Genomic DNA, 71,270 nt, shown 5'->3' with positions numbered 1-71,270 from the left:
TTTGCCAGAGAAAAGGTCCGTGGTTTGTTTTTGGGGGCATATGGCTGAGAGTGGCCGGCTGGCCCCTGAAAATCCACGATACACAGGATGGTTCCCAGATCCAAGGTGGCACCTGTGCCAAGTCGGGCTGATTTGATAGTACTAAGTAGCTCCTGCAATCTGCCATGCAGAAGCGGGGCAGCTTACTTTTGTTTGCCAGGGAAACGGGCCGAGGTTTGTGTTTGGGGGCCTATGGCTGAGAGTGACCGGCTGGCTCCTGAAAAGCTACAATAGGCAGGATGGTGACCAGACCCATGGTGGCACCAGTGCCAAGTTCGGCTGGTTTGATAGTACCAAGTGGTTCCTGCAATCTGCCATCCAGAAGCAGGGCAGCTGAGTTTTGTTTGCCAGAGAAAAGGGCCTTGGTTTGTGTTTGGGGGCATATGGCTGGGTGTGGCCAGCTGGCTCCTTAAAATGCACGATATGCAACATGGCTCCCAGACCCAAGGTGGCACCAGTGCCAAGTTGGGCTGGTTTGATAGTACCAAGTGGCTCCTGCAATCTTCCATGATCACGTGGAGAAATACTTTCTGGTTTCAGCCTCATGCTCTTTCTTCTCTCCCTCAACTTCTCTATCACCTCTCATCTGGTTCACATGCGCTGTCTTCAAGGTCCACAGGCTACTTTTCACAGAATCTTCTGGCCTGATGAAGTAAGAATGATGAATAGAACAGAGCTGGGATCTATTTTCCAGTTTGGATAAAATGCATTCTGCACACAAATCCAAGGAGAACGGGCTGCCCCGATGCCCAGAAAATCTTTCACTCCTGCTAGTGTTCTACGTCAACCGCAACTTAGTCTGAAAGAAAAGCTTTTTCTCTGAGAGCATCTGAGAGGTTTGCATGAAGCACTGATATCTGACATATGCAATTTTGAATAGGAGAGGAAAAAGAAAATGGCAAGGAGTTTTTAATTTTAGTGGTTTCAATTTTAATTTCCGTGCACTTTTTCAAAACTTGTCAGCTCAAATGCCCATCAACATCTTTTAGTCATCTGTAAGTCAGTATTCATATAAAATGTGCTTCAAATCCAAAGAATTTCAAATTTGCACTCCAAGCTTCTATGCCTAGATTTATGATTTCCTACACATATTAGATGAAAGGAAGGCCTTTTTTACTGTGGGAGTGCTGGAACACTGGAACAGGTTGCCCAGAGAAGTTGTGGGTGTCCCATCCCTGAAAGTATTCAAGGTCACCTTGGACGGGGCTTGGAGCAGCAACAAAGGAGAAGCTTGATGGTAGAGAAACAAAGTTGGACTATAGAAGAAACTCGGATTGAAGTATAGGATCAAGTTTTCTCTCAGCTCTTGGGGTAAATTCAAAGTTGTACAAAATGACATTTATCTGTGCTATTCACTACTGTAACAGAAAGTTTCATGAAAACTGTACAGAAGATAGTAAATTTTAAAAGAGATAAGAATTACAGCATAAAATCCATGGGATAGGTTACAACATGAGACACTCTCTAAGAGAAAATCTCTGTGTTTCAGCACTTCATCAGGGTAAGATTTCATGAAGTGCCAAAGAAGGCGGCAAAATATCATTCGGGACATTATTTACTGGAATTCAGCCTGGCCATTAGTAGGAACTGCCTTTGAACATATCATGTAGATATACCACACACACTTTCCCTTCACTGAAAAATTACTGTTTACAACAAATAAGCAATTGACGATCAAAATTGATTGAAAGCATCTTAAACATGTCAAGTATTTCATTGTAGATGATCTGTGATCCAAATGCTTCTTCCACCTTCGAGAGGGACAGAAGAATTCTTCCATATCATGATGGTTTAAAATTGTATCAACCAATGTTTTCTGCTGAAAAGATATCATCTATTTTTTTCTATTTTTGGAAGAAAATATTCCTAGACATACAACAGGTGAGAACTAAGTAATTTTAAAGAAACAAATGAAATGAAAATATTCTGTAAATAGAATGAAATGAAAAGCTGTGTTTTAAATAGGAGCTAAATATTAAACAGAATTTTTGTACCAGGCATTTGAATTACTGCACCAGCTCTTTTGCCCATCAAGAGAGGCATTTAGCATTTCAGTCTTTTCCAAGGTGTTCATGATCTGCTATGCTGATCTCTGTGTGTGCCTAGGTGTGTGTGGAGGGGGGGGCATATGAAGGGGAGTGTGTATGTTTGCTTTACAATTGTTGTGGCAGATTCATGCCTCAGCTCCACATTTTGTTTTAAAAAGGTCACACCGAGTGGATATGAAGTTTACTATCAACAAGAGATCGATTCCCAAATCATCCATTTGACTCTCCCTTATAAATCATGTGCTTTGTTGCATATTTTATCAAATATACTTTCAAGCCAGATGGAGGAAGGAGGATGTGGGAATCCCTCCACCATCTTGCAACTTTTATGTAAGTAGGTTTTCAAGAAAATCATCATTTCTCTTTTAAATATGTCTGGAACAGGCATGATGGTAGTGTCAACCTGTTGGAGTTTTTGTTGCTGGAAGAAGTTGTACAAAAGGATTGGTTTTTACATTGACCAGTTACTGAATCAAGCGCAGGAATACATTGGAAATTTAGCTGGGGGTTCCTTTTCCCAGCAGACTACTTCTAGAACGAGCTTGTACACTGAAGCTGACTCTTTTGCTCTCTTTTTGTTTCTTTCCTATTTTCTTGGCTTCTTTGCCACTATCTAGACAATTTTGGAACTTTGTTCCCAACTAAAATGGTTTCAATAGTCTGATTGTGATCATACATTTTTACAAGGAATTTTTAAAATCTTTCCTCGAGTCCAGAAAGTCAAGGACTTAGATCTTTTTCTTCCCTTATCAATATTGCCATGAAATTGATAAATAAAGACCAACTCTTTATTTTTGTTTTTAACCCACGTAGATAATTCCCATCCATTAATCCATTTTGTGGACCAATAGCTGCCATTCTGATGGAAGCTGTCACTTCTTAACAATAGGCATTCTGTGACTATGTTGACAGCACTTTGGGTGAAGATCCTAACTGGTCTTAGATATACATAGGGAGAAATTTGCTCAGCCAGTGTCAGTCTTAAGCATGCGTATCAGAAGATCTTTCTAGAGCTGGGAATTTTCCCATGAAAGGGATTCAGTTAGGGAAGAGACACTTGTGCCAGAGTTTTACATTCTTCTTGAACACTGCTTAAGGAACTTAGATGCCATGTCCATTTGGATCTCTGTCTGCACAGAACTTTGTCATGCCAGTGCTTTGAAATGCATCTTGAAGAGAATTCACTAGCACAGAATGAAAGAGAGTGGAAGGGGTTGGTGGGGCTAACCAGGCCCAACCCCCCTGCCTAAACCAGGATACCTAGAGCCTCTTGCCCAGGATTCTATCTGGGTGTACTTTTAATGTCTTCAAAGATCCAGGCTCCACAATCTTTCTGGGCAGTCTGTGCCGTGGTTCAGTCACCCTGACAGTAAAGAAACATTTACTGATGTTCAAAGGCAATCTCCTGTATTTCAGTGTGTGCCCACTGCCTCTTGTCTTTACCCTCAGCATCACTGAAAAGACACTGATTCCCTCCCCTTTGCACTATTGCTTCCATATGTATGTGTGATGCCATGTAGAGGTATGTCAAAAACCTCCCTGAAGCCCAGGCAGATAATATTCCCTTCATCTACCAGTCAAGTTGATTCATCAGAGGAGTTTAAAGTGATGTTCAGCATGAAATTCCCCTGAAAAATCATGCTAACTACATTATTTGGTCATCTGTCATGTGCCTGGCAAGGATTTCCAGGAAGAGCTGCTTCATCAACTTCCTGGGGATAAAAAAGAGGCTGGCTGGTTTGTACTATGGCGAGTCCTCTTAATTGCCTTTTTTGAAGATGGGTGTCATATGCTAACATCCACTCTTTAGCCTCTCTTGTCGTCTACATCTTAGCAAAACGCTTTTCCACTATGTCTGGCTAGGAAAAACTGTGCCAGCACAGAAAACATCTCCCATCGTGTTCTAGAAGTTGCACGGATGTCTGCCAAGTGTTTGGCAGGAAGAAAAGAAAAGTTGTCCAAAACAGCTTCCAATCGAATGTTCCTGTGATTGGAAAAGTCAGGAGAGTGCAAAGGTACTGTTTTCTATCAGTTGGCAAGGTGCGCACACAATCCCAGTGTTGTACAGCTTGCTTCTTCACCTTCCCGAAGCTGCCGCTCTCGCCGGCTGCCGGAGCCCAAGAAGCGGCTTCTTCGCGCAAAGACGATTGTGCCGCTCACAGTGCTCTCCTTAGCGCGGCTTCTGCCGAAAGACGCCCGGCAGCGGCTCTTACCTCCGGAGAGCACCCTACCTTCGTCTTTAGCTCCTCTTCTCATCTACACCTAGGCAAAAAGCTTCTCCACTATGTCTGGCTAGGAAAAACTGTGCCAGCACAGAAAACATCTCCCATCGTGTTCTAGAAGTTGCACGGATGTCTGCCAAGTGTTTGGCAGGAAGAAAAGAAAAGTTGTCCAAAACAGCTTCCAATCGAATGTTCCTGTGATTGGAAAAGTCAGGAGAGTGCAAAGGTACTGTTTTCTATCAGTTGGCAAGGTGCGCACACAATCCCAGTGTTGTACAGCTTGCTTCTTCACCTTCCCGAAGCTGCCGCTCTCGCCGGCTGCCGGAGCCCAAGAAGCGGCTTCTTCGCGCAAAGACGATTGTGCCGCTCACAGTGCTCTCCTTAGCGCGGCTTCTGCCGAAAGACGCCCGGCAGCGGCTCTTACCTCCGGAGAGCATCCTACCTTCGTCTTTCGCGTCTTTTGTAGTCTACATCTTAGCAAAACGCTTTTCCACTATGTCTGGCTAGGAAAAACTGTGCCAGCACAGAAAACATCTCCCATCGTGTTCTAGAAGTTGCACGGATGTCTGCCAAGTGTTTGGCAGGAAGAAAAGAAAAGTTGTCCAAAACAGCTTCCAATCGAATGTTCCTGTGATTGGAAAAGTCAGGAGAGTGCAAAGGTACTGTTTTCTATCAGTTGGCAAGGTGCGCACACAATCCCAGTGTTGTACAGCTTGCTTCTTCACCTTCCCGAAGCTGCCGCTCTCGCCGGCTGCCGGAGCCCAAGAAGCGGCTTCTTCGCGCAAAGACGATTGTGCCGCTCACAGTGCTCTCCTTAGCGCGGCTTCTGCCGAAAGACGCCCGGCAGCGGCTCTTACCTCCGGAGAGCATCCTACCTTCGTCTTTAGCTCCTCTTCTCATCTACACCTCGGCAAAAAGCTTTTCCACTATGTCTGGCTAGGAAAAACTGTGCCAGCACAGAAAACATCTCCCATCGTGTTCTAGAAGTTGCACGGATGTCTGCCAAGTGTTTGGCAGGAAGAAAAGAAAAGTTGTCCAAAACAGCTTCCAATCGAATGTTCCTGTGATTGGAAAAGTCAGGAGAGTGCAAAGATACTGTTTTCTATCAGTTGGCAAGGTGCGCACACAATCCCAGTGTTGTACAGCTTGCTTCTTCACCTTCCCGAAGCTGCCGCTCTCGCCGGCTGCCGGAGCCCAAGAAGCGGCTTCTTCGCGCAAAGACGATTGTGCCGCTCACAGTGCTCTCCTTAGCGCGGCTTCTGCCGAAAGACGCCCGGCAGCGGCTCTTACCTCCGGAGAGCATCCTACCTTCGTCTTTCGCGTCTTTTGTAGTCTACATCTTAGCAAAACGCTTTTCCACTATGTCTGGCTAGGAAAAACTGTGCCAGCACAGAAAACATCTCCCATCGTGTTCTAGAAGTTGCACGGATGTCTGCCAAGTGTTTGGCAGGAAGAAAAGAAAAGTTGTCCAAAACAGCTTCCAATCGAATGTTCCTGTGATTGGAAAAGTCAGGAGAGTGCAAAGGTACTGTTTTCTATCAGTTGGCAAGGTGCGCACACAATCCCAGTGTTGTACAGCTTGCTTCTTCACCTTCCCGAAGCTGCCGCTCTCGCCGGCTGCCGGAGCCCAAGAAGCGGCTTCTTCGCGCAAAGACGATTGTGCCGCTCACAGGGCTCTCCTTAGCGCGGCTTCTGCCGAAAGACGCCCGGCAGCGGCTCTTACCTCCGGAGAGCATCCTACCTTCGTCTTTAGCTCCTCTTCTCATCTACACCTCGGCAAAAAGCTTCTCCACTATGTCTGGCTAGGAAAAACTGTGCCAGCACAGAAAACATCTCCCATCGTGTTCTAGAAGTTGCACGGATGTCTGCCAAGTGTTTGGCAGGAAGAAAAGAAAAGTTGTCCAAAACAGCTTCCAATCGAATGTTCCTGTGATTGGAAAAGTCAGGAGAGTGCAAAGGTACTGTTTTCTATCAGTTGGCAAGGTGCGCACACAATCCCAGTGTTGTACAGCTTGCTTCTTCATCTTCCCGAAGCTGCCACTCTCAGGAGGTAAGAGCCGCTGCCGGGCGTCTTTCGGCAGAAGCTGCGCTAAGGAGAGCACTGTGAGCGGCACAATCGTCTTGGCGCGAAGAAGCCGCTTCTTGGGCTCCGGCAGCCGGCGAAAGCGGCAGCTTCGGGAAGGTGAAGAAGCAAGCTGTACAACACTGGGATTGTGTGCGCACCTTGCCAACTGATAGAAAACAGTATCTTTGCACTCTCCTGACTTTTCCAATCACAGGAACATTCGATTGGAAGCTGTTTTGGACAACTTTTCTTTTCTTCCTGCCAAACACTTGGCAGACATCCGTGCAACTTCTAGAACACGATGGGAGATGTTTTCTGTGCTGGCACAGTTTTTCCTAGCCAGACATAGTGGAAAAGCGTTTTGCTAAGATGTAGACTACAAAAGACGCGAAAGACGAAGGTAGGATGCTCTCCGGAGGTAAGAGCCGCTGCCGGGCGTCTTTCGGCAGAAGCCGCGCTAAGGAGAGCACTGTGAGCGGCACAATCGTCTTTGCGCGAAGAAGCCGCTTCTTGGGCTCCGGCAGCCGGCGAGAGCGGCAGCTTCGGGAAGGTGAAGAAGCAAGCTGTACAACACTGGGATTGTGTGCGCACCTTGCCAACTGATAGAAAACAGTACCTTTGCACTCTCCTGACTTTTCCAATCACATGAACATTCGATTGGAAGCTGTTTTGGACAACTTTTCTTTTCTTCCTCCCAAACACTTGGCAGACATCCGTGCAACTTCTAGAACACGATGGGAGATGTTTTCTGTGCTGGCACGGGTTTTCCTAGCCAGACATAGTGGAAAAGCGTTTTGCTAAGATGTAGACTACAAAAGACGCGAAAGACGAAGGTAGGATGCTCTCCGGAGGTAAGAGCCGCTGCCGGGCGTCTTTCGGCAGAAGCCGCGCTAAGGAGAGCCCTGTGAGCGGCACAATCGTCTTTGCGCGAAGAAGCCGCTTCTTGGGCTCCGGCAGCCGGCGAGAGCGGCAGCTTCGGGAAGGTGAAGAAGCAAGCTGTACAACACTGGGATTGTGTGCGCACCTTGCCAACTGATAGAAAACAGTACCTTTGCACTCTCCTGACTTTTCCAATCACAGGAACATTCGATTGGAAGCTGTTTTGGACAACTTTTCTTTTCTTCCTGCCAAACACTTGGCAGACATCCGTGCAACTTCTAGAACACGATGGGAGATGTTTTCTGTGCTGGCACAGTTTTTCCTAGCCAGACATAGTGGAAAAGCGTTTTGCTAAGATGTAGACTACAAAAGACGAGAAAGACGAAGGTAGGATGCTCTCCGGAGGTAAGAGCCGCTGCCGGGCGTCTTTCGGCAGAAGCCGCGCTAAGGAGAGCACTGTGAGCGGCACAATCGTCTTTGCGCGAAGAAGCCGCTTCTTGGGCTCCGGCAGCCGGCGAGAGCGGCAGCTTCGGGAAGGTGAAGAAGCAAGCTGTACAACACTGGGATTGTGTGCGCACCTTGCCAACTGATAGAAAACAGTATCTTTGCACTCTCCTGACTTTTCCAATCACAGGAACATTCGATTGGAAGCTGTTTTGGACAACTTTTCTTTTCTTCCTGCCAAACACTTGGCAGACATCCGTGCAACTTCTAGAACACGATGGGAGATGTTTTCTGTGCTGGCACAGTTTTTCCTAGCCAGACATAGTGGAAAAGCGTTTTGCTAAGATGTAGACTACAAAAGACGCGAAAGACGAAGGTAGGATGCTCTCCGGAGGTAAGAGCCGCTGCCGGGCGTCTTTCGGCAGAAGCCGCGCTAAGGAGAGCCCTGTGAGCGGCACAATCGTCTTTGCGCGAAGAAGCCGCTTCTTGGGCTCCGGCAGCCGGCGAGAGCGGCAGCTTCGGGAAGGTGAAGAAGCAAGCTGTACAACACTGGGATTGTGTGCGCACCTTGCCAACTGATAGAAAACAGTACCTTTGCACTCTCCTGACTTTTCCAATCACAGGAACATTCGATTGGAAGCTGTTTTGGACAACTTTTCTTTTCTTCCTGCCAAACACTTGGCAGACATCCGTGCAACTTCTAGAACACGATGGGAGATGTTTTCTGTGCTGGCACAGTTTTTCCTAGCCAGACATAGTGGAAAAGCGTTTTGCTAAGATGTAGACTACAAAAGACGCGAAAGACGAAGGTAGGATGCTCTCCGGAGGTAAGAGCCGCTGCCGGGCGTCTTTCGGCAGAAGCCGCGCTAAGGAGAGCACTGTGAGCGGCACAATCGTCTTTGCGCGAAGAAGCCGCTTCTTGGGCTCCGGCAGCCGGCGAGAGCGGCAGCTTCGGGAAGGTGAAGAAGCAAGCTGTACAACACTGGGATTGTGTGCGCACCTTGCCAACTGATAGAAAACAGTACCTTTGCACTCTCCTGACTTTTCCAATCACAGGAACATTCGATTGGAAGCTGTTTTGGACAACTTTTCTTTTCTTCCTGCCAAACACTTGGCAGACATCCGTGCAACTTCTAGAACACGATGGAGATGTTTTCTGTGCTGGCACAGTTTTTCCTAGCCAGACATAGTGGAAAAGCGTTTTGCTAAGATGTAGACTACAAAAGACGCGAAAGACGAAGGTAGGATGCTCTCCGGAGGTAAGAGCCGCTGCCGGGCGTCTTTCGGCAGAAGCCGCGCTAAGGAGAGCACTGTGAGCGGCACAATCGTCTTTGCGCGAAGAAGCCGCTTCTTCGGCTCCGGCAGCCGGCGAGAGCGGCAGCTTCGGGAAGGTGAAGAAGCAAGCTGTACAACACTGGGATTGTGTGCGCACCTTGCCAACTGATAGAAAACAGTATCTTTGCACTCTCCTGACTTTTCCAATCACAGGAACATTCGATTGGAAGCTGTTTTGGACAACTTTTCTTTTCTTCCTGCCAAACACTTGGCAGACATCCGTGCAACTTCTAGAACACGATGGGAGATGTTTTCTGTGCTGGCACAGTTTTTCCTAGCCAGACATAGTGGAGAAGCTTTTTGCCTAGGTGTAGATGAGAAGAGGAGCTAAAGACGAAGGTAGGATGCTCTCCGGAGGTAAGAGCCGCTGCCGGGCGTCTTTCGGCAGAAGCCGCGCTAAGGAGAGCCCTGTGAGCGGCACAATCGTCTTTGCGCGAAGAAGCCGCTTCTTGGGCTCCGGCAGCCGGCGAGAGCGGCAGCTTCGGGAAGGTGAAGAAGCAAGCTGTACAACACTGGGATTGTGTGCGCACCTTGCCAACTGATAGAAAACAGTACCTTTGCACTCTCCTGACTTTTCCAATCACAGGAACATTCGATTGGAAGCTGTTTTGGACAACTTTTCTTTTCTTCCTGCCAAACACTTGGCAGACATCCGTGCAACTTCTAGAACACGATGGGAGATGTTTTCTGTGCTGGCACAGTTTTTCCTAGCCAGACATAGTGGAAAAGCGTTTTGCTAAGATGTAGACTACAAAAGACGCGAAAGACGAAGGTAGGATGCTCTCCGGAGGTAAGAGCCGCTGCCGGGCGTCTTTCGGCAGAAGCCGCGCTAAGGAGAGCACTGTGAGCGGCACAATCGTCTTTGCGCGAAGAAGCCGCTTCTTGGGCTCCGGCAGCCGGCGAGAGCGGCAGCTTCGGGAAGGTGAAGAAGCAAGCTGTACAACACTGGGATTGTGTGCGCACCTTGCCAACTGATAGAAAACAGTACCTTTGCACTCTCCTGACTTTTCCAATCACAGGAACATTCGATTGGAAGCTGTTTTGGACAACTTTTCTTTTCTTCCTGCCAAACACTTGGCAGACATCCGTGCAACTTCTAGAACACGATGGGAGATGTTTTCTGTGCTGGCACAGTTTTTCCTAGCCAGACATAGTGGAGAAGCTTTTTGCCGAGGTGTAGATGAGAAGAGGAGCTAAAGACGAAGGTAGGGTGCTCTCCGGAGGTAAGAGCCGCTGCCGGGCGTCTTTCGGCAGAAGCCGCGCTAAGGAGAGCACTGTGAGCGGCACAATCGTCTTTGCGCGAAGAAGCCGCTTCTTGGGCTCCGGCAGCCGGCGAGAGCGGCAGCTTCGGGAAGGTGAAGAAGCAAGCTGTACAACACTGGGATTGTGTGCGCACCTTGCCAACTGATAGAAAACAGTACCTTTGCACTCTCCTGACTTTTCCAATCACAGGAACATTCGATTGGAAGCTGTTTTGGACAACTTTTCTTTTCTTCCTGCCAAACACTTGGCAGACATCCGTGCAACTTCTAGAACACGATGGGAGATGTTTTCTGTGCTGGCACAGTTTTTCCTAGCCAGACATAGTGGAAAAGCGTTTTGCTAAGATGTAGACGACAAGAGAGGCTAAAGAGTGGATGTTAGCATATGACACCCATCTTCAAAAAAGGCAATTAAGAGGACTCGCCATAGTACAAACCAGCCAGCCTCTTTTTTATCCCCAGGAAGTTGATGAAGCAGCTCTTCCTGGAAATCCTTGCCAGGCACATGACAGATGACCAAATAATGTAGTTAGCATGATTTTTCAGGGGAATTTCATGCTGAACATCACTTTAAACTCCTCTGATGAATCAACTTGACTGGTAGATGAAGGGAATATTATCTGCCTGGGCTTCAGGGAGGTTTTTGACATACCTCTACATGGCATCACACATACATATGGAAGCAATAGTGCAAAGGGGAGGGAATCAGTGTCTTTTCAGTGATGCTGAGGGTAAAGACAAGAGGCAGTGGGCACACACTGAAATACAGGAGATTGCCTTTGAACATCAGTAAATGTTTCTTTACTGTCAGGGTGACTGAACCACGGCACAGACTGCCCAGAAAGATTGTGGAGCCTGGATCTTTGAAGACATTAAAAGTACACCCAGATAGAATCCTGGGCAAGAGGCTCTAGGTATCCTGGTTTAGGCAGGGGGGTTGGGCCTGGTTAGCCCCACCAACCCCTTCCACTCTCTTTCATTCTGTGCTAGTGAATTCTCTTCAAGATGCATTTCAAAGCACTGGCATGACAAAGTTCTGTGCAGACAGAGATCCAAATGGACATGGCATCTAAGTTCCTTAAGCAGTGTTCAAGAAGAATGTAAAACTCTGGCACAAGTGTCTCTTCCCTAACTGAATCCCTTTCATGGGAAAATTCCCAGCTCTAGAAAGATCTTCTGATACGCATGCTTAAGACTGACACTGGCTGAGCAAATTTCTCCCTATGTATATCTAAGACCAGTTAGGATCTTCACCCAAAGTGCTGTCAACATAGTCACAGAATGCCTATTGTTAAGAAGTGACAGCTTCCATCAGAATGGCAGCTATTGGTCCACAAAATGGATTAATGGATGGGAATTATCTACGTGGGTTAAAAACAAAAATAAAGAGTTGGTCTTTATTTATCAATTTCATGGCAATATTGATAAGGGAAGAAAAAGATCTAAGTCCTTGACTTTCTGGACTCGAGGAAAGATTTTAAAAATTCCTTGTAAAAATGTATGATCACAATCAGACTATTGAAACCATTTTAGTTGGGAACAAAGTTCCAAAATTGTCTAGATAGTGGCAAAGAAGCCAAGAAAATAGGAAAGAAACAAAAAGAGAGCAAAAGAGTCAGCTTCAGTGTACAAGCTCGTTCTAGAAGTAGTCTGCTGGGAAAAGGAACCCCCAGCTAAATTTCCAATGTATTCCTGCGCTTGATTCAGTAACTGGTCAATGTAAAAACCAATCCTTTTGTACAACTTCTTCCAGCAACAAAAACTCCAACAGGTTGACACTACCATCATGCCTGTTCCAGACATATTTAAAAGAGAAATGATGATTTTCTTGAAAACCTACTTACATAAAAGTTGCAAGATGGTGGAGGGATTCCCACATCCTCCTTCCTCCATCTGGCTTGAAAGTATATTTGATAAAATATGCAACAAAGCACATGATTTATAAGGGAGAGTCAAATGGATGATTTGGGAATCGATCTCTTGTTGATAGTAAACTTCATATCCACTCGGTGTGACCTTTTTAAAACAAAATGTGGAGCTGAGGCATGAATCTGCCACAACAATTGTAAAGCAAACATACACACTCCCCTTCATATGCCCCCCCCTCCACACACACCTAGGCACACACAGAGATCAGCATAGCAGATCATGAACACCTTGGAAAAGACTGAAATGCTAAATGCCTCTCTTGATGGGCAAAAGAGCTGGTGCAGTAATTCAAATGCCTGGTACAAAAATTCTGTTTAATATTTAGCTCCTATTTAAAACACAGCTTTTCATTTCATTCTATTTACAGAATATTTTCATTTCATTTGTTTCTTTAAAATTACTTAGTTCTCACCTGTTGTATGTCTAGGAATATTTTCTTCCAAAAATAGAAAAAAATAGATGATATCTTTTCAGCAGAAAACATTGGTTGATACAATTTTAAACCATCATGATATGGAAGAATTCTTCTGTCCCTCTCGAAGGTGGAAGAAGCATTTGGATCACAGATCATCTACAATGAAATACTTGACATGTTTAAGATGCTTTCAATCAATTTTGATCGTCAATTGCTTATTTGTTGTAAACAGTAATTTTTCAGTGAAGGGAAAGCGTGTGTGGTATATCTACATGATATGTTCAAAGGCAGTTCCTACTAATGGCCAGGCTGAATTCCAGTAAATAATGTCCCGAATGATATTTTGCCGCCTTCTTTGGCACTTCATGAAATCTTACCCCGATGAAGTGCTGAAACACAGAGATTTTCTCTTAGAGAGTGTCTCATGTTGTAACCTATCCCATGGATTTTATGCTGTAATTCTTATCTCTTTTAAAATTTACTATCTTCTGTACAGTTTTCATGAAACTTTCTGTTACAGTAGTGAATAGCACAGATAAATGTCATTTTGTACAACTTTGAATTTACCCCAAGAGCTGAGAGAAAACTTGATCCTATACTTCAATCCGAGTTTCTTCTATAGTCCAACTTTGTTTCTCTACCATCAAGCTTCTCCTTTGTTGCTGCTCCAAGCCCCGTCCAAGGTGACCTTGAATATTTTCAGGGATGGGACACCCACAACTTCTCTGGGCAACCTGTTCCAGTGTTCCAGCACTCCCACAGTAAAAAAGGCCTTCCTTTCATCTAATATGTGTAGGAAATCATAAATCTAGGCATAGAAGCTTGGAGTGCAAATTTGAAATTCTTTGGATTTGAAGCACATTTTATATGAATACTGACTTACAGATGACTAAAAGATGTTGATGGGCATTTGAGCTGACAAGTTTTGAAAAAGTGCACGGAAATTAAAATTGAAACCACTAAAATTAAAAACTCCTTGCCATTTTCTTTTTCCTCTCCTATTCAAAATTGCATATGTCAGATATCAGTGCTTCATGCAAACCTCTCAGATGCTCTCAGAGAAAAAGCTTTTCTTTCAGACTAAGTTGCGGTTGACGTAGAACACTAGCAGGAGTGAAAGATTTTCTGGGCATCGGGGCAGCCCGTTCTCCTTGGATTTGTGTGCAGAATGCATTTTATCCAAACTGGAAAATAGATCCCAGCTCTGTTCTATTCATCATTCTTACTTCATCAGGCCAGAAGATTCTGTGAAAAGTAGCCTGTGGACCTTGAAGACAGCGCATGTGAACCAGATGAGAGGTGATAGAGAAGTTGAGGGAGAGAAGAAAGAGCATGAGGCTGAAACCAGAAAGTATTTCTCCACGTGATCATGGAAGATTGCAGGAGCCACTTGGTACTATCAAACCAGCCCAACTTGGCACTGGTGCCACCTTGGGTCTGGGAGCCATGTTGCATATCGTGCATTTTAAGGAGCCAGCTGGCCACACCCAGCCATATGCCCCCAAACACAAACCAAGGCCCTTTTCTCTGGCAAACAAAACTCAGCTGCCCTGCTTCTGGATGGCAGATTGCAGGAACCACTTGGTACTATCAAACCAGCCGAACTTGGCACTGGTGCCACCATGGGTCTGGTCACCATCCTGCCTATTGTAGCTTTTCAGGAGCCAGCCGGTCACTCTCAGCCATAGGCCCCCAAACACAAACCTCGGCCCGTTTCCCTGGCAAACAAAAGTAAGCTGCCCCGCTTCTGCATGGCAGATTGCAGGAGCTACTTAGTACTATCAAATCAGCCCGACTTGGCACAGGTGCCACCTTGGATCTGGGAACCATCCTGTGTATCGTGGATTTTCAGGGGCCAGCCGGCCACTCTCAGCCATATGCCCCCAAAAACAAACCACGGACCTTTTCTCTGGCAAACAAAACTCAGCTGCCCCACTTCTGGATGGCAGATTGCAGGAGCCACTTGGGACTATCACACCAGCACAACATGGCACTGCTGCCACCTTGGATCTGGGAACAATCCTGCGTATCGTACATATTCAGGAACCAGCCGAACACTCCCAGCCACAGGCCCCCAAACACCAACAACGGCCCTTTTCTCTGGCAAACAAAACTCAGCTGCCCCGCTTCTGGATGGCAGTTTGCAGGAGCCACTTGGGACTATCAAACCAGCCCGACTTGGTAATGGTACCACCTTGGATCTGGGAACCATCCTTCCTATCGTGGATTTTCAGGGGCCAGCCGGTCATTCCCAGCCATATGCCCCCAAACACAAACCTCGGCCCTTTCCTCTGGCAAACAAAACTCAACTGCCCCTCTTCTGGATGGCAAATTGCAGGACGCACTTGGTACTACAAAAAGAGCCCGACTTGGCAGTGGTGCCACCTTGGCTCTGGGAACCATCCTGCGTATCGAGCATTTTAAGGAGCCAGCCGGCAATTCCCAGCCGTATGCCCCAAAAAGAGACCATGGACATTTTCTCTGGCAAAAAAAACTCAGCTGTCCCGCTTCTGGATGGCAGATTGCAGGAGTCACTTTGAACCATACAACCAGCCTTACTTGGCACTGGTGCCACCTTGGATCTGGGAACCATCCTGCCTATCGTTGATTTTCAGGGGCCAGCCGGCCACTCTCAGCCATAGGCCCCCAAACACAAACCACAGCCCTTTTCTCTAGCAAACAAAATTCAACTGCCCCGCTTCTGGATGGCAAATTGCAGGAGCCACTGGGTACTACAAAAACAGCCTGACTTGGCACTGGTGCCACCTTGCGTCTGGTTACCATGCGGCGTATCGTGCATTTTAAGGAGCCAGGTGGCCACTCCCAGCCATATGCCCCCAAACACAACCCACGGCCCTTTTCTCTGGCAAACAAAACTCAGCTGCCCCGCTTCAGGATGGCAGATTGCAGGAGACACTTGGTACTATCAAACCAGCCCGACTTGGCACTGGTGCCACCTTGGGTCTGGGAACCATCCTGCGTATTGTGGATTGTCCGGAGACAGCCGACCACTCTCGGCCACAGAGCCCAATCAAAAACAAAGGTCCGTTTCCCTGGCAAAAAAAACTCAGCTGCCCCGCTTCTGGATGGGAGATTGCAGGAGGCACTTGACACTGTCAAACGAGCCCCACTTGGCACTGGTGCCACCTTGGGTCTGGGAACCATGCTGCGTATCGTGGATTTTCAGGAGCCAGCCGGCCACTGCCAGCCACAGGCCCCCAAACACAAACCACAGCCTTTTCCTCTGGCAAACAAAACTCAGCTGCCCCGCTTCTGGATGGCAGATTGCAGGAGCCACTTGGTACTATCAAACCAGCCCGACTTGGCACTGGTGCCACCTTGGGTCTGGGAACCATCCTGCCTATCGTGGATTGTAAGGAGCCAGCCGGCTACTCCCAGCCACAGGCCCCCAACAAAAACCACGGCCCTTTTTTCTCGCAAACAAAACTTAGCTGCCTCACTTCTGGATGGCAGATTGCAGGAGCCACTTGGTGTAATCAAACCAGCCCGACTTGGCACTGGTGCCACCTTGGGTCTGGGAACCATCCTGCGTATCGTGGATTCTAAGGAGCCAGCCGGCCACTCCCAGCCACAGGCCCCCAAACAAAATCAACGGCGCTGTTCCCTGGAAAACAAAACACGCCTGCCAACTTTTTGATGGAGTTTGCAGGAGCCACTTGGTACTATCAAACCAGCCCGACTTGGCACTGGTGCCACCTTGGGTCTGGGAAACATCCTGCGTATCGTGGATTCTTAGGAGCCAGCCGGCCACTCCTAGCCACAGACCCCCAAACAAAAACCTAGGCCTATTTCTCTGGCAAACAAAAGTAAGCTGCCCTGCTTCTGGATGGCAGATTGCAGGAGACACTTGGTACTATCAAACCAGCCCGACTTGGCACTGGTGCCACCTTGGATCTGGGAACCATGCTGTGTATCGTGGATATTCAGGGGCCAGCTGGCCACTCTCAGCCATATGTCCCCAAACAGAAACCTCGGCCCGTTTCTCTGGCAAACAAAACTCAACTGCCCCTCTTCTGGATGGCAAATTGCAGGATGAACTTGATACTAAAACCGCAGGCCGACTTGGTAGTGGTGACACCTTAGGCCTGGGAACCATCATGCGTATCGAGCATTTTAAGGAGCCAGCCGGCCACTCCCAGCAATATGCCCCCAAAAACAATCCACGGAATTTTTCTCTGGCAAACAAAAATCAGCTGCCCCACTTCTGGATGGCAGATTGCAGGAGCCACTTTGCACCATCAAACCAGCCCGACTTGGCACTGGTGCCACCTTGCATCTGGGAACCATGCTGCCTAGCGTGGATTTTCAGGAGCCAGCCGGCCACTCTCAGCTATATGCCCCCAAACAAAACCCACGGCCCGTTTCCCTGGCAAACAAAATTAAGCTGCCCCGCTTCTGGATGGCAGATTGCAGGACGCACTTGGTAGTATCAAACCAGCCCGACTTGGCACTGGTGCCACCTTGGGTCTGGGAACCATCCTGCGTATCGTGGGTTCAAAGGAGCCACCCGGCCACTCCCAGCCACAGGCCCCCAAATACAAACAATGGCGCTTTTCCCTGGAAAACAAAACTCGCCTGCCAACTTTTTGATGGCAGATTGCAGGAGCCACTTGGTACTATCAAATCAGCCCAACTTGGCACTGCTGCCACCATGGGTCTGGTCACCATCCTGCCTATTGTAGCTTTTCAGGAGCCAGCCGGTCACTCCCAGCCATAGGTCCCCAGTCACAAACCTCGGCCCGTTTCCCTGGCAAACAAAAGTAAGCTGCCCCGCTTCTGGATGGCAGATTGCAGGAGCCACTTGGTACTATCAAACCAGCCCAACTTGGCACTGGTGCCACCTTGGGTCTGGGAACCATGCTGCGTAACACAGATTCTAAGGAGCCAGTCGGCCACTCCCAGCCACAAGCCCCCAAACACAAACAACGGCGCTATTCTCTGGCAAACAAAACTCAACTTCCCCTCTTCTGGATGGCAAATTGCAGGACGCACTTGGTACTATAAAAACAGCCCGACTTGGCACTGGTGCCACCTTGGGTCTGGGAACCATCCTGCGTATTGTGGGTTGTCAGGAGCCAGCCGAACACTCTCGGCCACAGACCCCAATTAAAAACAACGGCCCGTTTCACAGGCAAACAAAACTCAGCTGCCCCGCTTCTGGATGGGAGATTGCAGGAGGCACTTGACACTGTGAAACCAGCCCCACTTGGCCCTGGTGCCACCTTGGGTCTGGGAACCATGCTGCGTATCATGGATTTTCAGGAGCCAGCCGGTCACTCTCAGCCATAGGCCCCCAAACACAAACCTCGGCCCGTTTCCCTGGCAAACAAAAGTAAGCTGCCCCGCTTCTGCATGGCAGATTGCAGGAGCTACTTAGTACTATCAAATCAGCCCGACTTGGCACAGGTGCCACCTTGGATCTGGGAACCATCCTGTGTATCGTGGATTTTCAGGGGCCAGCCGGCCACTCTCAGCCATATGCCCCCAAAAACAAACCACGGACCTTTTCTCTGGCAAACAAAAATCAGCTGCCCCACTTCTGGATGGCAGATTGCAGGAGCCACTTGGGACTATCACACCAGCACAACATGGCACTGCTGCCACCTTGGATCTGGGAACAATCCTGCGTATCGTACATATTCAGGAACCAGCCGAACACTCCCAGCCACAGGCACCCAAACACAAACAACGGCCCATTTCCCTGGCAAACAAAACTCAGCTGCCCCGCTTCTGGATGGCAGTTTGCAGGAGCCACTTGGGACTATCAAACCAGCCCGACTTGGTAATGGTACCACCTTGGATCTGGGAACCATCCGGCGTATCGTGGATTTTCAGGGGCCAGCCGGTCATTCCCAGCCATATGCCCCCAAACACAAACCTCGGCCCTTTTCTCTGGCAAACAAAACTCAACTGCCCCTCTTCTGGATGGCAAATTGCAGGACGCACTTGGTACTACAAAAAGAGCCCGACTTGGCAGTGGTGCCACCTTGGCTCTGGGAACCATCCTGCGTATCGAGCATTTTAAGGAGCCAGCCGGCAATTCCATGCCGTATGCCCCAAAAAGAAACCATGGACCTTTTCTCTGGCAAAAAAAACTCAGCTGTCCCGCTTCTGGATGGCAGATTGCAGGAGTCACTTTGAACCATACAACCAGCCTTACTTGGCACTGGTGCCACCTTGGATCTGGGAACCATCCTGCCTATCGTTGATTTTCAGGGGCCAGCCGGCCACTCTCAGCCATAGGCCCCCAAACACAAACCACAGCCCTTTTCTCTAGCAAACAAAATTCAACTGCCCCGCTTCTGGATGGCAAATTGCAGGAGCCACTGGGTACTACAAAAACAGCCTGACTTGGCACTGGTGCCACCTTGCGTCTGGTTACCATGCGGCGTATCGTGCATTTTAAGGAGCCAGGTGGCCACTCCCAGCCATATGCCCCCAAACACAACCCACGGCCCTTTTCTCTGGCAAACAAAACTCAGCTGCCCCGCTTCTGGATGGCAGATTGCAGGAGACACTTGGTACTATCAAACCAGCCCGACTTGGCACTGGTGCCACCTTGGGTCTGGGAACCATCCTGCGTATTGTGGATTGTCAGGAGACAGCCGACCACTCTCGGCCACAGAGCCCAATCAAAAACAAAGGTCCGTTTCCCTGGCAAAAAAAACTCAGCCGCCCCGCTTCTGGATGGGAGATTGCAGGAGGCACTTGACACTGTCAAACGAGCCCCACTTGGCACTGGTGCCACCTTGGGTCTGGGAACCATGCTGCGTATCGTGGATTTTCAGGAGCCAGCCGGCCACTGCCAGCCACAGGCCCCCAAACACAAACCACAGCCTTTTTCTCTGGCAAACAAAACTCAGCTGCCCCGCTTCTGGATGGCAGATTGCAGGAGCCACTTGGTACTATCAAACCAGCCCGACTTGGCACTGGTGCCACCTTGGGTCTGGGAACCATCCTGCCTATCGTGGATTTTAAGGAGCCAGCCGGCTACTCCCAGCCACAGGCCCCCAACAAAAACCACGGCCCTTTTTTCTCGCAAACAAAACTTAGCTGCCTCACTTCTGGATGGCAGATTGCAGGAGCCACTTGGTGTAATCAAACCAGCCCGACTTGGCACTGGTGCCACCTTGGGTCTGGGAACCATCCTGCGTATCGTGGATTCTAAGGAGCCAGCCGGCCACTCCCAGCCACAGGCCCCCAAACAAAATCAACGGCGCTGTTCCCTGGAAAACAAAACACGCCTGCCAACTTTTTGATGGAGTTTGCAGGAGCCACTTGGTACTATCAAACCAGCCCGACTTGGCACTGGTGCCACCTTGGGTCTGGGAAACATCCTGCGTATCGTGGATTCTTAGGAGCCAGCCTGCCACTCCTAGCCACAGGCCCCCAAACAAAAACCTAGGCCTATTTCTCTGGCAAACAAAAGTAAGCTGCCCTGCTTCTGGATGGCAGATTGCAGGAGACACTTGGTACTATCAAACCAGCCCGACTTGGCACTGGTGCCACCTTGGATCTGGGAACCATGCTGTGTATCGTGGATATTCAGGGGCCAGCCGGCCACTCTCAGCCATATGTCCCCAAACAGAAACCTCGGCCCGTTTCTCTGGCAAACAAAACTCAACTGCCCCTCTTCTGGATGGCAAATTGCAGGATGAACTTGATACTAAAACCGCAGGCCGACTTGGTAGTGGTGACACCTTGGGCCTGGGAACCATCATGCGTATCGAGCATTTTAAGGAGCCAGCCGGCCACTCCCAGCAATATGCCCCCAAAAACAATCCACGGAATTTTTCTCTGGCAAACAAAAATCAGCTGCCCCGCTTCTGGATGGCAGATTGCAGGAGACACTTTGCACCATCAAACCAGCCCGACTTGGCACTGGTGCCACCTTGCATCTGGGAACCATGCTGCCTAGCGTGGATTTTCAGGAGCCAGCCGGCCACTCTCAGCTATATGCCCCCAATCAAAACCCACGGCCCGTTTCCCTGGCAAACAAAAGTAAGCTGCCCCGCTTCTGGATGGCAGATTGCAGGACGCACTTGGTAGTATCAAACCAGCCCGACTTGGCACTGGTGCCACCTTGGGTCTGGGAACCATCCTGCGTATCGTGGGTTCAAAGGAGCCACCCGGCCACTCCCAGCCACAGGCCCCCAAATACAAACAATGGCGCTTTTCCCTGGAAAACAAAACTCGCCTGCCAACTTTTTGATGGCAGATTGCCGGAGCCACTTGGTACTATCAAACCAGCCCAACTTGGCACTGGTGCCACCATGGGTCTGGTAACCATCCTGCCTATTGTAGATTTTCAGGAGCCAGCCGGTCACTCCCAGCCATAGGTCCCCAGTCACAAACCTCGGCCCGTTTCCCTGGCAAACAAAAGTAAGCTGCCCCGCTTCTGGATGGCAGATTGCAGGAGCCACTTGGTACTATCAAACCAGCCCAACTTGGCACTGGTGCCACCTTGGGTCTGGGAACCATGCTGCGTAACACAGATTCTAAGGAGCCAGTCGGCCACTACCAGCAACAAGCCCCCAAACACAAACAACGGCGCTATTCTCTGGCAAACAAAACTCAACTGCCCCTCTTCTGGATGGCAAATTGCAGGACGCACTTGGTACTATAAAAACAGCCCGACTTGGCACTGGTGCCACCTTGGGTCTGGGAACCATCCTGCGTATTGTGGGTTGTCAGGAGCCAGCCGAACACTCCCAGCCACAGGCCCCCAAATACAAACCAAAGCCTTTTTCTCTGGCAAACAAAACTCAGCTGCCCCGCTTCTGGATGGCAGATTGCAGGAGCCACTTGGGACTATCACACCAGAACAACATGGCACTGCTGCCACCTTGGATCTGGGAACCATCCTTCCTATCGTGGATTTTCAGGGGCCAGCCGGTCACTCTCAGCCATAGGCCCCAAACACAAACCACGGCCCTTTTCTCTGGAAAACAAAACTCAACTGCCCCTCTTCTGGATGGCAGATTGCAGGAGCCACTGGGTACTATGAAACCAGCCCTACTTGGCACTGATGCCACCTTGGGTCTGGGAACCATGCTGCGTATCATGGATTTTCAGGAGCCAGCCGGCCACTGCCAGCCACAGGCCCCGAAACACAAACAACAGCCTTTTTCTCTGGCAAACAAAATTCAGCTGCCCCGCTTCTGGATGGCAGATTGCAGGAACCACTTGGTACTAACAAACCAGCCCGACTTGGCACTGGTGCCACCTTGGGTCTGGGAACCATCCTGCGTATCGTGGATTCTAAGGAGCCAGCTGGCCACTCCCAGCCGCAGGCCCCAAAACACGCACAACGGTGCTTTTCCCTGGAAAACAAAACTCGCCTGCCAAACTTTTGATGGCAGATTGCAGGAGCCACTTGGTACTATCAAACCAGCCCAACTTGGCACTGGTGCCACCATGGGTCTGGTCACCATCCTGCCTATCGTAGCTTTTCAGGAGCCAGCCAGCCACCCCAATCCAGAGGCCCCCAGACAAATATTTCGGCCCGTTTCCCTGGCAAACAAAAGTAAGCTGCCCCGCTTCTGCATGGCAGATTGCAGGAGCCACTTTGCACCATCAAACCAGCCCAACTTGGCACTGGTGCCACCTCAGGTCTGGGAACCATCCTGCGTATCGTGGGTTCTAAGGAGCCAGCCGGCCACTCCCAGCCACAGGCCCCCAAACACAAACAACGGCGCTTTTCCCTGGAAAACACAACTCGCCTGCCAACTTTTTGATGGCAGATTGCAGGAGCCACTTGGTACTATCAAACCAGCCCAACTTGGCACTGGTGCCACCATGGGTCTGGTCACCATCCTGCCTATCGTAGCTTTTCAGGAGCCAGCCAGCCACCCCCAGCCAGAGGCCCCTAGACACAAACCTCGGCCCGTTTCCCTGGCAAACAAAAGTAAGCTGCCCCGCTTCTGCATGGCAGATTGCAGGAGCTGCTTAGTACTATCAAACCAGCCCGACTTGGCACTGGTGCCACCTCAGGTCTGGGAACCATCCTGCCTATCGTGGATTTTCAGGGGCCAGCCGGCCACTCTCAGCCATATGCCCCCAAAAACAAACCACGGCCCTTTTCTCTGGCAAACAAAACTCAACTGCCCCTCTTCTGGATGGCAAATTTTAGGACGCCCTTAGTACTACGAACACCGCCCGACGTGGCCCTGGTGCCACCTTGTGTCAGGGAACCATCCTGCATATCGAGCTTTTTAAGGAGCCAGACGGCCACGCCCAGCCATAAACCCCCAAAAACAAACCACGGACTATTTCTCTTGGAAACAAAAATCCGCTGCCCCGCGTCTGGATGGCAGATTGCAGGAGCCACTTTGCACCATCAAACCAGCCCGACTTGGCACTGGTGCCACCTTGGGTCTGGGAACAATCCTGCATATCGTGGATTCTAAGGAGCCAGCCGGCCACTCCCAGCCACAGGCCCCCAAACACAAACAACGGCGCTTTTCCCTGGAAAACAAAATTCGCCTGCCAACTTTTTGATGGCAGATTGCAGGAGCCACTTGGTACTATCAAACCAGCCCAACTTGGCACTGGTGCCACCTCTGGTCTGGGAACCATCCTGCCTATCGTAGCTTTTCAGGAGCCAGCCGGTCACTCCCAGCCATAGACCCCCAGACACAAACCTCGGCCCGTTTCCCTGGAAAACAAAAGTAAGCTACCCCAATTCTGGATGGCAGATTGCAGGAGCCACTTGGTACTATCAAATCAGCCCAACTTGGCACTGGTGCCACCATGGGTCTGGTAAACATCCTGCCTATCGTAGCTTTTCAGGAGCCAGCCGGTCACTCCCTGCCATAGGCCCCTGGACACAAACCTCGGCCCGTTTCCCTGGCAAACAAAAGTAAGCTGCCCCGCTTTTGGATGGCAGATTGCAGGATGCACTTGGTACTTACAAACCAGCCCGACTTGGCCCTGGTGCCACCTTGGCTCTGGGAACCATGCTGCGTAACGTAGATTCTACGAGGACAGGCGGCCACTCCCAGCCACAGGCCTCTAAACAAAAACAACGGCGCTTTTCCCTGGAAAACAAAACTCGCCTGCAAACTTCTTGATGGCAGATTGCAGGAGCCACTTGGTACTATCAAACCAGCCCAACTTGGCACTGGTGCCACCATGGGTCTGGTCACCATCCTGCCTATCGTAGCTTTTTAGGAGCCAGCAGCTCACTTCCAGCCATAGGCCTCCAGACAAATACCTCGGCACGTTTCCCTGGCAAACAAAAGTAGGCTGCCCCGCTTCTGGATGGCAAATTGCAGGACGCACTTGGTACTACGAAAACAGCCCGACTTGGCACTGATGCCACCTTGGGTCAGGGAACAATCCTGCGTATAGAGCTTTTTAAGGAGCCAGCCGGCCACGTCCAGTCATATACCCCCAAAAAAAACCACGGAACATTTCTCCAGCAAACAAAAATCCGCTGCCCCGCGTCTGGATGGCAGATTGCAGGAGCTATTTAGTATTATCAAACCAGCCCGACTTGGCACTGGTGGCACCATGAGTCTGGTAACCATCCTGCCTATCGTAGCTTTTCAGTAGCCAGCCGGTCACTCCCAGCCATAGGCCCCCAGACAAATACCTCGGCCCGTTTCCCTGGGAAACAAAAGTAAGCTGTCCCGCTTCTGGATGGAAGATTGCAGGAGCCACTTGGTACTCTCAAACCAGCCCAACTTGTTCCCAGACCCAAGGTGGCACCAGTGCCAAGTCGGGCTGGTTTGATGGTGCAACGTGGCTCCTGCAATCTGCCATCCAAAAGCGGGGCAGCTTACTTTTGTTTGCCAGGGAAACGGGCCGAGGTTTGTGTCTGGGGGCCTATGGCAGGGAGTGACCGGCTGGCTCCTCAAAAGCTACGATAGGCAGGATGTTGACCAGACCCATGGTGGCACCAGTGCCAAGTTGGGCTGATTTGATAGTACCAAGTGGCTCCTGCAATCTGCGATCCAGAATCGGGGTAGCTTACTTTTGTTTTCCAGGGAAACGGGCCGAGGTTTGTGTCTGGGGGTCTATGGCTGGGAGTGACCGGCTGGCTCCCGAAAAGCTACGATAGGCAGGATGGTTCCCAGACCAGAGGTGGCACCAGTGCCAAGTTGGGCTGGTTTGATAGTACCAAGTGGCTCCTGCAATCTGCCATCAAAAAGTTGGCAGGCGAATTTTGTTTTCCAGGGAAAAGCGCCGTTGTTTTTGTTTGGGGGCCTGTGGCTGGGAGTGGCCGGCTGGCTCCTTAGAATCCACGATATGCAGGATTGTTCCCAGACCCAAGGTGGCACCAGTGCCAAGTCGGGCTGGTTTGATGGTGCAAAGTGGCTCCTGCAATCTGCCATCCAGACGCGGGGCAGCGGATTTTTGTTTCCAAGAGAAATGGTCCGTGGTTTGTTTTTGGGGGTTTATGGCTGGGCGTGGCCGGCTGGCTCCTTAAAAAGCTCGATATGCAGGATGGTTCCCTGACACAAGGTGGCACCAGTGCCACGTCGGGTGGTTTTCGTAGTACAAAGTGCGTCCTAAAATTTGCCATCCAGAAGAGGGGCAGTTGAGTTTTGTTTGCCAGAGAAAAGGGCCGTGGTTTGTTTTTGGGGGCATATGGCTGAGAGTGGCCGGCTGGCTCCTGAAAAGCTACGATAGGCAGGATGTTTACCAGACCCATGGTGGCACCAGTGCCAAGTTGGGCTGATTTGATAGTACCAAGTGGCTCCTGCAATCTGCCATCCAGAATCGGGGTAGCTTACTTTTGTTTGCCAGGGAAACGGACCGTTGTTTGTGTTTGGGGGCCTATGGCTGGGACAACCGGCTGGCTCCTTAAAATCTACGATACGCAGGATGGTTCCCAGACCAGAGGTGGCACCAGTGCCAAGTTGGGCTGGTTTGATAGTACCAAGTGGCTTCTGCAATCTGCCATCCAGAAGCGGGGCAGCTTACTTTTGTTTGCCAGGGAAACGGGCCGAGCTTTGTGTCTCGGGGCCTATGGCTGTGAGTGACCGGCTGGCTCCTGAAAAGCTTCGATAGGCAGGATGGTGACCAGACCCATGGTGGCACCAGTGCCAAGTTGGGCTGGTTTGATAGTACCAAGTGGCTCCTGCAATCTGCCATCAAAATGTTGTCAGGCGAGTTTTGTTTTCCAGGGAAAAGCGTCGTTGTTTGTGTTTGGGGGCCTGTGGTTGGGAGTGGCCGGCTGGCTCCTTAGAAACCACGATACGCAGCATGGTTCCCAGACAAGAGGTGCCACCAGTGCCAAGTTGGGCTGGTTTGATAGTACCAAGTGGTTCCTGCAATCTGCCATCCAGAAGCGGGGCAGCTTACTTTTGTTTGCCACGGAAACGGGCCGTTGTTTGTGTTTGGGGGCCTGTGGCTGGGAGTGGCCGACTGGCTCCTTAGAATCCACGATACGCAGGATGGTTCCCAGACCAGAGGTGGCACCAGTGCCAAGTTGGGCTGGTTTGATAATACCAAGTGGCTCCTGCAATCTGCCATCCAGAAGCGGGGCAGCTTAATTTTGTTTGCCAGGGAAACGGGCCAAGGTTTGTGTCTGGGGGCCTATGGCTGTGAGTGACCGGCTAGGTCCTGAAAAGCTACGAGAGGCATGATGGTGACCAGACCCATGGTGGCACCAGTGCCAAGTTGGGCTGGTTTGATAGTACCAAGTGGCTCCTGCAATCTGCCATCAAAAATCGGCAAGCGAGTGTTGATTTCCAGGGAAAAGCGTCGTTGTTTGTGTTTGGGGGCCTGTGGCTGGGAGTGGCCGGCTGGCTCCTTAGAATCCACGATACGCAGCATGGTTCCCAGACCCAAGGTGGCACCAGTGCCAAGTCGGGCTGGCTTGATAATACCAAGTGGTTCCTGCAATCGGCCATCAAAATGTTCCCAGGCGAGTTTTGTTTTCCAGGGAAAAGCGCCGTTGTTTGTGCCTGGGGCCCTATGGCCTGGAGTGGACGGATGGCTAATTAGAATCCACGATACACAGGATGGTTCCCAGACCCATGGTGGCACCAGTGCCAAGTTGGGCTGGTTTGATAGTAACAAGTGGTTCCTGCAATCTGCCATCCAGAAGCGGGGCAGCTTACTTTTGTTTGCCAGGGAAACGGTCCGAGGTTTGTGTCTGGGGGCCTATGGCTGGGAGTGACCGGCTGGCTCCTGAAAAGCTACGATAGGCAGGATGGTGACCAGACCCATGGTGGCACCAGTGCCAAGTTGGGCTGGCTTGATAATACCAAGTGGTTCCTGCAATCGGCCATCAAAAAGTTGGCAGGCGAGTTTTGTTTTCCAGGGAAAAGCGCCGTTGTTTGTGCCTGGGGCCCTATGGCCTGGAGTGGACGGATGCCTAATTAGAACCCACGATACGCAGGATGGTTCCCAGACCTGAGGTGGCACCAGTGCCAAGTTGGGCTGGTTTGACGGTGCAAAGTGGCTCCTGCAATCTGCCATGCAGAAGCGGGGCAGCTTACTTTTGTTTGCCAGGGAAACGGGCCGAAATATTTGTCTGGGGGCCTCTGGCTGGGGGTGGCTGGCTGGCTCCTGAAAAGCTACGATAGGCAGGATGGTGACCAGACCCATGGTGGCACCAGTGCCAAGTTGGGCTGGTTTGATAGTACCAAGTGGCTCCTGCAATCTGCCATCAAAAACTTGGCAGGCGAGTTTTGTTTTCCAGGGAAAAGCGCCGTTGTTTGTGTTTGGGGGCCTGTGGCTGGGAGTGGCCGGCTGGCTCCTTAGAATCCACGATACGCAGCATGGTTCCCAGACCCAAGGTGGCACCAGTGCCAAGTCGGGCTGGCTTGATAATACCAAGTGGTTCCTGCAATCGGCCATCAAAATGTTCGCAGGCGAGTTTTGTTTTCCAGGGAAAAGCGCCTTTGTTTGTGCCTGGGGCCCTATGGCCTGGAGTGGACGGATGGCTAATTAGAATCCACGATACACAGGATGGTTCCCAGACCCATGGTGGCACCAGTGCCAAGTTGGGCTGGTTTGATAGTAACAAGTGGTTCCTGCAATCTGCCATCCAGAAGCGGGGCAGCTTACTTTTGTTTGCCAGGGAAACGGTCCGAGGTTTGTGTCTGGGGGCCTATGGCTGGGAGTGACCGGCTGGCTCCTGAAAAGCTACGATAGGCAGGATGGTGACCAGACCCATGGTGGCACCAGTGCCAAGTTGGGCTGGCTAGATAATACCAAGTGGTTCCTGCAATCGGCCATCAAAAAGTTGGCAGGCGAGTTTTGTTTTCCAGGGAAAAGCGCCGTTGTTTGTGCCTGGGGCCCTAAGGCCTGGAGTGGACGGATGGCTAATTAGAATCCACGATACACAGGATGGTTCCCAGACCCATGGTGGCACCAGTGCCAAGTTGGGCTGGTTTGATAGTACCAAGTGGTTCCTGCAATCTGCCATCCAGAAGCGGGGCAGCTTACTTTTGTTTTCCAGGGAAACGGGCCGAGGTTTTTGTCTGGGGGCCTATGGCTGGGAGTGACCGGCTGGCTCCTGAAAAGCTACGATAGGCAGGATGGTGACCAGACCCATGACGGCACCAGTGCCAAGTTGGGCTGGTTTGATAGTACCAAGTGGCTCCTGCAATCTGCCATCAAAAAGTTGGCAGGCGAGTTTTGTTTTCCAGGGAAAAGCGCCGTTGTTTGTGTTTGGGGGCCTGTGGCTGGGAGTGGCCGGCTGGCTCCTTAGAATCCACGATACTCAGCATGGTTCCCAGATCAGAGGTGGCACCAGTGCCAAGTTGGGCTGGTTTGATAGTACCAAGTGCGTCCGGGAATCTGCCATCCAGAAGCGGGGCAGCTTACTTTTGTTTGCCAGGGAAACGGGCCGAGGTATTTGTCTGGGGGACTATGGCTGGGAGTGACCCGCTGGCTCCTGAAAAGTTACGATAGGCAGGATGGTGACCAGACCCATGGTGGCACCAGTGCCAAGTTGGGCTGGTTTGATAGTACCAAGTGGCTCCTGCAATCTGCCATCAAAAAGTTGGCAGGCGAGTTTTGTTTTCCAGGGAAAAGCGCCGTTGTTTGTGTTTGGGGGCCTGTGGCTGGGAGTGGCCGGCTGGCTCCTTAGAATCCACGATACGCAGGATGGTTCCCAGACTTGACGTGGCACCAGTGCCAAGTCGGGCTGGTTTGATAGTACCAAGTGCGTCCTGCAATCTGCCATCCAGAAGCGGGGCAGCTTACTTTTGTTTTCCAGGGAAACGGGCCGAGGTATTTGTCTGGGGGCCTATGGCTGGGAGTGACCGGCTGGCTCCTGAAAAGCTACGATAGGCAGGATGGTGACCAGACCCATGGTGGCACCAGTGCCAGGTTGGGCTGGTTTGATAGTACCAAGTGGCTCCTGCAATCTGCCATCAAAAAGTTGTCAGGCGAGTTTTGTTTTCCAGGGAAAAGCGCCGTTGTTTGTGTTTGGGGGCCTGTGGCAGGGAGTGGCCGGCTGGCTCCTTAGAATCCACGATACGCAGGATGGTTCCCAGACCAGTGGTGGCACCAGTGCCAAGTCGGGCTGGTTTGATAGTAACAAGTGCGTCCTCCTATCTGCCATCCAGAAGCGGGGCAGCTTACTTTTGTTTGCCAGGGAAACGGGCCGAGCTTTGTGTCTGGGGGCCTATGGCTGGGAGTGACCGGCTGGCTCCTGAAAAGCTACGATAGGCAGGATGGTGACCAGACCCATGGGGGCACCAGTGCCAAGTTGGGCTGGTTTGATAGTACCAAGTGGCTCCTGCAATCTGCCATCAAAAAGTTGTCAGGCGAGTTTTGTTTTCCAGGGAAAAGCGCCGTTGTTTGTGTTTGGGGGCCTGTGGCTGGGAGTGGCCGGCTGGCTAATTAGAATCCACGATACGCAGGATGGTTCCCAGACCAGAGGTGGCAACAGTGACAAGTCGGGCCAGTTTGATGGTGCAAAGTGGCTCCTGCAATCTGCCATCCAGAAGCAGGGCTGCTTACTTTTGTTTGCCAGGGAAAGGAGCCGAGGTTTGTGTCTGGGGGCCTATGGCTGGGAGTGACCAGCTGGCTCCTGAAAAGGTACGATAGGCAGGATGGTGACCAGACCCATGGTGGCACCAGTGCCAAGTTCGGCTGATTTGATAGTACCAAGTGGCTCCTGCAATCTGCCATCAAAATGTTGGTAGGCGAGTTTTGTTTTCCAGAGAAAAGCGCCGTTGTTTGTGTTTGGGGGCCTGTGGGTTGGAGTGGCCGGATGGCTAATTAGAATCCACGATACGCAGGATGGTTCCCAGACCTAAAGTGGCACCAGTGACAAGTTGGGCCAGTTTGATGGTGCAAAGTTGCTACTGAAATCTGCCATCCAGAAACGGGGCAGCTTACTTTTGTTTGCCAGGGAAACGGGCCAAGGCTTGTGTCTGGGGGCCTATGGCTGTGCGTGACCGGCTAGGTCCTGAAAAGCTACGAGAGGCATAATGGTGACCAGACCCATGGTGGCACCAGTGCCAAGTTGGGCTGGTTTGATAGTACCAAGTGGCTCCTGCAATCTGCCATCAAAAAGTCGGGAAGCGAGTGTTGATTTCCAGGGAAAAGCGCCGTTGTTTTTGTTTGGGGGCCTATGGGTGGGAGTGGCCGGCTGGCTCCTTAGAATCCACGATACGCAGGATGGTTCCCAGACCTGAGGTGGCACCAGTGCCAAGTTGGGCTGGTTTGATAGTACCAAGTGCGTCCTGCAATCTGCCATCCAGAAGCGGGGTAGCTTACTTTTGTTTGCCAGGGAAACGGTCCGAGGTTTGTGTCTCGGGGCCTATGGCTGGGAGTGACCGGCTGGCTCCTGAAAAGCTACGATAGGCAGGATGGTGACCAGACCCATGGTGGCACCAGTGCCAAGTTGGGCTGGTTTGATAGTACCAAGTGGCTCCTGCAATCTGCCATCAAAAATTTGGCAGGCGAGTTTGTTATCCAGGGAAAAGCGCCGTTGTTTGTGCCTGGGGCCCTATGGCCTGGAGTGGACGGATGGCTAATTAGAATCCACGATACACAGGATGGTTCCCAGACCCATGGTGGCACCAGTGCCAACTTGGGCTGGTTTGATAGTACCAAGTGGTTCCTGCAATCTGCCATCCAGAAGCGGGGCAGCTTACTTTTGTTTGCCAGGGAAACGGTCCGAGGATTGTGTCTGGGGGCCTAAGCCTGGAAGTGACCGGCTGGCTCGTGAAAAGCTACGATAGGCAGGATGGTGACCAGACCCATGACGGCACCAGTGCCAAGTTGGGCTGGTTTGATAGTACCAAGTGGCTCCTGCAATCTGCCATCAAAAAGTTGTCAGGCGAGTTTTGTTTTCCAGGGAAAAGCGCCGTTGTTTGTGTTTGGGGGCCTGTGGCTGGGAGTGGCCGGCTGGCTCCTTAGAATCCACGATACTCAGCATGGTTCCCAGACCAGAGGTGGCACCAGTGCCAAGTTGGGCTGGTTTGATTGTAACAAGTGCGTCCGGGAATCTGCCATCCAGAAGCGGGGCAGCTTACTTTTGTTTGCCAGGGAAACGGGCCGAGGTTTGTGTCTGGGGGCCTATGGCTGGGAGTGGCCGGCTGGCTCATGAAAAGCTACGATAGGCAGGATGGTGACCAGACCCATGGTGGCACCAGTGCCAAGTTGGGCTGGTTTGATAGTACCAAGTGGCTCCTGCAATCTGCCATCAAAAAGTCGGCAAGCGAGTGTTGATTTCCAGGGAAAAGCGTCGTTGTTTGTGTTTGGGGGCCTGTGGCTGGGAGTGGCCGGCTGGCTCCTTAGAATCCACGATACGCAGCATGGTTCCCAGACCCAAGGTGGCACCAATGCCAAGTCGGGCTGGCTTGATAATACCAAGTGGTTCCTGCAATCGGCCATCAAAATGTTCGCAGGCGAGTTTTGTTTTCCAGGGAAAAGCGCCGTTGTTTGTGCCTGGGGCCCTATGGCCTGGAGTGGACGGATGGCTAATTAGAATCCACGATACACAGGATGGTTCCCAGACCCATGGTGGCACCAGTGCCAAGTTGGGCTGGTTTGATAGTACCAAGTGGTTCCTGCAATCTGCCATCCAGAAGCGGGGCAGCTTACTTTTGTTTGCCAGGGAAACCGTCCGAGGTTTGTGTCTGGGGGCCTATGGCTGGGAGTGACCGGCTGGCTCCTGAAAAGCTACGATAGGCAGGATGGTGACCAGACCCATGGTGGCACCAGTGCCAAGTTGGGCTGGCTTGATAATACCAAGTGGTTCCTGATATCGGCCATCAAAAAGTTGGCAGGCGAGTTTTGTTTTCCAGGGAAAAGCGCCGTTGTTTGTGCCTGGGGCCCTATGGCCTGGAGTGGACGGATGGCTAATTAGAACCCACGAGACGCAGGATGGTTCCCAGACCTGAGGTGGCACCAGTGCCAAGTTGGGCTGGTTTGACGGTGCAAAGTGGCTCCTGCAATCTGCCATGCAGAAGCGGGGCAGCTTACTTTTGTTTGCCAGGGAAACGGGCCGAAATATTTGTCTGGGGGCCTCTGGCTGGGGGTGGCTGGCTGGCTCCTGAAAAGCTACGATAGGCAGGATGGTGACCAGACCCATGGTGGCACCAGTGCCAACTTGGGCTGGTTTGATAGTACCAAGTGGCTCCTGCAATCTGCCATCAAAAACTTGGCAGGCGAGTTTTGTTTTCCAGGGAAAAGCGCCGTTGTTTTGTTTGGGGGCCTGTGGCAGGGAGTGGCCGGCTGGCTCCTTAGAATCCATGATACGCAGCATGGTTCCCAGACCCAAGGTGGCACCAGTGCCAAGTCGGGCTGGCTTGATAATACCAAGTGGTTCCTGCAATCGGCCATCAAAAAGTTGGCAGGCGAGTTTTGTTTTCCAGGGAAAAGCGCCGTTGTTTGTGCCTGGGGCCCTATGGCCTGGAGTGGACGGATGGCTAATTAGAATCCACGATACACAGGATGGTTCCCAGACCCATGGTGGCACCAGTGCCAAGTTGGGCTGGTTTGATAGTAACAAGTGGTTCCTGCAATCTGCCATCCAGAAGCGGGGCAGCTTACTTTTGTTTGCCAGGGAAACGGTCCGAGGTTTGTGTCTGGGGGCCTATGGCTGGGAGTGACCGGCTGGCTCCTGAAAAGCTACGATAGGCAGGATGGTGACCAGACCCATGGTGGCACCAGTGCCAAGTTGGGCTGGCTAGATAATACCAAGTGGTTCCTGCAATCGGCCATCAAAAAGTTGGCAGGCGAGTTTTGTTTTCCAGGGAAAAGCGCTGTTGTTTGTGCCTGGGGCCCTATGGCCTGGAGTGGACGGATGGCTAATTAGAATCCACGATACACAGGATGGTTCCCAGACCCATGGTGGCACCAGTGCCAAGTTGGGCTGGTTTGATAGTACCAAGTGGTTCCTGCAATCTGCCATCCAGAAGCGGGGCAGCTTACTTTTGTTTTCCAGGGAAACGGGCCGAGGTTTTTGTCTGGGGGCCTATGGCTGGGAGTGACCGGCTGGCTCGTGAAAAGCTACGATAGGCAGGATGGTGACCAGACCCATGACGGCACCAGTGCCAAGTTGGGCTGGTTTGATAGTACCAAGTGGCTCCTGCAATCTGCCATCACAAACTTGGCGGGCGAGTTTTGTTTTCCAGGGAAAAGCGCCGTTGTTTGTGTTTGGGGGCCTGTGGCTGGGAGTGGCCGGCTGGCTCCTTAGAATCCACGATACTCAGCATGGTTCCCAGATCAGAGGTGGAACCAGTGCCAAGTTGGGCTGGTTTGATAGTACCAAGTGCGTCCGGGAATCTGCCATCCAGAAGCGGGGCAGCTTACTTTTGTTTGCCAGGGAAACGGGCCGTGGGTTTTGTTTGGGGGCCTATGGCTGAGAGTGACCGGCTGGCTCCTGAAAAGTTACGATAGGCAGGATGGTGACCAGACCCATGGTGGCACCAGTGCCAAGTTGGGCTGGTTTGATAGTACCAAGTTGCTCCTGCAATCTGCCATCAAAAAGTTGGCAGGCGAGTTTTGTTTTCCAGGGAAAAGCGCCGTTGTTTGTGTTTGGGGGCCTGTGGCAGGGAGTGGCCGGCTGGCTCCTTAGAATCCACGATACGCAGGATGGTTCCCAGACTTGACGTGGCACCAGTGCCAAGTCGGGCTGGTTTGATAGTACCAAGTGCGTCCTGCAATCTGCCATCCAGAAGCGGGGCAGCTTACTTTTGTTTTCCAGGGAAACGGGCCGAGGTATTTGTCTGGGGGCCTATGGCTGGGAGTGACCCGCTGGCTCCTGAAAAGCTACGATAGGCAGGATGGTGACCAGACCCATGGTGGCACCAGTGCCAAGTTGGGCTGGTTTGATAGTACCAAGTGGCTCCTGCAATCTGCCATCAAAAAGTTGTCAGGCGAGTTTTGTTTTCCAGGGAAAAGCGCCGTCGTTTGTGTTTGGGTGCCTGTGGCTGGGAGTGGCCAGCTGGCTAATTAGAATCCACGATACGCAGGATGGTTCCCAGACCAGTGGTGGCACCAGTGCCAAGTCGGGCTGGTTTGATAGTACCAAGTGGCTCCTGCAATCTGCCATCCAGAAGCGGGGCAGCTTACTTTTGTTTGCCAGGGAAACGGGCCGAGGTTTGTGTCTCGGGGCCTATGGCTGGGAGTGACCGGCTGGCTCCTGAAAAGCTACGATAGGCAGGATGGTGACCAGACCCATGGTGGCACCAGTGCCAAGTTGGGCTGGTTTGATAGTACCAAGTGGCTCCTGCAATCTGCCATCAAAAATTTGGCAGGCGAGTTTGTTATCCAGGGAAAAGCGCCGTTGTTTGTGCCTGGGGCCCTATGGCCTGGAGTGGACGGATGGCTAATTAGAATCCACGATACACAGGATGGTTCCCAGACCCATGGTGGCACCAGTGCCAACTTGGGCTGGTTTGATAGTACCAAGTGGTTCCTGCAATCTGCCATCCAGAAGCGGGGCAGCTTACTTTTGTTTGCCAGGGAAACGGTCCGAGGATTGTGTCTGGGGGCCTAAGCCTGGAAGTGACCGGCTGGCTCGTGAAAAGCTACGATAGGCAGGATGGTGACCAGACCCATGACGGCACCAGTGCCAAGTTGGGCTGGTTTGATAGTACCAAGTGGCTCCTGCAATCTGCCATCAAAAACTTGGCAGGCGAGTTTTGTTTTCCAGGGAAAAGCGCCGTTGTTTGTGTTTGGGGGCCTGTGGCTGGGAGTGGCCGGCTGGCTCCTTAGAATCCACGATACGCAGGATGGTTCCCAGACCAGAGGTGGCACCAGTGCCAAGTTGGGCTGGTTTGATTGTAACAAGTGCGTCCGGGAATCTGCCATCCAGAAGCGGGGCAGCTTACTTTTGTTTGCCAGGGAAACGGGCCGAGGTTTGTGTCTGGGGGCCTATGGCTGGGAGTGGCCGGCTGGCTCATGAAAAGCTACGATAGGCAGGATGGTGACCAGACCCATGGTGGCACCAGTGCCAAGTTGGGCTGGTTTGATAGTACCAAGTGGCTCCTGCAATCTGCCATCAAAAAGTCGGCAAGCGAGTGTTGATTTCCAGGGAAAAGCGTCGTTGTTTGTGTTTGGGGGCCTGTGGCTGGGAGTGGCCGGCTGGCTCCTTAGAATCCACGATACGCAGCATGGTTCCCAGACCCAAGGTGGCACCAGTGCCAAGTCGGGCTGGCTTGATAATACCAAGTGGTTCCTGCAATCGGCCATCAAAATGTTCGCAGGCGAGTTTTGTTTTCCAGGGAAAAGCGCCGTTGTTTGTGCCTGGGGCCCTATGGCCTGGAGTGGACGGATGGCTAATTAGAATCCACGATACACAGGATGGTTCCCAGACCCATGGTGGCACCAGTGCCAAGTTGGGCTGGTTTGATAGTACCAAGTGGTTCCTGCAATCTGCCATCCAGAAGCGGGGCAGCTTACTTTTGTTTGCCAGGGAAACGGTCCGAGGTTTGTGTCTGGGGGCCTATGGCTGGGAGTGACCGGCTGGCTCCTGAAAAGCTACGATAGGCAGGATGGTGACCAGACCCATGGTGGCACCAGTGCCAAGTTGGGCTGGCTTGATAATACCAAGTGGTTCCTGCAATCGGCCATCAAAATGTTGGCAGGCGAGTTTTGTTTTCCAGGGAAAAGCGCCGTTGTTTGTGCCTGGGGCCCTATGGCCTGGAGTGGACGGATGGCTAATTAGAACCCACGAGACGCAGGATGGTTCCCAGACCTGAGGTGGCACCAGTGCCAAGTTGGGCTGGTTTGACGGTGCAAAGTGGCTCCTGCAATCTGCCATGCAGAAGCGGGGCAGCTTACTTTTGTTTGCCAGGGAAACGGGCCGAAATATTTGTCTGGGGGCCTCTGGCTGGGGGTGGCTGGCTGGATCCTGAAAAGCTACGATAGGCAGGATGGTGACCAGACCCATGGTGGCACCAGTGCCAAGTTGGGCTGGTTTGATAGTACCAAGTGGCTCCTGCAATCTGCCATCAAAAACTTGGCAGGCGAGTTTTGTTTTCCAGGGAAAAGCGCCGTTGTTTGTGTTTGGGGGCCTGTGGCAGGGAGTGGCCGGCTGGCTCCTTAGAATCCACGATACGCAGCATGGTTCCCAGACCCAAGGTGGCACCAGTGCCAAGTCGGGCTGGCTTGATAATACCAAGTGGTTCCTGCAATCGGCCATCAAAAAGTTGGCAGGCGAGTTTTGTTTTCCAGGGAAAAGCGCCGTTGTTTGTGCCTGGGGCCCTATGGCCTGGAGTGGACGGATGGCTAATTAGAATCCACGATACAAAGGATGGTTCCCAGACCCATGGTGGCACCAGTGCCAAGTCGGGCTGGTTTGATAGTACCAAGTGCGTCCTGCAATCTGCCATCCAGAAGCGGGGCAGCTTACTTTTGTTTGCCAGGGAAACGGGCCGAGCTTTGTGTCTGGGGGCCTATGGCTGGGAGTGACCGGCTGGCTCCTGAAAAGCTACGATAGGCAGGATGGTGACCAGACCCATGGTGGCACCAGTGCCAAGTTGGGCTGGTTTGATAGTACCAAGTGGCTCCTGCAATCTGCCATCAAAAAGTTGTCAGGCGAGTTTTGTTTTCCAGGGAAAAGCGCCGTTGTTTGTGTTTGGGGGCCTGTGGCTGGGAGTGGCCGGCTGGCTAATTAGAACCCACGATACGCAGGATGGTTCCCAGACCAGAGGTGGCAACAGTGACAAGTCGGGCCAGTTTGATGGTGCAAAGTGGCTCCTGCAATCTGCCATCCAGAAGCAGGGCTGCTTACTTTTGTTTGCCAGGGAAAGGAGCCGAGGTTTTTGTCTGGGGGCCTATGGCTGGGAGTGACCAGCTGGCTCCTGAAAAGGTACGATAGGCAGGATGGTTACCAGACCCATGGTGGCACCAGTGCCAAGTTGGGCTGATTTGATAGTACCAAGTGGCTCCTGCAATCTGCCATCAAAATGTTGGTAGGCGAGTTTTGTTTTCCAGGGAAAAGCGCCGTTGTTTGTGTTTGGGGGCCTGTGGGTGGGAGTGGCCGGCTGGCTCCTTAGAATCCACGATACGCAGGATGGTTCCCAGACCTAACGTGGCACCAGTGACAAGTCGGGCCAGTTTGATGGTGCAAAGTTGCTACTGCAATCTGCCATCCAGAAACGGGGCAGCTTACTTTTGTTTGCCAGGGAAACGGGCCAAGGTTTGTGTCTGGGGGCCTATGGCTGTGAGTGACCCGCTAGGTCCTTAAAAGCTACGAGAGGCATGATGGTGACCAGACCCATGGTGGCACCAGTGCCAAGTTGGGCTGGTTTGATAGTACCAAGTGGCTCCTGCAATCTGCCATCAAAAAGTCGGCAAGCGAGTGTTGATTTCCAGGGAAAAGCGCCGTTGTTTGTGTTTGGGGGCCTGTGGCAGGGAGTGGCCGGCTGGCTCCTTAGAATCCACGATACGCAGCATGGTTCCCAGACCCAAGGTGGCACCAGTGCCAAGTCGGGCTGGCTTGATAATACCAAGTGGTTCCTGCAATCGGCCATCAAAAAGTTGGCAGGCGAGTTTTGTTTTCCAGGGAAAAGCGCCGTTGTTTTTGTTTGGGGGCCTATGGGTGGGAGTGGCCGGCTGGCTCCTTAGAATCCACGAGACGCAGGATGGTTCCCAGACCTGAGGTGGCACCAGTGCCAAGTTGGGCTGGTTTGATAGTACCAAGTGCGTCCTGCAATCTGCCATCCAGAAGCGGGGTAGCTTACTTTTGTTTGCCAGGGAAACGGGCCGAGGTTTGTGTCTGGGGGCCTATGGCTGGGAGTGACCGGCTGGCTCCTGAAAAGCTACGATAGGCAGGATGGTGACCAGACCCATGGTGGCACCAGTGCCAAGTTGGGCTGGTTTGATAGTACCAAGTGGCTCCTGCAATCTGCCATCAAAAAGTTGGCAGGTGAGTTTTGTTTTCCAGGGAAAAGCGCCGTTGTTTGTGTTTGGGGGCCTGTGGTTGGGAGTGGCCAGCTGGCTCCTTAGAATCCACGATACGCAGGATGGTTCCCAGACCAGAGGTCGCAGCAGTGCCAAGTCGGGCTGGTTTGATGGTGCAAAGTGGCTCCTGCAATCTGCCATCCAGAAGCGGGGTAGCTTACTTTTGTTTGCCAGGGAAACGGGCCGAGGTTTGTGACTGGGGGCCTATGGCTGGGAGTGACCGGCTGGCGCCTGAAAAGCTACGATAGGCAGGATGGTGACCAGACCCATGGTGGCACCAGTGCCAAGTTGGGCTGGTTTGATAGTACCAAGTGGCTCCTGCAATCTGCCATCAAAAAGTTGGCAGGCCAGTTTTGTTTTCCAGGGAAAAGCGCCGTTGTTTCTGTTTGGGGGCCTGTGGCTGGGAGTGGCCGGCTGCCTCCTTTGAACCCAGGATACGCAGGATGGTTCCCAGAGCCAAGGTTACGCCAGTGCCAAGTTCGGCTGGTTTGATAGTACCAAGTGGATCCTGCAAACTGCCATCCAGAAGCGGGACAGCTTAATTTTGTTTCCCAGGGAAACGGGCCGAGGTATTTGCCTGGGGGCCTATGGCTGGGCGTGACTGGCTGGCTACTGAAAAGCTACGATAGGCAGGATGGTTACCAGGCTCATGGTGGCCCCACTGCCAAGTCGGGCTGGTTTGATAATACTAAATAACTCCTGAAATCTGCCATCCAGACGCGGGGCAGCGGATTTCTGTTTGCTGGAGAAAAGTTCCGTGGTTTTTTTTTGGGGGTATATGGCTGGACGTGGCCGGCTGGCTCCTTAAAAATCTCGATACGCAGGATTGTTCCCTGACCCAAGGTGGCATGAGTGCCAAGTCGGGCTGTTTTCGTAGTACCAAGTGCGTCCTGCAATTTGCCATCCAGAAGAGGGGCAGTTGAGTTTTGTTTGCCAGAGAAAAGGACCGTGGTATATGTTTGGGGGCATATGGCTGAGAGTGGCCGGCTGGCCCCTGAAAATCCACGATAGGCAGGATGGTTCCCAGAACCAAGGTGGCACCAGTGCCATGTTGGCCTGGTTTGATAGTACCATGTGGCTCCTGCAATCTGCCATCCAGAAGCGGGGCTGCTTACTTTTGCTTGCCAGGGAAACGGGCCGAGATATTTGTCTGGGGGCCTATGGCTGGGAGTGACCGGCTGGCTCCTGAAAAGCTACGATAGGCAGGATGGTGACCAGACCCATGGTGGCACCAGTGCCAAGTTGGGCTGGTTTGATAGTACCAAGTGGCTCCTGCAATCTGCCATCAAAAACTTGGCAGGCCAGTTTTGTTTTCCAGGGAAAAGCGCCGTTGTTTCTGTTTGGGGGCCTGTGGCTGGGAGTGGCCGGCTGCCTCCTTTGAACCCAGGATACGCAGGATGGTTCCCAGAGCCAAGGTTACGCCAGTGCCAAGTTCGGCTGGTTTGATAATACCAAGTGGATCCTGCAAACTGCCATCCAGAAGCGGGACAGCTTAATTTTGTTTCCCAGGGAAACGGGCCGAGGTATTTGTCTGGGGGCCTATGGCTGGGCGTGACTGGCTGGCTACTGAAAAGCTACGATAGGCAGGATGGTTACCAGGCTCATGGTGGCCCCACTGCCAAGTCGGGCTGGTTTGATAATACTAAATAACTCCTGAAATCTGCCATCCAGACGCGGGGCAGCGGATTTCTGTTTGCTGGAGAAAAGTTCCGTGGTTTTTTTTTGGGGGTATATGGCTGGACGTGGCCGGCTGGCTCCTTAAAAATCTCGATACGCAGGATTGTTCCCTGACCCAAGGTGGCATGAGTGCCAAGTCGGGCTGTTTTCGTAGTACCAAGTGCGTCCTGCAATTTGCCATCCAGAAGAGGGGCAGTTGAGTTTTGTTTGCCAGAGAAAAGGACCGTGGTATATGTTTGGGGGCATATGGCTGAGAGTGGCCGGCTGGCCCCTGAAAATCCACGATAGGCAGGATGGTTCCCAGAACCAAGGTGGCACCAGTGCCATGTTGGCCTGGTTTGATAGTACCATGTGGCTCCTGCAATCTGCCATCCAGAAGCGGGGCTGCTTACTTTTGCTTGCCAGGGAAACGGGCCGAGATATTTGTCTGGGGGCCTATGGCTGGGAGTGACCGGCTGGCTCCTGAAAAGCTACGATAGGCAGGATGGTGACCAGACCCATGGTGGCACCAGTGCCAAGTTGGGCTGGTTTGATAGTACCAAGTGGCTCCTGCAATCTGCCATCCAAAAGTTGTCAGGCGAGTTTTGTTTTCCAGGGAAAAGCGCCGTTGTTCTTGTTTAGAGGCCTGTGGCTGGGAGTGGCCGGCTGCCTCCTTTGAACCCAGGATACGCAGGATGGTTCCCAGAGCCAAGGTGGCACCAGTGCCAAGTTGGGCTGGTTTGATAGTACCAAGTGGCTCCTGCAATCTGCCATCCAGAAGCGGGACAGCTTACTTTTGTTTCCCAGGGAAACGGGCCGAGGTATTTTTCTGGGGGCCTATGGCTGGGAGTGACCGGCTGGCTACTGAAAAGCTACGATAGGCAGGATGGTTACCAGACTCATGGTGGCACCAGTGCCAAGTCGGGCTGGTTTGATAATACTAAATAGCTCCTGAAATCTGCCATTCAGACGCGGGGCAGCGGATTTTTGTTTGCTGGAGAAAAGTTCCGTGGTTTTTTTTTGGGGGTATATGGCTGGACGTGGCCGGCTGGCTCCATAAAAAGATCGATACGCAGGATTGTTCCCTGACCCAAGGTGGCATCAGTGCCAAGTCGGGCTGTTTTCGTAGTACCAAGTGCGTCCTGCAATTTGCCATCCAGAAGAGGGGCAGTTGAGTTTTGTTTGTCAGAGAAAAGGGCCGTGGTATGTGTTTGGATCCATATGGCTGAGATTGGCCGGCTGGCCCCTGAAAATCCACGATAGGCAGGATGGTTCCCAGAGCCAAGGTGGCACCAGTGCCATGTTTGCCTGGTCTGATAGTACCATGTGCCTCCTGCAATCTGCCATCAAAATGTTGGCAGGCGAGTTTTGTTTTCCAGGGAAAAGCGCCGTATTTTGTGTTTGGGCGCCTGTGGCTCAGAATGGCCGGGTGGCTGCTTAGAATCCACGATACGCAGGATGGTTCCCAGACCCAAGGTGGCACCAGTGCCAAGTCGGGCTGGTTTGACACTACCAAGTGGCTCCTGCAATCTGCCATCCAGAATCGGGGCAGCTTAATTTTGTTTGCCAGGGAAACGGTCCGAGGTTTGTGTCTGGGGGCCTATGGCTGGGAGTGACCGGCTGGCTCCTGAAATGCTACAATAGGCAGGATGGTTCCCAGACCCATAGTGGCACCAGTACCAAGTTGGGATGATTTGATAGTACCAAGTGGCTCCTGCAATCTGCCATCAAAAAGCTGGCAGGCGAGTTTTGTTTTCCAGGGAAAAGCGCCGTTGTTTGTGTTTGGGGGCCTGTGGCTGGGAGTGGCCGGCTGGCTCCTTAGAATCCACGATATGCAGGATTGTTCCCAGACCCAAGGTGGCACCAGTGCCAAGTCGGGCTGGTTTGATGGTGCAAAGTGGCTCCTGCAATCTGCCATCCAGACGCGGGGCAGCGGATTTTTGTTTCCATGAGAAATGGTCCGTGGTTTGTTTTTGGGGGTATATGGCTCAGCGTGGCCGGCTGGCTCCTTAAAAAGCTCGATATGCAGGATGGTTCCCTGACACAAGGTGGCACCAGTGCCACGTCGGGCGGTTTTCGTAGTACAAAGTGCGTCCTAAAATTTGCCATCCAGAAGAGGGGCAGTTGAGTTTTGTTTGCCTGTGAAACGGGCCGTTGTTTTTGATTGGGGTCTGTGGCCGAGAGTGTTCGGCTGGCTCCTGACAACCCACAATACGCAGGATGGTTCCCAGACCCAAGGTGGCACCAGTGCCAAGTCGGGCTGGTTTGATAGTACCAAGTGGCTCCTGCAATCTGCCATCCAGAAGCGGTGCAGTTGAGTTTTGTTTGCCAGAGAAAAGGGCCGTGGGTTGTGTTTGGGGGCATATGGCTTGGAGTGGCCGGCTGTCTCATTAAAAAGATCGATACGCAGGATGGTTCCGAGACCCAAGGTGGCACCAGTGCCAAGTCGGGCTGTTTTTATAGTACCAAGTGCGTCCTGCAATTTGCCATCCAGAAGAGGGGCAGTGGAGTTTTGTTTGCCAGAGAATAGCGCCGTTGTTTGTGTTTGGGGGCTTGTGGCTGGGAGTGGCCGACTGGCGCCTTAGAATCTGTGTTACGCAGCATGGTTCCCAGACCAGAGGTGGCACCAGTTCCAAGTCGGGCTGGTTTGATAGTACCAAGGGGCTCCTGCAATCTGCCATCCAGAAGCGGGGCAGCTTACTTTTGTTTGCCAGGGAAACGGGCCGAGGTTTGTGACTGGGGACCTATGGCTGGGAGTGACCGGCTGGCTCCTGAAAAGCTACGATAGGCAGGATGGTGACCAGACCCATGGTGGCACCAGTGCCAAGTTGGGCTGGTTTGATAGTACCAAGTGGCTCCTGCAATCTGCCATCAAAAAGTTGGCAGGCGAGTTTTGTTTTCCAGGGAAAAGCGCCGTTGTTTGTGTTTGAGGGCCTGTGGCTGGGAGTGGCCGGCTGGCTCCTTAGAATCCACGATACGCAGGATGGTTCCCAGACCAGAGGTGGCACCTTTGCCAAGTTGGGCTGGTTTGATAGTACCAAGTGCGTCCTGCAATCTGCCATCCAGAAGCGGGGCAGCTTACTTTTGTTTGCCAGGGAAACGGGCCGAGGTTTGTGTCTGGGGGCCTATGGCTGGGAGTGACCTGCTAGGTCCTGAAAAGCTGCGATAGGCAGGATGGTGACCAGACCCATGGTGGCACCAGTGCCAAGTTGGGCTGGTTTGATAGTACCAAGTGGCTCCTGCAATCTGCCATCCAGAAGCGGGGTAGCTTACTTTTGTTTGCCAGGGAAACGGGCAGAGCTTTGTGTCTGGGGGCATATGGCTGAGAGTGGCCGTCTGGCCCCTGAAAATCCACGATAGGCAGGATGGTTCCCAGACCAGAGGTGGCACCAGTGCCAAGTCGGGCTGGTTTGATAGTACTAAATAGCACCTGCAATCTGCCATCAAAAAGTTGGCAGGCCAGTTTTGTTTTCCAAGGAAAAGCACCGTTGTTTGTGTTTGGGGGACTGTGGCTGGGAGTGGCCGGCTGGCTCCTTAGAACACACGATACGCAGGATGGTTCCCAGACCCAAGGTGGCACCAGTGCCACGTCGGGCTGGTTTGATGGTGAAAAGTGGCTCCTGCAATCTGCCATCCTGAAGCGGGGTAGCTTACTTTTGTGTGCCAGGGAAACGGGCCGAGGTTTATGACTGGGGGCCTAGGGCTAGGAGTGACAGGCTGGCTCCTGAAAAGCTACAATAGGCAGGATGGTTCCCAGACCCAAGGTGGCACCAGTGCCAAGTTGGGCTGGTTTGATGGTACCAAGTGGCTCCTGCAATCTGCCATCAAAAAGTTGGCAGGCCAGTTTTGTTTTCCAGGGAAAAGCGCCGTTGTTTGTGTTTGGGGGACTGTGGCTGGGAGTGGCCGGCTGGCTCCTTAGAACACAAGATACGCAGGATGGTTCCCAGACCAGAGGTGGCACCAGTGCCAAGTTGGGCTGGTTTGATAGTCCCAAGTGTCTCCTGCAATCTGCCATCCAGAAGCGGGGCAGCTTACTTTTGTTTGCCAGAGAAATAGGCCTAGGTTTTTGTTTGGGGGCCTGTGGCTAGGAGTGGCCGGCTGGCTCCTAAGAATCCACGATACGCAGGATGTTTACCAGACCCATGGTGGCACCAGTGCCAAGTTGGGCTGGTTTGATAGTACCATTGGCTCCTGCAAACTCCATCAAAAAGTTGGCAGGCGTGTTTTGTTTTCCAGGGAACAGCGCCGTTGATTTTGTTTGGGGGCCTGTGGCTGGGAGTGGCCGGCTGGCTCCTTAGAGACCACGATACGCAGGATGGTTCCCAGACCCAAGGTGGCACCAGTGCCAAGTCGGGCTGGTTTGATAGTACCAAGTGGCTCCTGCAATCTGCCATCCAGAAGTGAGGAAGCTAAGTTTTGTTTGCCAGAAAAAAGGGCCGTGGTTTTTGTTGGGGACCTGTGGCTGGGAGTAGCCGGCTGGCTCCTTAGAATCCACGATACGCAGGATGGTTCCCAGACCCAAGGTGGCCCCAGTGCCAAGTTGGGCTGGTTTGATAGTACCAAGTGCGTCCTGCAATCTGCCATCCACAAGCGGCGCCGCTTAGTTTTGTTTGCCACGGAAACGGGCCGAGGTTTGTGTCTGGGGGCCTATGGCTGGGAGTGACCGGCTAGGTCCTGAAAATCTACGATAGGCAGGATGGTGACCAGACCCATGGTGGCACCAGTGCCAAGTTGGGCTGGTTTGATAGTACCAAGTGGCTCCGGCAATCTGCCATCAAAATTTGGCAGGCGAGTTTTGTTTTCCAGGGAAAAGCGCCGTTGTTTGTGTTTGAGGGCCTGTGGCTGGGAGTGGCCGGCTGGCTCCATAGAATCCACGATACGCAGGATGGTTCCCAGACCTGAGGTGGCACCAGTGCCAAGTCGGGCTAGTTTGATGGTGCAAAGTGGCTCCTGCAATCTGCCATCCAGAAGCGGGGCAGCTTACTTTTGTTTTCCAGGGAAACGGGCCGAGCTTTTTGTCTGGGGTCTATGGCTGGGAGTGACCGGCTGGCTCCTGAAAAGCTACGATAGGCAGGATGGTGACCAGACCCATGGTGGCACCAGAGCCATGTTCGGCTGATTTCAAAGTACAAAGTTGCTCCTGCAATCTTCCATCAAAAAGTCAGCAGGCGAGTTTTGTTTTCCAGGGAAAAGCGCCGTTGTTTGTGTCTGCGGGCCAGTGGCTGGAGTGGCCGGCTGGCTCCTTTCAACACACGATACGCCGGATGGTTCCCAGACCTGAGGTGGCACCAGTGCCAAGTTGGGCTGGTTTGATAGTACCAAGTGGTTCCTGCAATCTGCCATCAAAATGTTGGCAGGCGAGTTTTGTTTTCCAGGGAAAAGCGCCGTTGTTTTTTTTTGGGGGCCTGTGGCTGGGAGTGGCCGGCTGGCTCCTTAGAATCCACGATACGCAGGATGGTTCCCAGACCAGAGGTGGCACCAGTACCAAGTCGGGCTGGTTTGATAATAACAAGTGGATCCTGCAATCTGCCATCCAGAAGCGGGGCAGCTTACTTTTGTTTGCCAGGGAAACGGGCCGAGGTTTGTGTCTGGGGGCCTATGGCTGGGAGTGACCGGCTGGCTCCTGAAAAGCTACGATAGGCAGGATGGTGACCAGACCCATGGTGGCACCAGTGCCAAGTTGGGCTGGTTTGATAGTACCAAGTGGCTCCTGCAATCTGCCATCAAAAAGTTGGCAGGCGAGTTTTGTTTTCCAGGGAAAAGCGTCGTTGTTTGTGTTTGGGGGCCTGTGGCTGGGAGTGGCCGTCTTGCTAATTGGAATCCACGATACGCATGATGGTTCCCAGACCTGAGGTGGCACCAGTGACAAGTCGGGCCAGTTTGATGGTGCAAAGTGGCTCCTGCAATCTGCCATCCAGAAGCGGGGCAGCTTACTTTTGTTTTCCAGGGAAACGGGCCGAGGTTTGTGTCTGGGGGCCTATGGCTGGGAGTGACCGGCTGGCTCCTGAAAAGCTACGATAATCAGGATGGTGACCAGACCCATGGTGGCACCAGTGCCAAGTTGGGCTGATTTGATAGTACCAAGTGGCTCCTGCGATCTGCCATCAAAAAGTTGGCAGGCGAGTTTTGTTTTCCAGGGAAAAGCGCTGTTGTTTGTATTTGGGGGCCTGTGGCTGGGAGTGACCGGCTGGCTCCTTAGAATCCACGATACGCAGGATGGTTCCCAGACCCAAGGTGGCACCAGTGCCAAGTTGGGCTGGTTTGATTATACCAAGTGGTTCCTGCAATCTGCCATCCAGAAGCGGGGCAGCTTACTTTTGTTTGCCAGGGAAACGGGCCGAGCTTTGTGTCTGGGGGCCTATGGCTGGGAGTGACCTGCTAGGTCCTGAAAAGCTACGATAGGCAGGATGGTGACCAGACCCATGGTGGCACCAGTGCCAAGTTGGGCTGGTTTGATAGTACCAAGTGGCTCCTGCAATCTGCCATCAAAAAGTTGGCAGGCGAGTTTTGTTTTCCAGGGAAAAGCGCCGTTGTTTGTGTTTGGGGGCCTGTGGCTGGGAGTGGCCGGCTGGCTCCTTAGAATCCACGATACGCAGCATTGTTCCCAGACCAGAGGTGGCACCAGTGCCAAGTCGGGCTAGTTTGATGGTGCAAAGTGGCTCCTGCAATCTGCCATCCAGAAGCGGGGTAGCTTACTTTTGTTTGCCAGGGAAACGGGCCGAGCTTTGTTTTTGGGGGCCTGTGGCTGGCAGTGGCCAGCTGGCTCCTGAAAATCCATGATACGCAGCATGGTTCCCAGACCCAAGATGGCACCAGTGCCAAGTGGGGCTGGTTTGACAGTGTCAAGTGCCTCATGCAATCTCCCATCCAGAAACGGGGCAGCTGAGTTCTTTTGCCTGTGAACCGGCCGTTGATTTTGATTGGGGTCTGTGGCCGAGAATGGTCGACTGGCTACTGACAATCCACAATACGCAGGATGGTTCCCAGACTCAAGGTGGCACCAGGGCCAAGTCGGGCTCGTTTGATAGTACCAAGTGGCTCCTGCAATCTGCCATCCTGACGCGGGGCAGCGGATCTTTGTTTGCCAGAGTAAAGTTCCGTGGTTTGTTTTTGGGGGCATATGGCTGGGAGTGGCCGGCTGGCTCCTTAAGAAGCTCGATACGCAGGATGGTTCCCAGATCCATGGTGGCACCATTGCCTAGTTTGGCTGTTTTTGTAGTACCAAGTGCGTCCTGCAATTTTCCATCCAGAAGAAGGGCAGTTGAGTTTTGTTTTCCAGGGAAAAGCGCCGTTGTTTTTGTTTGGAGGCCTGTGGCTGGGAGTGGCCGGCTGGCTCCTTTCAACACACGATACGCCGGATGGTTCCCAACCCAAGGTGGCACCAGTGCCAAGTTGGGCTGGTTTGATAGTACCAAGTGGCTCCTGCAATCTGCCATCCAGAAGCGGGGCAGCTTACTTTTGTTTGCCAGGGAAACGGGCCGAGGTTTGTGACTGGGGGCCTATGGCTGGGAGTGACCGGCTGGCTCCTGAAAAGCTACGATAATCAGGATGGTGACCAGACCCATGGTGGCACCAGTGCCAAGTTGGGCTGATTTGATAGTACCAAGTGGCTCCTGCGATCTGCCATCAAAAAGTTGGCAGGCGAGTTTTGTTTTCCAGGGAAAAGCGCTGTTGTTTGTATTTGGGGGCCTGTGGCTGGGAGTGACCGGCTGGCTCCTTAGAATCCACGATACGCAGGATGGTTCCCAGACCCAAGGTGGCACCAGTGCCAAGTTGGGCTGGTTTGATTATACCAAGTGGTTCCTGCAATCTGCCATCCAGAAGCGGGGCAGCTTACTTTTGTTTGCCAGGGAAACGGGCCGAGCTTTGTGTCTGGGGGCCTATGGCTGGGAGTGACCTGCTAGGTCCTGAAAAGCTACGATAGGCAGGATGGTGACCAGACCCATGGTGGCACCAGTGCCAAGTTGGGCTGGTTTGATAGTACCAAGTGGCTCCTGCAATCTGCCATCAAAAAGTAGGCAGGCGAGTTTTGTTTTCCAGGAAAAAGCGCCGTTGTTTGTGTTTGGGGGCCTGTGGCTGGGAGTGGCCGGCTGGCTCCTTAGAATCCACGATACGCAGCATTGTTCCCAGACCAGAGGTGGCACCAGTGCCAAGTCGGGCTAGTTTGATGGTGCAAAGTGGCTCCTGCAATCTGCCATCCAGTAGCGGGGTAGCTTACTTTTTTTTGCCAGGGAAACGGGCCGAGGTTTTTGTCTGGAGGCCTATGGCTGGGAGTGACCGGCTAGGTCCTGAAAAGCTACGATAGGCAGGATGGTGACCAGACCCATGGTGGCACCAGTGCCAAGTTGGGCTGGTTTGATAGTACCAAGTGGCTCCTGCAATCTGCCATCAAAACGTTGTCAGGCGAGTTTTGTTTTCCAGGGAAAAGCGCCGTTGTTTGTGTTTGCGGGCCTGTGGCTGGGAGTGGCCGGCTGGCTCCTTAGAATCCACGATACGCAGGATGGTTCCCAGACCCAAGATGGCACCAGTGCCAAGTCGGGCTGGTTTGATAGTACCAAGTGGTTCCTGCAATCTGCCATCCAGAAGCGGGGTAGCTTACTTTTGTTTGCCAGGGAAACGGGCCGAGCTTTGTTTTTGGGGGCCTGTGGCTGGCAGTGGCCAGCTGGCTCCTGAAAATCCATGATACGCAGCATGGTTCCCAGACCCAAGATGGCACCAGTGCCAAGTGGGGCTGGTTTGACAGTGTCAAGTGCCTCATGCAATCTCCCATCCAGAAACGGGGCAGCTGAGTTCTTTTGCCTGTGAACCGGCCGTTGTTTTTGATTGGGGTCTGTGGCCGAGAATGGTCGACTGGCTACTGACAATCCACAATACGCAGGATGGTTCCCAGACTCAAGGTGGCACCAGGGCCAAGTCGGGCTCGTTTGATAGTACCAAGTGGCTCCTGCAATCTGCCATCCTGACGCGGGGCAGCGGATCTTTGTTTGCCAGAGTAAAGTTCCGTGGTTTGTTTTTGGGGGCATATGGCTGGGAGTGGCCGGCTGGCTCCTTAAGAAGCTCGATACGCAGGATGGTTCCCAGATCCATGGTGGCACCATTGCCTAGTTTGGCTGTTTTTGTAGTACCAAGTGCGTCCTGCAATTTTCCATCCAGAAGAAGGGCAGTTGAGTTTTGTTTTCCAGGGAAAAGCGCCGTTGTTTTTGTTTGGAGGCCTGTGGCTGGGAGTGGCCGGCTGGCTCCTTTCAACACACGATACGCCGGATGGTTCCCAACCCAAGGTGGCACCAGTGCCAAGTTGGGCTGGTTTGATAGTACCAAGTGCGTCCTGCAATCTGCCATCCAGAAGCGGGGCAGCTTACTTTTGTTTGCCAGGGAAACGGGCCGAGGTTTGTGACTGGGGGCCTATGGCTGGGAGTGACCGGCTGGCTCCTGAAAAGCTACGATAGGCAGGATGGTGACCAGACCCATGGTAGCACCAGTGCCAAGTTGGGCTGGTTTGATAGTACCAAGTGGCTCCTGCAATCTGCCATCAAAAACTTGGCAGGCGAGTTTTGTTTTCCAGGGAAAAGCGCCGTTGTTTGTGTTTGGGGGCCTGTGGGTGGGAGTGGCCGGCTGGCTCCTTAGAATCCACGATATGCAGGATGGTTCCCAGACCTGAGGTGGCACCAGTGCCAAGTCGGGCTGGTTTGATGGTGCAAAGTGGCTCCTGCGATCTGCCATCCAGACGCAGGGCAGCAGATTTTTGTTTCCAAGAGAAATGGTCCGTGGTTTGTTTTTGGGGGTATATGGCTGGGCGTGGCCTGCTGGCTCCTTAAAAAGCTACGATAGGCAGGATGGTTCCCTGACCCAAGGTGGCACCAGTGCCAAGTCGGGCGGTTTTCGTAGTACAAAGTGCGTCCTAAAATTTGCCATCCAGAAGAGGGGCAGTTGAGTTTTGTTTATCAGAGAAAAGGGCCGTGGTTTTTTTTTGGGGGCATATGGCTGAGAGTGGCCGTCTGGCCCCTGAAAATCCACGATAGGCAGGATGGTTCCCAGACCAGAGGTGGCACCAGTGCCAAGTCGGGCTGGTTTGATAGTACTAAATAGCACCTGCAATCTGCCATCAAAAAGTTGGCAGGCCAGTTTTCTTTTCCAGGGAAAAGCACCGTTGTTTGTGTTTGGGGGACTGTGGCTGGGAGTGGCCGGCTGGCTCCTTAGAACACACGATACGCAGGATGGTTCCCAGACCCAAGGTGGCACCAGTGCCACGTCGGGCTAGTTTGATGGTGCAAAGTGGCTCCTGCAATCTGCCATCCTGAAGCGGGGTAGCTTACTTTTGTGTGCCAGGGAAACGGGCCGAGGTTTATGACTGGGGGCCTAGGGCTAGGAGTGACAGGCTGGCTCCTGAAAAGCTACAATAGGCAGGATGGTTCCCAGACCCAAGGTGGCACCAGTGCCAAGTTGGGCTGGTTTGCTGGTACCAAGTGGCTCCTGCAATCTGCCATCAAAAAGTTGGCAGGCCAGTTTTGTTTTCCAGGGAAAAGCGCCGTTGTTTGTGTTTGGGGGACTGTGGCTGGGAGTGGCCGGCTGGCTCCTTAGAACACAAGATACGCAGGATGGTTCCCAGACCAGAGGTGGCACCAGTGCCAAGTTGGGCTGGTTTGATAGTCCCAAGTGTCTCCTGCAATCTGCCATCCAGAAGCGGGGCAGCTTACTTTTGTTTGCCAGAGAAATAGGCCTAGGTTTTTGTTTGGGGGCCTGTGGCTAGGAGTGGCCGGCTGGCTCCTAAGAATCCACGATACGCAGGATGTTTACATGACCCATGGTGGCACCAGTGCCAAGTTGGGCTGGTTTGATAGTACCAAGTGGCTCCTGCAAACTCCATCAAAAAGTTGGCAGGCGTGTTTTGTTTTCCAGGGAACAGCGCCGTTGATTTTGTTTGGGGGCCTGTGGCTGGGAGTGGCCGGCTGGCTCCTTAGAATCCACGATACGCAGGATGGTTCCCAGACCCAAGGTGGCACCAGTGGCAAGTCGGGCTGGTTTGATAGTACCAAGTGGCTCCGGCAATCTGCCATCCAGAAGTGAGGCAGCTAAGTTTTGTTTGCCAGAAAAAAGGGCCGTGGTTTTTGTTGGGGGCCTGTGGCTGGGAGTAGCCGGCTGGCTCCTTAAAATCCACGATAGGCAGGATGGTTCCCAGACCCAAGGTGGCACCAGTGCCAAGTCGGGCTGGTTTGATAGTACCAAGTGGCTCCTGCAATCTGCCATCCAGAAGCGGGGCAGCTGAGTTTTGTTTGCCAGAGAAAAAGGCTGTGGTTTGTGTTTGGGGGCCTGTGGCTGGCAGTGGCCGGCTGGCTCCTGAAAATCCACGATACGCAGCATGGTTCCCAGACCCAAGGTGGCACCAGTGCCAAGTGGGTCTCGTTTGACAGTGTCAAGTGCCTCCTGCAATCTCCCATCCAGAAGCGGGGCAGCTGAGTTTTTTTTGCCAGGGAAACGGACCTTTGTTTTTGATTGGGGTCTGTGGCCGAGAGTGGTCGGCTGTCTCCTGACAATCCACAATACGCAGGATGGTTCCCAGACCAAAGGTGGCACCAATGCCAAGTCGGGCTGGTTTGATAGTACCAAGTGTCTCCTGCAATCTGCCATCCAGAAGCGGGGCAGCTGAGTTTTGTTTGCCAGAGAAAAGGGCCGTGGGTTGTGTTTGGGGGCATATGGCTGGGAGTGGCCACCTGGCTCCTTAAAATGCACGATACGCCGCATGGTAACCAGACGCAAGGTGGCACCAGTGCCAAGTCGGGCTGTTTTTGTAGTACCCAGTGGCTTCTGCAATTTGCCATCCAGAAGCGGGGCAGCTAAATTTTGTTTGCTAGAGAAAAGGGCTGTGGTTTGTGTTTGGGGGCCTATGGCTGAGAGTGGCCGGCTGGCCCCTGAAAATCAACGATAGGCAGGATGGTTCCCAGATCCAAGGTGGCACCAGTGCCAAGTAAGGCTGGTTGTATGGTTCAAAGTGACTCCTGCAATCTGCCATCCAGAAGCGGGACAGCTGAGTTTTTTTTGCCAGAGAAAAGGTCCATGGTTTCTTTTTGGGGCATACGGCATGGAATTGCCGGCTGGCTCCTTAAAATGCTCGATACGCAGGATGGTTCCCAGAGCCAAGGTGGCACCACTGCCAAGTCGGGCTCTTTTTGTAGTACCAAGTGCGTCCTGCAATTTGCCATCCAGAAGAGGGGCAGTTGAGTTTTGTTTGCCAGAGAAAAGGGCCGAGGTTTGTGTTTGGGGGCATATGGCTGGGAGTGTTCGGCTGGTTCCTGAATATGTACGATACGCAGGATTGTTCCCAGATCCAAGGTGGCAGCAGTGCCATGTTGTGCTGGTGTGATAGTCCCAAGTGGCTCCTGCAATCTGCCATCCAGAAGTGGGGCAGCTGATTTTTGTTTGCCAGAGAAAAGGTCCGTGGTTTGTGTTTGGGGGCATATGGCTGAGAGTGGCCGGCTGGCCCCTGAAAATCCACGATACACAGGATGGTTCCCAGATCCAAGGTGGCACCTGTGCCAAGTCGGGCTGATTTGATAGTACTAAGTAGCTCCTGCAATCTGCCATGCAGAAGCGGGGCAGCTTACTTTTGTTTTCCAGAGAAACGGGCCGAGGTTTGTGTTTGGGGGCCTATGGCTGAGAGTGACCGGCTGGCTCCTGAAAAGCTACAATAGGCAGGATGGTGACCAGACCCATGGTGGCACCAGTGCCAAGTTGGGCTGGTTTGATAGTACCAAGTGGCTCCTGCAATCTGCCATCCAGAAGCAGGGCAGCTGAGTTTTGTTTGCCAGAGAAAAGGGCCTTGGTTTGTGTTTGGGGGCATATGGCTGGGTGTGGCCAGCTGGCTCCTTAAAATGCACGATATGCAACATGGCTCCCAGACCCAAGGTGGCACAAGTGCCAAGTTGGGCTGGTTTGATAGTACCAAGTGGCTCCTGCCATCTTCCATGATCACGTGGAGAAATACTTTCTGGTTTCAGCCTCATGCTCTTTCTTCTCTCCCTCAACTTCTCTATCACCTCTCATCTGGTTCACATGCGCTGTCTTCAAGGTCCACAGGCTACTTTTCACAGAATCTTCTGGCCTGATGAAGTAAGGATGATGAATAGAACAGAGCTGGGATCTATTTTCCAGTTTGGATAAAATGCATTCTGCACACAAATCCAAGGAGAACGGGCTGCCCCGATGCCCAGAAAATCTTTCACTCCTGCTAGTGTTCTACGTCAACCGCAACTTAGTCTGAAAGAAAAGCTTTTTCTCTGAGAGCATCTGAGAGGTTTGCATGAAGCACTGATATCTGACATATGCAATTTTGAATAGGAGAGGAAAAAGAAAATGGCAAGGAGTTTTTAATTTTAGTGGTTTCAATTTTAATTTCCGTGCACTTTTTCAAAACTTGTCAGCTCAAATGCCCATCAACATCTTTTAGTCATCTGTAAGTCAGTATTCATATAAAATGTGCTTCAAATCCAAAGAATTTCAAATTTGCACTCCAAGCTTCTATGCCTAGATTTATGATTTCCTACACATATTAGATGAAAGGAAGGCCTTTTTTACTGTGGGAGTGCTGGAACACTGGAACAGGTTGCCCAGAGAAGTTGTGGGTGTCCCATCCCTGAAAGTATTCAAGGTCACCTTGGACGGGGCTTGGAGCAGCAACAAAGGAGAAGCTTGATGGTAGAGAAACAAAGTTGGACTATAGAAGAAACTCGGATTGAAGTATAGGATCAAGTTTTCTCTCAGCTCTTGGGGTAAATTCAAAGTTGTACAAAATGACATTTATCTGTGCTATTCACTACTGTAACAGAAAGTTTCATGAAAACTGTACAGAAGATAGTAAATTTTAAAAGAGATAAGAATTACAGCATAAAATCCATGGGATAGGTTACAACATGAGACACTCTCTAAGAGAAAATCTCTGTGTTTCAGCACTTCATCGGGGTAAGATTTCATGAAGTGCCAAAGAAGGCGGCAAAATATCATTCGGGACATTATTTACTGGAATTCAGCCTGGCCATTAGTAGGAACTGCCTTTGAACATATCATGTAGATATACCACACACGCTTTCCCTTCACTGAAAAATTACTGTTTACAACAAATAAGCAATTGACGATCAAAATTGATTGAAAGCATCTTAAACATGTCAAGTATTTCATTGTAGATGATCTGTGATCCAAATGCTTCTTCCACCTTCGAGAGGGACAGAAGAATTCTTCCATATCATGATGGTTTAAAATTGTATCAACCAATGTTTTCTGCTGAAAAGATATCATCTATTTTTTTCTATTTTTGGAAGAAAATATTCCTAGACATACAACAGGTGAGAACTAAGTAATTTTAAAGAAACAAATGAAATGAAAATATTCTGTAAATAGAATGAAATGAAAAGCTGTGTTTTAAATAGGAGCTAAATATTAAACAGAATTTTTGTACCAGGCATTTGAATTACTGCACCAGCTCTTTTGCCCATCAAGAGAGGCATTTAGCATTTCAGTCTTTTCCAAGGTGTTCATGATCTGCTATGCTGATCTCTGTGTGTGCCTAGGTGTGTGTGGAGGGGGGGGCATATGAAGGGGAGTGTGTATGTTTGCTTTACAATTGTTGTGGCAGATTCATGCCTCAGCTCCACATTTTGTTTTAAAAAGGTCACACCGAGTGGATATGAAGTTTACTATCAACAAGAGATCGATTCCCAAATCATCCATTTGACTCTCCCTTATAAATCATGTGCTTTGTTGCATATTTTATCAAATATACTTTCAAGCCAGATGGAGGAAGGAGGATGTGGGAATCCCTCCACCATCTTGCAACTTTTATGTAAGTAGGTTTTCAAGAAAATCATCATTTCTCTTTTAAATATGTCTGGAACAGGCATGATGGTAGTGTCAACCTGTTGGAGTTTTTGTTGCTGGAAGAAGTTGTACAAAAGGATTGGTTTTTACATTGACCAGTTACTGAATCAAGCGCAGGAATACATTGGAAATTTAGCTGGGGGTTCCTTTTCCCAGCAGACTACTTCTAGAACGAGCTTGTACACTGAAGCTGACTCTTTTGCTCTCTTTTTGTTTCTTTCCTATTTTCTTGGCTTCTTTGCCACTATCTAGACAATTTTGGAACTTTGTTCCCAACTAAAATGGTTTCAATAGTCTGATTGTGATCATACATTTTTACAAGGAATTTTTAAAATCTTTCCTCGAGTCCAGAAAGTCAAGGACTTAGATCTTTTTCTTCCCTTATCAATATTGCCATGAAATTGATAAATAAAGACCAACTCTTTATTTTTGTTTTTAACCCACGTAGATAATTCCCATCCATTAATCCATTTTGTGGACCAATAGCTGCCATTCTGATGGAAGCTGTCACTTCTTAACAATAGGCATTCTGTGACTATGTTGACAGCACTTTGGGTGAAGATCCTAACTGGTCTTAGATATACATAGGGAGAAATTTGCTCAGCCAGTGTCAGTCTTAAGCATGCGTATCAGAAGATCTTTCTAGAGCTGGGAATTTTCCCATGAAAGGGATTCAGTTAGGGAAGAGACACTTGTGCCAGAGTTTTACATTCTTCTTGAACACTGCTTAAGGAACTTAGATGCCATGTCCATTTGGATCTCTGTCTGCACAGAACTTTGTCATGCCAGTGCTTTGAAATGCATCTTGAAGAGAATTCACTAGCACAGAATGAAAGAGAGTGGAAGGGGTTGGTGGGGCTAACCAGGCCCAACCCCCCTGCCTAAACCAGGATACCTAGAGCCTCTTGCCCAGGATTCTATCTGGGTGTACTTTTAATGTCTTCAAAGATCCAGGCTCCACAATCTTTCTGGGAAGTCTGTGCCGTGGTTCAGTCACCCTGACAGTAAAGAAACATTTACTGATGTTCAAAGGCAATCTCCTGTATTTCAGTGTGTGCCCACTGCCTCTTGTCTTTTCCCTCAGCATCACTGAAAAGACACTGATTCCCTCCCCTTTGCACTATTGCTTCCATATGTATGTGTGATGCCATGTAGAGGTATGTCAAAAACCTCCCTGAAGCCCAGGCAGATAATATTCCCTTCATCTACCAGTCAAGTTGATTCATCAGAGGAGTTTAAAGTGATGTTCAGCATGAAATTCCCCTGAAAAATCATGCTAACTACATTATTTGGTCATCTGTCATGTGCCTGGCAAGGATTTCCAGGAAGAGCTGCTTCATCAACTTCCTGGGGATAAAAAAGAGGCTGGCTGGTTTGTACTATGGCGAGTCCTCTTAATTGCCTTTTTTGAAGATGGGTGTCATTTGCTAACATCCACTCTTTAGCCTCTCTTGTCGTCTACATCTTAGCAAAACGCTTTTCCACTATGTCTGGCTAGGAAAAACTGTGCCAGCACAGAAAACATCTCCCATCGTGTTCTAGAAGTTGCACGGATGTCTGCCAAGTGTTTGGCAGGAAGAAAAGAAAAGTTGTCCAAAACAGCTTCCAATCGAATGTTCCTGTGATTGGAAAAGTCAGGAGAGTGCAAAGGTACTGTTTTCTATCAGTTGGCAAGGTGCGCACACAATCCCAGTGTTGTACAGCTTGCTTCTTCACCTTCCCGAAGCTGCCGCTCTCGCCGGCTGCCGGAGCCCAAGAAGCGGCTTCTTCGCGCAAAGACGATTGTGCCGCTCACAGGGCTCTCCTTAGCGCGGCTTCTGCCGAAAGACGCCCGGCAGCGGCTCTTACCTCCGGAGAGCATCCTACCTTCGTCTTTCGCGTCTTTTGTAGTCTACATCTTAGCAAAACGCTTCTCCACTATGTCTGGCTAGGAAAAACTGTGCCAGCACAGAAAACATCTCCCATCGTGTTCTAGAAGTTGCACGGATGTCTGCCAAGTGTTTGGCAGGAAGAAAAGAAAAGTTGTCCAAAACAGCTTCCAATCGAATGTTCCTGTGATTGGAAAAGTCAGGAGAGTGCAAAGGTACTGTTTTCTATCAGTTGGCAAGGTGCGCACACAATCCCAGTGTTGTACAGCTTGCTTCTTCACCTTCCCGAAGCTGCCGCTCTCGCCGGCTGCCGGAGCCCAAGAAGCGGCTTCTTCGCGCAAAGACGATTGTGCCGCTCACAGTGCTCTCCTTAGCGCGGCTTCTGCCGAAAGACGCCCGGCAGCGGCTCTTACCTCCGGAGAGCATCCTACCTTCGTCTTTCGCGTCTTTTGTAGTCTACATCTTAGCAAAACGCTTTTCCACTATGTCTGGCTAGGAAAAACTGTGCCAGCACAGAAAACATCTCCCATCGTGTTCTAGAAGTTGCACGGATGTCTGCCAAGTGTTTGGCAGGAAGAAAAGAAAAGTTGTCCAAAACAGCTTCCAATCGAATGTTCCTGTGATTGGAAAAGTCAGGAGAGTGCAAAGGTACTGTTTTCTATCAGTTGGCAAGGTGCGCACACAATCCCAGTGTTGTACAGCTTGCTTCTTCACCTTCCCGAAGCTGCCGCTCTCGCCGGCTGCCGGAGCCCAAGAAGCGGCTTCTTCGCGCAAAGACGATTGTGCCGCTTACAGGGCTCTCCTTAGCGCGGCTTCTGCCGAAAGACGCCCGGCAGCGGCTCTTACCTCCGGAGAGCATCCTACCTTCGTCTTTCGCGTCTTTTGTAGTCTACATCTTAGCAAAACGCTTTTCCACTATGTCTGGCTAGGAAAAACTGTGCCAGCACAGAAAACATCTCCCATCGTGTTCTAGAAGTTGCACGGATGTCTGCCAAGTGTTTGGCAGGAAGAAAAGAAAAGTTGTCCAAAACAGCTTCCAATCGAATGTTCCTGTGATTGGAAAAGTCAGGAGAGTGCAAAGGTACTGTTTTCTATCAGTTGGCAAGGTGCGCACACAATCCCAGTGTTGTACAGCTTGCTTCTTCACCTTCCCGAAGCTGCCGCTCTCGCCGGCTGCCGGAGCCCAAGAAGCGGCTTCTTCGCGCAAAGACGATTGTGCCGCTCACAGTGCTCTCCTTAGCGCGGCTTCTGCCGAAAGACGCCCGGCAGCGGCTCTTACCTCCGGAGAGCATCCTACCTTCGTCTTTCTCGTCTTTTGTAGTCTACATCTTAGCAAAACGCTTTTCCACTATGTCTGGCTAGGAAAAACTGTGCCAGCACAGAAAACATCTCCCATCGTGTTCTAGAAGTTGCACGGATGTCTGCCAAGTGTTTGGCAGGAAGAAAAGAAAAGTTGTCCAAAACAGCTTCCAATCGAATGTTCCTGTGATTGGAAAAGTCAGGAGAGTGCAAAGGTACTGTTTTCTATCAGTTGGCAAGGTGCGCACACAATCCCAGTGTTGTACAGCTTGCTTCTTCACCTTCCCGAAGCTGCCGCTCTCGCCGGCTGCCGGAGCCCAAGAAGCGGCTTCTTCGCGCAAAGACGATTGTGCCGCTCACAGTGCTCTCCTTAGCGCGGCTTCTGCCGAAAGACGCCCGGCAGCGGCTCTTACCTCCGGAGAGCATCCTACCTTCGTCTTTCGCGTCTTTTGTAGTCTACATCTTAGCAAAACGCTTTTCCACTATGTCTGGCTAGGAAAAACTGTGCCAGCACAGAAAACATCTCCCATCGTGTTCTAGAAGTTGCACGGATGTCTGCCAAGTGTTTGGCAGGAAGAAAAGAAAAGTTGTCCAAAACAGCTTCCAATCGAATGTTCCTGTGATTGGAAAAGTCAGGAGAGTGCAAAGGTACTGTTTTCTATCAGTTGGCAAGGTGCGCACACAATCCCAGTGTTGTACAGCTTGCTTCTTCACCTTCCCGAAGCTGCCGCTCTCGCCGGCTGCCGGAGCCCAAGAAGCGGCTTCTTCGCGCAAAGACGATTGTGCCGCTTACAGGGCTCTCCTTAGCGCGGCTTCTGCCGAAAGACGCCCGGCAGCGGCTCTTACCTCCGGAGAGCATCCTACCTTCGTCTTTCGCGTCTTTTGTAGTCTACATCTTAGCAAAACGCTTTTCCACTATGTCTGGCTAGGAAAACCCGTGCCAGCACAGAAAACATCTCCCATCGTTTTCTAGAAGTTGCACGGATGTCTGCCAAGTGTTTGGCAGGAAGAAAAGAAAAGTTGTCCAAAACAGCTTCCAATCGAATGTTCCTGTGATTGGAAAAGTCAGGAGAGTGCAAAGGTACTGTTTTCTATCAGTTGGCAAGGTGCGCACACAATCCCAGTGTTGTACAGCTTGCTTCTTCACCTTCCCGAAGCTGCCGCTCTCGCCGGCTGCCGGAGCCCAAGAAGCGGCTTCTTCGCGCAAAGACGATTGTGCCGCTTACAGGGCTCTCCTTAGCGCGGCTTCTGCCGAAAGACGCCCGGCAGCGGCTCTTACCTCCGGAGAGCATCCTACCTTCGTCTTTCGCGTCTTTTGTAGTCTACATCTTAGCAAAACGCTTTTCCACTATGTCTGGCTAGGAAAAACTGTGCCAGCACAGAAAACATCTCCCATCGTGTTCTAGAAGTTGCACGGATGTCTGCCAAGTGTTTGGCAGGAAGAAAAGAAAAGTTGTCCAAAACAGCTTCCAATCGAATGTTCCTGTGATTGGAAAAGTCAGGAGAGTGCAAAGGTACTGTTTTCTATCAGTTGGCAAGGTGCGCACACAATCCCAGTGTTGTACAGCTTGCTTCTTCACCTTCCCGAAGCTGCCGCTCTCGCCGGCTGCCGGAGCCCAAGAAGCGGCTTCTTCGCGCAAAGACGATTGTGCCGCTCACAGTGCTCTCCTTAGCGCGGCTTCTGCCGAAAGACGCCCGGCAGCGGCTCTTACCTCCGGAGAGCATCCTACCTTCGTCTTTCGCGTCTTTTGTAGTCTACATCTTAGCAAAACGCTTTTCCACTATGTCTGGCTAGGAAAAACTGTGCCAGCACAGAAAACATCTCCCATCGTGTTCTAGAAGTTGCACGGATGTCTGCCAAGTGTTTGGCAGGAAGAAAAGAAAAGTTGTCCAAAACAGCTTCCAATCGAATGTTCCTGTGATTGGAAAAGTCAGGAGAGTGCAAAGATACTGTTTTCTATCAGTTGGCAAGGTGCGCACACAATCCCAGTGTTGTACAGCTTGCTTCTTCACCTTCCCGAAGCTGCCGCTCTCGCCGGCTGCCGGAGCCCAAGAAGCGGCTTCTTCGCGCAAAGACGATTGTGCCGCTCACAGTGCTCTCCTTAGCGCGGCTTCTGCCGAAAGACGCCCGGCAGCGGCTCTTACCTCCGGAGAGCATCCTACCTTCGTCTTTCGCGTCTTTTGTAGTCTACATCTTAGCAAAACGCTTTTCCACTATGTCTGGCTAGGAAAAACTGTGCCAGCACAGAAAACATCTCCCATCGTGTTCTAGAAGTTGCACGGATGTCTGCCAAGTGTTTGGCAGGAAGAAAAGAAAAGTTGTCCAAAACAGCTTCCAATCGAATGTTCCTGTGATTGGAAAAGTCAGGAGAGTGCAAAGGTACTGTTTTCTATCAGTTGGCAAGGTGCGCACACAATCCCAGTGTTGTACAGCTTGCTTCTTCACCTTCCCGAAGCTGCCGCTCTCGCCGGCTGCCGGAGCCGAAGAAGCGGCTTCTTCGCGCAAAGACGATTGTGCCGCTCACAGTGCTCTCCTTAGCGCGGCTTCTGCCGAAAGACGCCCGGCAGCGGCTCTTACCTCCGGAGAGCATCCTACCTTCGTCTTTCGCGTCTTTTGTAGTCTACATCTTAGCAAAACGCTTTTCCACTATGTCTGGCTAGGAAAAACTGTGCCAGCACAGAAAACATCTCCCATCGTGTTCTAGAAGTTGCACGGATGTCTGCCAAGTGTTTGGCAGGAAGAAAAGAAAAGTTGTCCAAAACAGCTTCCAATCGAATGTTCCTGTGATTGGAAAAGTCAGGAGAGTGCAAAGGTACTGTTTTCTATCAGTTGGCAAGGTGCGCACACAATCCCAGTGTTGTACAGCTTGCTTCTTCACCTTCCCGAAGCTGCCGCTCTCGCCGGCTGCCGGAGCCCAAGAAGCGGCTTCTTCGCGCAAAGACGATTGTGCCGCTCACAGGGCTCTCCTTAGCGCGGCTTCTGCCGAAAGACGCCCGGCAGCGGCTCTTACCTCCGGAGAGCATCCTACCTTCGTCTTTCGCGTCTTTTGTAGTCTACATCTTAGCAAAACGCTTCTCCACTATGTCTGGCTAGGAAAAACTGTGCCAGCACAGAAAACATCTCCCATCGTGTTCTAGAAGTTGCACGGATGTCTGCCAAGTGTTTGGCAGGAAGAAAAGAAAAGTTGTCCAAAACAGCTTCCAATCGAATGTTCCTGTGATTGGAAAAGTCAGGAGAGTGCAAAGGTACTGTTTTCTATCAGTTGGCAAGGTGCGCACACAATCCCAGTGTTGTACAGCTTGCTTCTTCACCTTCCCGAAGCTGCCGCTCTCGCCGGCTGCCGGAGCCCAAGAAGCGGCTTCTTCGCGCAAAGACGATTGTGCCGCTCACAGTGCTCTCCTTAGCGCGGCTTCTGCCGAAAGACGCCCGGCAGCGGCTCTTACCTCCGGAGAGCATCCTACCTTCGTCTTTCGCGTCTTTTGTAGTCTACATCTTAGCAAAACGCTTTTCCACTATGTCTGGCTAGGAAAACCCGTGCCAGCACAGAAAACATCTCCCATCGTGTTCTAGAAGTTGCACGGATGTCTGCCAAGTGTTTGGGAGGAAGAAAAGAAAAGTTGTCCAAAACAGCTTCCAATCGAATGTTCATGTGATTGGAAAAGTCAGGAGAGTGCAAAGGTACTGTTTTCTATCAGTTGGCAAGGTGCGCACACAATCCCAGTGTTGTACAGCTTGCTTCTTCACCTTCCCGAAGCTGCCGCTTTCGCCGGCTGCCGGAGCCCAAGAAGCGGCTTCTTCGCGCAAAGACGATTGTGCCGCTCACAGTGCTCTCCTTAGCGCAGCTTCTGCCGAAAGACGCCCGGCAGCGGCTCTTACCTCCTGAGAGTGGCAGCTTCGGGAAGATGAAGAAGCAAGCTGTACAACACTGGGATTGTGTGCGCACCTTGCCAACTGATAGAAAACAGTACCTTTGCACTCTCCTGACTTTTCCAATCACATGAACATTCGATTGGAAGCTGTTTTGGACAACTTTTCTTTTCTTCCTGCCAAACACTTGGCAGACATCCGTGCAACTTCTAGAACACGATGGGAGATGTTTTCTGTGCTGGCACGGGTTTTCCTAGCCAGACATAGTGGAAAAGCGTTTTGCTAAGATGTAGACTACAAAAGACGGGAAAGACGAAGGTAGGATGCTCTCCGGAGGTAAGAGCCGCTGCCGGGCGTCTTTCGGCAGAAGCCGCGCTAAGGAGAGCCCTGTGAGCGGCACAATCGTCTTTGCGCGAAGAAGCCGCTTCTTGGGCTCCGGCAGCCGGCGAGAGCGGCAGCTTCGGGAAGGTGAAGAAGCAAGCTGTACAACACTGGGATTGTGTGCGCACCTTGCCAACTGATAGAAAACAGTACCTTTGCACTCTCCTGACTTTTCCAATCACAGGAACATTCGATTGGAAGCTGTTTTGGACAACTTTTCTTTTCTTCCTGCCAAACACTTGGCAGACATCCGTGCAACTTCTAGAACACGATGGGAGATGTTTTCTGTGCTGGCACAGTTTTTCCTAGCCAGACATAGTGGAGAAGCTTTTTGCCTAGGTGTAGATGAGAAGAGGAGCTAAAGACGAAGGTAGGATGCTCTCCGGAGGTAAGAGCCGCTGCCGGGCGTCTTTCGGCAGAAGCCGCGCTAAGGAGAGCCCTGTGAGCGGCACAATCGTCTTTGCGCGAAGAAGCCGCTTCTTGGGCTCCGGCAGCCGGCGAGAGCGGCAGCTTCGGGAAGGTGAAGAAGCAAGCTGTACAACACTGGGATTGTGTGCGCACCTTGCCAACTGATAGAAAACAGTACCTTTGCACTCTCCTGACTTTTCCAATCACAGGAACATTCGATTGGAAGCTGTTTTGGACAACTTTTCTTTTCTTCCTGCCAAACACTTGGCAGACATCCGTGCAACTTCTAGAACACGATGGGAGATGTTTTCTGTGCTGGCACAGTTTTTCCTAGCCAGACATAGTGGAAAAGCGTTTTGCTAAGATGTAGACGACAAGAGAGGCTAAAGAGTGGATGTTAGCAAATGACACCCATCTTCAAAAAAGGCAATTAAGAGGACTCGCCATAGTACAAACCAGCCAGCCTCTTTTTTATCCCCAGGAAGTTGATGAAGCAGCTCTTCCTGGAAATCCTTGCCAGGCACATGACAGATGACCAAATAATGTAGTTAGCATGATTTTTCAGGGGAATTTCATGCTGAACATCACTTTAAACTCCTCTGATGAATCAACTTGACTGGTAGATGAAGGGAATATTATCTGCCTGGGCTTCAGGGAGGTTTTTGACATACCTCTACATGGCATCACACATACATATGGAAGCAATAGTGCAAAGGGGAGGGAATCAGTGTCTTTTCAGTGATGCTGAGGGAAAAGACAAGAGGCAGTGGGCACACACTGAAATACAGGAGATTGCCTTTGAACATCAGTAAATGTTTCTTTACTGTCAGGGTGACTGAACCACGGCACAGACTGCCCAGAAAGATTGTGGAGCCTGGATCTTTGAAGACATTAAAAGTACACCCAGATAGAATCCTGGGCAAGAGGCTCTAGGTATCCTGGTTTAGGCAGGGGGGTTGGGCCTGGTTAGCCCCACCAACCCCTTCCACTCTCTTTCATTCTGTGCTAGTGAATTCTCTTCAAGATGCATTTCAAAGCACTGGCATGACAAAGTTCTGTGCAGACAGAGATCCAAATGGACATGGCATCTAAGTTCCTTAAGCAGTGTTCAAGAAGAATGTAAAACTCTGGCACAAGTGTCTCTTCCCTAACTGAATCCCTTTCATGGGAAAATTCCCAGCTCTAGAAAGATCTTCTGATACGCATGCTTAAGACTGACACTGGCTGAGCAAATTTCTCCCTATGTATATCTAAGACCAGTTAGGATCTTCACCCAAAGTGCTGTCAACATAGTCACAGAATGCCTATTGTTAAGAAGTGACAGCTTCCATCAGAATGGCAGCTATTGGTCCACAAAATGGATTAATGGATGGGAATTATCTACGTGGGTTAAAAACAAAAATAAAGAGTTGGTCTTTATTTATCAATTTCATGGCAATATTGATAAGGGAAGAAAAAGATCTAAGTCCTTGACTTTCTGGACTCGAGGAAAGATTTTAAAAATTCCTTGTAAAAATGTATGATCACAATCAGACTATTGAAACCATTTTAGTTGGGAACAAAGTTCCAAAATTGTCTAGATAGTGGCAAAGAAGCCAAGAAAATAGGAAAGAAACAAAAAGAGAGCAAAAGAGTCAGCTTCAGTGTACAAGCTCGTTCTAGAAGTAGTCTGCTGGGAAAAGGAACCCCCAGCTAAATTTCCAATGTATTCCTGCGCTTGATTCAGTAACTGGTCAATGTAAAAACCAATCCTTTTGTACAACTTCTTCCAGCAACAAAAACTCCAACAGGTTGACACTACCATCATGCCTGTTCCAGACATATTTAAAAGAGAAATGATGATTTTCTTGAAAACCTACTTACATAAAAGTTGCAAGATGGTGGAGGGATTCCCACATCCTCCTTCCTCCATCTGGCTTGAAAGTATATTTGATAAAATATGCAACAAAGCACATGATTTATAAGGGAGAGTCAAATGGATGATTTGGGAATCGATCTCTTGTTGATAGTAAACTTCATATCCACTCGGTGTGACCTTTTTAAAACAAAATGTGGAGCTGAGGCATGAATCTGCCACAACAATTGTAAAGCAAACATACACACTCCCCTTCATATGCCCCCCCCTCCACACACACCTAGGCACACACAGAGATCAGCATAGCAGATCATGAACACCTTGGAAAAGACTGAAATGCTAAATGCCTCTCTTGATGGGCAAAAGAGCTGGTGCAGTAATTCAAATGCCTGGTACAAAAATTCTGTTTAATATTTAGCTCCTATTTAAAACACAGCTTTTCATTTCATTCTATTTACAGAATATTTTCATTTCATTTGTTTCTTTAAAATTACTTAGTTCTCACCTGTTGTATGTCTAGGAATATTTTCTTCCAAAAATAGAAAAAAATAGATGATATCTTTTCAGCAGAAAACATTGGTTGATACAATTTTAAACCATCATGATATGGAAGAATTCTTCTGTCCCTCTCGAAGGTGGAAGAAGCATTTGGATCACAGATCATCTACAATGAAATACTTGACATGTTTAAGATGCTTTCAATCAATTTTGATCGTCAATTGCTTATTTGTTGTAAACAGTAATTTTTCAGTGAAGGGAAAGCGTGTGTGGTATATCTACATGATATGTTCAAAGGCAGTTCCTACTAATGGCCAGGCTGAATTCCAGTAAATAATGTCCCGAATGATATTTTGCCGCCTTCTTTGGCACTTCATGAAATCTTACCCCGATGAAGTGCTGAAACACAGAGATTTTCTCTTAGAGAGTGTCTCATGTTGTAACCTATCCCATGGATTTTATGCTGTAATTCTTATCTCTTTTAAAATTTACTATCTTCTGTACAGTTTTCATGAAACTTTCTGTTACAGTAGTGAATAGCACAGATAAATGTCATTTTGTACAACTTTGAATTTACCCCAAGAGCTGAGAGAAAACTTGATCCTATACTTCAATCCGAGTTTCTTCTATAGTCCAACTTTGTTTCTCTACCATCAAGCTTCTCCTTTGTTGCTGCTCCAAGCCCCGTCCAAGGTGACCTTGAATACTTTCAGGGATGGGACACCCACAACTTCTCTGGGCAACCTGTTCCAGTGTTCCAGCACTCCCACAGTAAAAAAGGCCTTCCTTTCATCTAATATGTGTAGGAAATCATAAATCTAGGCATAGAAGCTTGGAGTGCAAATTTGAAATTCTTTGGATTTGAAGCACATTTTATATGAATACTGACTTACAGATGACTAAAAGATGTTGATGGGCATTTGAGCTGACAAGTTTTGAAAAAGTGCACGGAAATTAAAATTGAAACCACTAAAATTAAAAACTCCTTGCCATTTTCTTTTTCCTCTCCTATTCAAAATTGCATATGTCAGATATCAGTGCTTCATGCAAACCTCTCAGATGCTCTCAGAGAAAAAGCTTTTCTTTCAGACTAAGTTGCGGTTGACGTAGAACACTAGCAGGAGTGAAAGATTTTCTGGGCATCGGGGCAGCCCGTTCTCCTTGGATTTGTGTGCAGAATGCATTTTATCCAAACTGGAAAATAGATCCCAGCTCTGTTCTATTCATCATCCTTACTTCATCAGGCCAGAAGATTCTGTGAAAAGTAGCCTGTGGACCTTGAAGACAGCGCATGTGAACCAGATGAGAGGTGATAGAGAAGTTGAGGGAGAGAAGAAAGAGCATGAGGCTGAAACCAGAAAGTATTTCTCCACGTGATCATGGAAGATTGCAGGAGCCACTTGGTACTATCAAACCAGCCCAACTTGGCACTTGTGCCACCTTGGGTCTGGGAGCCATGTTGCATATCGTGCATTTTAAGGAGCCAGCTGGCCACACCCAGCCATATGCCCCCAAACACAAACCAAGGCCCTTTTCTCTGGCAAACAAAACTCAGCTGCCCTGCTTCTGGATGGCAGATTGCAGGAGCCACTTGGTACTATCAAACCAGCCCAACTTGGCACTGGTGCCACCATGGGTCTGGTCACCATCCTGCCTATTGTAGCTTTTCAGGAGCCAGCCGGTCACTCTCAGCCATAGGCCCCCAAACACAAACCTCGGCCCGTTTCCCTGGAAAACAAAAGTAAGCTGCCCCGCTTCTGCATGGCAGATTGCAGGAGCTACTTAGTACTATCAAATCAGCCCGACTTGGCACAGGTGCCACCTTGGATCTGGGAACCATCCTGTGTATCGTGGATTTTCAGGGGCCAGCCGGCCACTCTCAGCCATATGCCCCCAAACACAAACCACGGACCTTTTCTCTGGCAAACAAAAATCAGCTGCCCCACTTCTGGATGGCAGATTGCAGGAGCCACTTGGGACTATCACACCAGCACAACATGGCACTGCTGCCACCTTGGATCTGGGAACAATCCTGCGTATCGTACATATTCAGGAACCAGCCGAACACTCCCAGCCACAGGCCCCCAAACACAAACAACGGCCCTTTTCTCTGGCAAACAAAACTCAACTGCCCCTCTTCTGGATGGCAAATTGCAGGACGCACTTGGTACTACAAAAAGAGCCCGACTTGGCAGTGGTGCCACCTTGGCTCTGGGAACCATCCTGCGTATCGAGCATTTTAAGGAGCCAGCCGGCAATTCCCAGCCGTATGCCCCAAAAAGAAACCATGGACCTTTTCTCTGGCAAAAAAAACTCAGCTGTCCCGCTTCTGGATGGCAGATTGCAGGAGTCACTTTGAACCATACAACCAGCCTTACTTGGCACTGGTGCCACCTTGGATCTGGGAACCATCCTGCCTATCGTTGATTTTCAGGGGCCAGCCGGCCACTCTCAGCCATAGGCCCCCAAACACAAACCACAGCCCTTTTCTCTAGCAAACAAAATTTAGCTGCCCCGCTTCTGGATGGCAAATTGCAGAAGCCACTGGGTACTACAAAAACAGCCCGACTTGGCACTGGTGCCACCTTGCGTCTGGTTACCATGCGGCGTATCGTGCATTTTAAGGAGCCAGGTGGCCACTCCCAGCCATATGCCCCCAAACACAACCCACGGCCCTTTTCTCTGGCAAACAAAACTCAGCTGCCCCGCTTCTGGATGGCAGATTGCAGGAGACACTTGGTACTATCAAACCAGCCCGACTTGGCATTGGTGCCACCTTTGGTCTGGGAACCATCCTGCGTATTGTGGATTGTCAGGAGACAGCCGACCACTCTCGGCCACAGACCCCAATCAAAAACAAAGGTCCGTTTCCCTGGCAAAAAAAACTCAGCTGCCCCGCTTCTGGATGGGAGATTGCAGGAGGCACTTTACACTGTCAAACGAGACCCACTTGGCACTGGTGCCACCTTGGGTCTGGGAACCATGCTGCATATCGTGGATTTTCAGGAGCCAGCCGGCCACTGCCAGCCACAGGCCCCCAAACACAAACCACAGCCTTTTTCTCTGGCAAACAAAACTCAGCTGCCCCGCTTCTGGATGGCAGATTGCAGGAGCCACTTGGTACTATCAAACCAGCCCGACTTGGCACTGGTGCCACCTTGGGTCTGGGAACCATCCTGCCTATCGTGGATTTTAAGGAGCCAGCCGGCTACTCCCAGCCACAGGCCCCCAACAAAAACCACGGCCCTTTTTTCTGGCAAACAAAACTTAGCTGCCTCACTTCTGGATGGCAGATTGCCGGAGCCACTTGGTACTATCAAACCAGCCCGACTTGCCACTGGTGCCACCTTGGGTCTGGGAACCATCCTGCGTATCGTGGATTCTAAGGAGCCAGCCGGCCACTCCCAGCCACAGGCCCCCAAACAAAATCAACGGCGCTGTTCCCTGGAAAACAAAACACGCCTGCCAACTTTTTGATGGAGTTTGCAGGAGCCACTTGGTACTATCAAACCAGCCCGACTTGGCACTGGTGCCACCTTGGGTCTGGGAAACATCCTGCGTATCGTGGATTCTTAGGAGCCAGCCGGCCACTCCTAGCCACAGGCCCCCAAACAAAAACCTAGGCCTATTTCTCTGGCAAACAAAAGTAAGCTGCCCTGCTTCTGGATGGCAGATTGCAGGAGACACTTGGTACTATCAAACCAGCCCGACTTGGCACTGGTGCCACCTTGGATCTGGGAACCATGCTCTGTATCGTGGATATTCAGGGGCCAGCCGGCCACTCTCAGCCATATGTCCCCAAACAGAAACCTCGGCCCGTTTCTCTGGCAAACAAAACTCAACTGCCCCTCTTCTGGATGGCAAATTGCAGGATGAACTTGATACTAAAACCGCAGGCCGACTTGGTAGTGGTGACACCTTGGGCCTGGGAACCATCATGCGTATCGAGCATTTTAAGGAGCCAGCCGGCCACTCCCAGCAATATGCCCCCAAAAACAATCCACGGAATTTTCCTCTGGCAAACAAAAATCAGCTGCCTCGCTTCTGGATGGCAGATTGCAGGAGCCACTTTGCACCATCAAACCAGCCCGACTTGGCACTGGTGCCACATTGCATCTGGGAACCATGCTGCCTAGCGTGGATTTTCAGGAGCCAGCCGGCCACTCTCAGCTATATGCCCCCAAACAAAACCCACGGCCCGTTTCCCTGGCAAACAAAATTAAGCTGCCCCGCTTCTGGATGGCAGATTGCAGGACGCACTTGGTAGTATCAAACCAGCAAAACTTGGCACTGGTGCCACCTTGGGTCTGGGAACCATCCTGCGTATCGTGGGTTCAAAGGAGCCAGCCGGTCACTCCCAGCCACAGGCCCCCAAATACAAACAATGTCGCTTTTCCCTGGAAAACAAAACTCGCCTGCCAACTTTTTGATGGCAGATTGCAGGAGCCACTTGGTACTATCAAACCAGCCCAACTTGGCACTGGTGCCACCATGGGTCTGGTAACCATCCTGCCTATTGTAGCTTTCCAGGAGCCAGCCGGTCACTCCCAGCCATAGGTCCCCAGTCACAAACCTCGGCCCGTTTCCCTGGCAAACAAAAGTAAGCTACCCCGCTTCTGGATGGCAGATTGCAGGAGCCACTTGGTACTATCAAACCAGCCCAACTTGGCACTGGTGCCACCTTGGGTCTGGGAACCATGCTGCGTAACACAGATTCTAAGGCGCCAGTCGGCCACTACGAGCCACAAGCCCCCAAACACAAACAACGGCGCTATTCTCTGGCAAACAAAACTCAACTGCCCCTCTTCTGGATGGCAAATTGCAGGACGCACTTGGTACTATAAAAACAGCCCGACTTGGCACTGGTGCCCCCTTGGGTCTGGGAACCATCCTGCGTATCGATCTTTTTAATGAGACAGCCGGCCGCTCCCAGCCATATGCCCCCAAACACAACCCACGGCCCTTTTCTCTGGCAAACAAAACTCAACTGCACCGCTTCTGGATGGCAGATTGCAGGAGCCACTTGGTACTATCAAACCAGCCCGACTTGGCACTGGTGCCACCTTGGGTCTGGGAACCATCCTGCGTATTGTGGGTTGTCAGGAGCCAGCCGAACACTCTCGGCCACAGACCCCAATTAAAAACAACGGCCCGTTTCACAGGCAAACAAAACTCAGCTGCCCCGCTTCTGGATGGGAGATTGCAGGAGGCACTTGACACTGTGAAACCAGCTCCACTTGGCACTGGTGCCACCTTGGGTCTGGGAACCATGCTGCGTATCATGGATTTTCAGGAGCCAGCCGGCCACTCCCAGCCACAGGCCCCCAAACACAAACCACAGACTTTTTGTCTGGCAAACAAAATTCAGCTGCCCCGCTTCTGGATGGCAGATTGCAGGAGCCACTTGGGACTATCACACCAGCACAACATGGCACTGCTGCCACCTTGGATCTGGGAACCATCCTTCCTATCGTGGATTTTCAGGGGCCAGCCGGTCACTCTCAGCCATAGGCCCCAAACACAAACCACGGCCCTTTTCTCTGGAAAACAAAACTCAACTGCCCCTCTTCTGGATGGCAGATTGCAGGAGCCACTGGGTACTCTGAAACCAGCCCTACTTGGCACTGATGCCACCTTGGGTCTGGGAACCATGCTGCGTATCATGGATTTTCAGGAGCCAGCCGGCCACTGCCAGCCACAGGCCCCGAAACACAAACAACAGCCTTTTTCTCTGGCAAACAAAATTCAGCTGCCCCGCTACTGGATGGCAGATTGCAGGAGCCACTTGGTACTATCAAACCAGCCCAACTTGGCACTGGTGCCACCTTGGGTCTGGGAACCATGCTGCGTAACACAGATTCTAAGGCGCCAGTCGGCCACTACGAGCCACAAGCCCCCAAACACAAACAACGGCGCTATTCTCTGGCAAACAAAACTCAACTGCCCCTCTTCTGGATGGCAAATTGCAGGACGCACTTGGTACTATAAAAACAGCCCGACTTGGCACTGGTGCCCCCTTGGGTCTGGGAACCATCCTGCGTATCGATCTTTTTAATGAGACAGCCGGCCACTCCCAGCCATATGCCCCCAAACACAACCCACGGCCCTTTTCTCTGGCAAACAAAACTCAACTGCACCGCTTCTGGATGGCAGATTGCAGGAGCCACTTGGTACTATCAAACCAGCCCGACTTGGCACTGGTGCCACCTTGGGTCTGGGAACCATCCTGCGTATTGTGGGTTGTCAGGAGCCAGCCGAACACTCTCGGCCACAGACCCCAATTAAAAACAACGGCCCGTTTCACAGGCAAACAAAACTCAGCTGCCCCGCTTCTGGATGGGAGATTGCAGGAGGCACTTGACACTGTGAAACCAGCCCCACTTGGCACTGGTGCCACCTTGGGTCTGGGAACCATGCTGCGTATCATGGATTTTCAGGAGCCAGCCGGCCACTCCCAGCCACAGGCCCCCAAACACAAACCACAGACTTTTTGTCTGGCAAACAAAATTCAGCTGCCCCGCTTCTGGATGGCAGATTGCAGGAGCCACTTGGGACTATCACACCAGCACAACATGGCA

This window comes from Melospiza melodia, chromosome 3 (assembly GCF_035770615.1).
Source record: "Melospiza melodia melodia isolate bMelMel2 chromosome 3, bMelMel2.pri, whole genome shotgun sequence".
Taxonomy (NCBI): Eukaryota; Metazoa; Chordata; class Aves; order Passeriformes; family Passerellidae; genus Melospiza; species Melospiza melodia.
Note: the sequence above shows the minus strand (reverse complement) of the source record.